General features: G+C 35.6%; 2 protein-coding genes and 1 long non-coding RNA gene across 3 annotated transcripts; 1 reads left to right on the top strand and 2 right to left on the bottom strand.

Moving 5' to 3' along the window:
- Positions 1-1918: 1918 nt before the first annotated feature.
- On the bottom strand, positions 1919-6541 carry LOC127538574 (olfactory receptor 9A4-like). The gene is made up of 2 exons (XM_051962382.1): positions 5602-6541; positions 1919-2043 (listed from the first exon to the last, which is right to left on the bottom strand). Exons 1-2 carry the CDS (start codon positions 6539-6541, stop codon positions 1919-1921), a joined length of 1065 nt encoding a protein of 354 aa, XP_051818342.1.
- A 6427-nt stretch (positions 6542-12968) lies between these two features.
- Positions 12969-25105, bottom strand: LOC127538573 (olfactory receptor 9A4-like). Its single transcript, XM_051962381.1, has 2 exons — positions 24157-25105; positions 12969-13030 (listed from the first exon to the last, which is right to left on the bottom strand). Exons 1-2 carry the CDS (start codon positions 25094-25096, stop codon positions 12969-12971), a joined length of 1002 nt encoding a protein of 333 aa, XP_051818341.1. The 5' UTR covers positions 25097-25105.
- An 11625-nt stretch (positions 25106-36730) lies between these two features.
- On the top strand, positions 36731-41911 carry LOC127564589 (uncharacterized). The gene is made up of 2 exons (XR_007954308.1): positions 36731-37005; positions 39930-41911. It is a non-coding gene; the product is annotated as an uncharacterized LOC127564589 (long non-coding RNA).
- The last annotated feature ends 30178 nt before the right edge of the window (positions 41912-72089 follow it).

Below are 72089 nucleotides of genomic sequence, written 5' to 3'. Positions count from 1 at the left end.
TTTAACCTCTCAGCAAGTCAGTACTCTTCCCTTCATTAAGGATGAATCTATTAAGGATGGATCATATATGAGTCTGAGATGTAGATTCCAAAAAGAAATATAACAGAAAAGGAAGTAGGATAATAATTTAGTTCTCCCTCCATCAGCAAAGAGGGTAAAGATATGTAAGGGGGAGAAAGAGAAAGACAGAAAGAAAGATAGAGAGACAGAGACAGAGATATAGAAGAGACAGAGAGAGATGAGGGGGGAGAAGTAAGAGGAAGGGAGGGAAAGAAGAAGAAAAAACAGATTTGCTATCTCCTAGGCTGTAGCTTCCTTTTTGCTTTTTTCTTTCTCAAATCAAGACCAGTAAGGGACTGTGCTGTAATTTAACATAGGATGACTCAAAACTTGGAGGAGATGGAGGAGTCAGCTATACATCCTGTAAAGATCTGGATAAGAAAGTAGAGGTGACAGAAATTGCATCCCTCCTTCCCGCTCTCTCTTCACCCCTTCATTCCAATTTCATTCACATATATTATCCAACTCAAAGGATCATGAGGGACAAAAGAAAATTACAGTGGTCTAGATACACAAAGTCCTTTAGGGTTTGTTGGTGGTAGTCCCCAAATTATGAGAAGAGTACTATAGGTTGTCAATTGAGACTCTAAGCCTAAGACAACAATTTGATAGCTTACTACAATATATCAGTATCTTGCAAGATGTGACTTGTCCTATCATGTGTGCTGAATATGGACTCTCATGCATGTAATGCTATTGGGCAAAACTGTTTTTGTTGTTGTTCATCCCAAATTTTAGAAGAGGACCTATGATATCACTTGAATTGGAAATGAATTGGAAATGATTTCTGAAGAGCTATTCAAAGTCATTAGATTGACACTCTCCTCCAGACTTTAAATCTAGTATCATGACAAAGGTCAGGAAGCCTCACAGGTAAAGCTGGGAGTCATTCAAACCATGTGAATTTGTCATTCATACTTTGTGAATTCCTTTAATCAAATAACCAAATAAAATTTAACTGAGATTTTGTTGAAGAAAATTGAGTGGTTTATAGGATGGAAAGAGATAGAGAAAAATTTAGTACTATGAAACCAAGAAAACCAGTATCGATCTTCAGAGAAAATGGGCCAGCAGGTACAAAGGAGATTAAGGCTGTAAATATAGAAACATATTGAAGATGCCATAAAGTTATGTGGAAGTTGGAGAACAAAAAGGTTACATTAACAAAGACAAAAAAAGACATGAACATATGGAAAGGGGGAGGAGGAATGTCATAGCCAGTCTTCAAAGTCTGGCTGAGATTCAGTCTTATTGCAGTCTATTTTCTTTGAAAGCCCCCTCAGCCAACAAAACCCAAAGAGACATTTCACTCAGTTCTCCAGCCAACACACTGCAGCCTTATTCTGGAAGAAATTCTTTCCTATCCCTTAGCCCTTGGCCTGATAAAGATGCCTGAATGCTGCAACTTCAGGGAAGGTTTCTCTCAAACTACCTGAAAGTCCATCTTTTGAATTTGATTTCAAGTTTCAAATTCAGCCAGGACGTTTGAGGAGCTGTTATTTCTCCTTTATTTTTGAAGAGGATCGGTGATATCATGGGGTGATATCTTGCCTTGTGAATTAGGTTAAAGTGAGGGAGAGTTGCAAAAACTTGTCAGTCTCACTCTCTCTTCCTGAGACATTGCAATCTAGTGGAAGGACAAAAGTCAAGATGAATGGTGATGATCCAGGATGCAACAGGTGAGCTTGGAATTTTCTATGCCTGATGTAGCTCTAAGCTACACACAATGCCTGCTTCAGCTGCCATTATGACCATTGGGACAAATGGTTCTCATCCAAGTATTGCTTTAGGGAGAGTTCATTTTCTGAGGGTAGACAACCCCTAACTCAATGACAGATTTGCAGCCTGTCAGTCACCCTCAACCTGACTTAGTCCATCTGCCAGGAAGGTCGGTCAGGATGTGGCCACTGTGGATGCTATAGTTCTTGGAACCATAGGTAAAAGTTGGGTGAATAAGCTCACACCAAAGGTGGATGAGCAGCCCTGAAAAAGGCTTGCCAAGCCCTCACACCAGAAGTTTAAGGTAATTCTTTATTAGCCATTTTATTAGATTAGGGTAAAAGCTATCTAAATTAATCAAGTAGTTATACTAAGAGAAAAAAAGTGATGTGGAGAACAGGGTGGATATTGTGGAGCAAGCAATCAATCTTGGAAATGGAGGCGAAGACAAGTCTAGGTAGGTGGCTGCAATCAGAGTCTTTGAAGAGTCAAAGAGATTTGATGAGGACAGAACAATGGGAAAGAAGAGGAAAATCTAGACCGAGTGTGTTATAAAACAGGACTAGGCATTTTAGCCTAGTTCAGGCCTCTATACTTCTATTGATTTTCTTGTGATGGATTGGGGAAATGATTTTTTTTCTTTTACAAATGAATTGTTCATAACCTATCTCCACTCTCAGTACAAGTGGAATAGAAGCTAGGTGTGTTTTCAGTCAAAAAGGAAGTAGACATTTTAAAAAAAAGTTGTAAATCTTAAAGCACCATATGAATGTTATTGTTATATGTGTATTATTATTATTATTATTATTACTAGCCAGTAGTTAATTAACTTATAATTGTATAACTTATAACTGTAGTTAACTAAATTATAACTAGCCTGTAGTTCTAATCTCATGGTAACTTCTTTCCCTGAACTTTGTATTTCACTCCTGCTGAGTTTAATCACTTTTCATAGAGCAACATGGGAGTCTTGGTAAATAGAAGATCTCAAAAGAAAAAAAAAAAGATGCTCACAGACTTTTAAGTCTAAACTGAATTGTTTACATTTTCCTAAGTCTTGACAATCAAACAAACAATCTTTCAAAGTCTAATATGTAGAGATGTTCATTTCTAGGGTGTAAATGTTCACACTGAAAGTTCGATAGATGAGAACTAGTTAGAGTTAGTTTCACACCAGCTCTGGGAACATTGGCAAAGATCCCCCAGTTTTCTCCCTTTACCCCATATCCTACTCATTAATCTTCTGGATTGGGGTCATATAACTTGTGCATTGTATTCTTAGTACTTATCACAGTAATTAGTGTAAGAGGTTTTATTTTAATATCTTTCTACTTTTCTAAGTAAATGCAAAGAGAGTTCTCAACATTCACTCCTGTAAAACTCTGTGCTTCAAATTTTTCTCCCTCCCTCCTCCTAACCCTCCCATTGATCGCAAGCAATCCAATATAGATAAAATACATGCAATTCTACTACACATATTTCCATATTCTTCATGCTGTACAAGAAAAATCAGAAAAAAAGAAGAAAAAAACAAGCAAACAAATAACAACAAAAGTGATAATACTATGCTTTGATCCACATTTAGTCTCCACAATTATTTCTCTGGATGCAGATGACTCTTTCTATCTATTGGATTTGCCTTCAATCACTTCATTGTTGAAAAAAGTCCATCACAGTTAATCATCACATAATCTTGTTGCCATGCACAATATTCCTTTGGTTTTACTTACTTCACTTAGCATTAGTTCGCGGAAGTCTTTCCTGGCTTTTCTGAGATCATTTTGCTGAGCATTTCTCATACAACAATATTCCATTACATTCATATATCATAACTTATACAGTCATTCCCCAACTGATGGGCATCCACTTAGTTTCCAGTTTTTTGCCATTAGAAAAAGGACTGCTACAAATATTTTTGTGCATGTGGCTTTTTTTCCTTCTTTAAGATTTCTTTGGGATACAGATTCAGCAAAGACACAACTGTATCTAAGGATATGCCCAGTTTGATAACCCTTTGGGCAAAGTTCCAAATTACTCTCCTGAATGGTTGGATCAATTTCCAACTCCACAATGCATTAGTCTTCCAATTTTACCACACCCCACCAACATTTTTCATTATCTTTTCCTGTCATTCTAGACAATCTAAGAAGTATGAAGTGGTACCTCAGAGTTGTCATTTTCATTTCTCTAATCATAGTGATTTAGAGCACTTTTCACATGAATAGAAATGACTTTAATTTCATCTGAAAATTGTTTGTTCACATCCTTTGACCATTTGTCACTTGGAGAATAAATGTAGTTTTATAAATTTGAGCAAATTCTCTATATATTTTAGAAAAGAGGCCTTTATCTAAAACACTGGTTGTCAAAATTTTTTCCCAGCTTTCTGTTTCTCTTCTAATGTTGGTTGCATTGATTTTGTTGGTACAAAACATTTTTAATTTAATGTAATTGAAATTATTGATTTTGCATTTCATAATGTTCTCTACTTCTTTGGCCATAAATTTCTTCCTTCTCCAAAGATCTAATAGGTAGACTATCCCTTATTCTCCTAATTTGCTTGCAATATCACCCTTTATGTCTGAATCATGAAGATATTTCAACCTTATATTGGTGTTATGTGTTAGATGTTGGTCAATGCTTAGTTTCTGACAATATAAGGACATTTAACAAATGTTTTTCATTTATTCATTCATTATTCTATTTGTTTCTTTTTGAGTTATCTTTTCCAGATATGACAGTCTTTAATATCAAATACTAAAATTAGCTGAACTCAGATCATGACTTTTGAATTGCTGTATCACAAAATTTTAAACCAAGAGTTTCAGGAATACTGATGTTCACATTGCTCTCATTATTCATTATTTAAAGTTACATTTTAGTGAGAATTTTTTCATTACTAAATAAAATATTAAAATATTTTTCCATTTATCTCATTCATTTGAATTTGTTTTTATTTATAATATACATAATACAACTCTGTTAATGCATTTATACTATACATGTATTGGGGATGTTCAAAAATTTTGCTAAGGGATTGTATAACCAAACAGGTTTGAAAACCATTGCTTTTACTATTAATATTCTGAAACAGCAGACACTTACATATGTCCCCCAACCACCACATACCTCCTTTGTAACAAAGAAAATCACTTAAGTAAAACCAACCAATGCAGTAACCAAATCTGACAGTATATGCAAAATTCTTCTTCATTAATCCCTGATCCTTTAAGTGAGAGAAAGGATATGTGTTTCAGCTTCTGTCCTCTGGATATTACCATTAAATTGAGTTCAACTGTTTTAGTGTTCTTTTGAATTATGTTATTGTAGTTAATGAATATTTATCCTTCTGATTCTCCTTTGCTGGCCCTTCATCAATTCATCCAGGCTGAAATATTCATTTGTCAAGGACTTTCCAGAGACTGTAGTATAAAATGGAAGGAAATGGTGTAGGGCTAATGACCATTTACATATTTGTGGTTCTGATTGTCAAGGTCCTGCACAGGAAATCAATTTGGGGAGGGAAAGAATGAGTGCATCAAACAAACCTGTACTAGTTCTTATTAAAAACTTTTCACTTTCTATCTCTTCTCTAGCAAATTATTTCCTTCAAAACTGAGTGACATTTCAGCAAACACAAAACAATGACGTTGATGTCAACTAAGAATTAGATTCCTAGGAAGAACATTCCCACTAATTTTGCCTTGAATTTTCCCAAAGGCAAGAGAACTACTACTTGATGATTATGGTAAGGAACTATTTTACTCCAAAAATCCAAAATATATACAGTTGTCACTGAAATATCCTTTGCAAATGGCTTACCATGAAAGAGATGACAGTAGCGTTTCATCCCATCTCTCAGAACTTCTTTAACTTTATCATTCCGCAGAGTGAAGATAAAGGGTGTCAGAAATGGGGTTACCACTAAAATCAGCAAGGAGACAGTCTTGTTATATTCCACAGCTTGGGTCTGCTTGGGTTTTACATAAAGAAATAAACAGGTGCCATAACCAATTACTACATATATGAAGTGAGAGGCACAAGTGGAAAAGGCCTTTCTCCGGCCAGAGGCAGAAGGGATCTTTAAGATGGTGGAGATTATGTAAGTATAGGAGATCACAGTGGGAAGCAAAGAACCAAAGAGAACAACAATGGCCATCAAGAAGAGAATAAACTCTAGGAAAACTGTGTCATCACAGGAAAGCTTGAGCAATAATCCTCTCTCACAATAAAAATGACTTACAAGAGTTGACCTGCAGAAAGAGAGTTGAAAAGTAGCATAGACTGGCCAGATTTCAAAAAGAAACCCAAAGACCCAGGCCAAAATTACCACCCAGAGACAAACTTGATTGTTCATGATGATGTTGTATCTTAGGGGGTTACAAACAGCTACATAACGGTCTACTGCCATTGTTCCAAGTAATACTAACTCTACTGTCCCAAAAGAGAGATACAAGAAGAGTTGAGTAACACAGGCTGAAAAAGACATGGAGAGGACTTCAGACATTAACAATCCTGCTAACATGGGAGGAATGATAGTGTAAGTAATCAGGATGTCCAAGACAGACAGATGACCAAGGAAGAAATACATAGGAGAGTGTAGTCGGCGATCAGCACAGACAATGACAATGATTACCACATTTCCCATTAAAGTCACAAAAAAGGAGAAGAAGAATATGGCAAAGAGTGTATAGCGAAACTCTGGTGATCCAGGAAAGCCTTCAATATAAAATTTGATGAGTCCAGAGTGATTTCCCACCATTCAGTCTTCTGTTCTTTCTGATAGGTAGAGGGCAAAAGAAAGTTAACATTATCAATCAAAAGCTTTAATTCACAAAGATACAGAGACATAGTTAGAGTATGTTATATCTTTCACCTGCTTATAGGATATATAGATAGATAGATAGATTACCTTTCAATGGCAAGAATTCAGTACTAAATTGGTGTTTGTTGATCTGAAAATTACAATCAAATGCCAACTCTCTGGATTATGAATATGAAAAAAAATGATGTAGTATAGAAATCACAAAAACACAATGAATAAATTGCTTTAAAATTTGATTTTCATTTCCTATTGTGGCCATACAACTTGCCATTTTTGCCTTGACCCCCAACCATAACTTATTCAATATCATTTGGGGTCTTTCTATAGACTGCTATTTCCATTACTTTTATTTTTTATTTACTTATTCCTATTTGTATTATAAGCCATTACTTCTGCAAGCATTTTCACCCAGAATAATCTCATTCTCTGTATTTTGCCCCTCTGCATCTCCTCCTTTTCTAAATTTTGCTTCAGACCACAATCAATATAATGAAACTAGAAAGACTTAAGAACCCAAATTGTAATTAGCCTCTTCTATATTAATTCAACAATTAAGTACTTTATTTATATCATGATCATTTTTATTACTAGAGATAACCTATAACTTTATGATCAGAAAGAATATTAAGTGTCAGGTAGTCTACCCTAATTCATTTACAGATAATGAAATATACTCAGAAAGGGAAGATGTATTGTTTTAGGTCACAAAGTTGGTTAGCAGGAAAGATTGCAATAGAATCCAAATTTCTTTACTCTCAGGTCTAACTTTTCCCCTCTAAACATTACCTTTTCTTTTGTAATTCCTAATTGTTCATATTGTTGTCTTCTTTTTCTCTATGATAGCCCCTTGGATAGCCTTGTGCCATTTTGGATGTCTCTTAGATAGGATCCCAATGATACTTTCCAAATGCTAGGTTTGGGGTATCACTTTTAGTTATATTAATATCTAGAGATCATTTTGATGAATTCTGACCACTTTTAAAACAGTTTTTAAATTTTTTTCCAAATACATGCAAAGATAGTTTTCAACATTCACCTTGTGTTCTAAATTTTTTCCCCTCCATCTCCCTCCCCTTATTCCAAACAGAAAGCAATCCAGTATATGTGAAATATGTATAATTATTCTAAACATATTTCCATTTTCCTCATTCCGGACAAGAAAAATTGGACCAAAAGGAGAAAAATCACAAGGAAAAAACAAGAAAACAAACAATAACAACAACAACAAAATGAAAATACTATGCATTGATACACAGTCTCCATAGTACTCTCTCTAAATGTGGATGGCTCTTTCCATCACGTCTATTAGAATTGCCTTGAATCACTTTATTGTTGAAAAGAGCCAAGTCTATCAAAGTTGATCGTATTGTTTCTGTGTACAATGTTACAGATCATCTTTTAATAGTAAGAAAAAAGAAGTAATAAAAATAACTAACATTTAAATAGTAATTTCTATGTGGCATTATACTTAGCACCTTACAGATATCATCTCATTTTATTCTCACTACAACCTTAGAAGGTAAGTACTATTATTAACCTCATTTTATAGATGAAAAAACTGAGGCATGCATGGATTAAGCGACTTGCTCAGGTTCAGAAAGCAGTATGAGTCTGAAGTTACATTTAAACTCAGATTTTCCCGATCCAAGTCTTGTGATCTATCTACTGTTCTATCTAACTAACTATAGTGCATAGCTAAGCTGGGTAAATGGAATCATATATCAATTTTCCAGGAGCCATGAAACTCCTGGGATATTAGTTTATACAATGACAGAAAGAAGATGGAACTAGAAAAAGAATACAGAGTAGGGAGTGAGAAACCTGAGCTGGAAGTAAGTTGAAATTAAGCATCTGGAAGGAGCCAAAATTAAGACTTGTAAATATGGCTTCAAAATATTAGTTTATGTTTGTAGTCATATGAAAAGGTGTTCCAAATCCCTATTGATCAGAGAAATGCAAATTTAGACAACTGTGAGATACCACTACATACTTGTCAGATTGGCTAAGATGACAGGAAAAGATAATGAAGAATGTTGGAGGGGATGTGGGAAAACTGGGATACCAATACATTGTTGCTGGAATTGTGAACGAATCCAACCATTCTGGAGAGCAATTTGGAACTATGCTCAAAAAATTTATCAAACTGTACATGCCCTTTGGTCCAGCAGTGTTACTACTGGGCTTATATCCCAAAGAGATCTTAAAGAAGGGAAAGGATCCTATATGTGCCAAAATGTTTGTAGCAGCCCTTTTTGTAGTGTTTAGAAACTGGAAATTGAATGGATGCCCATCAACTGGAGAATGGCTGAATAAATTGTGATATATGAATATTATGGAATATTGTTGTTCTGTAAGAAATGACCAGCAGCATGATTTCAGAAAGGCCTGGAGAGACTTACATCAACTGATGTTGAGTGAAATGAGCATGACCAAGAGATCAACAACAATACTATATGAAGATCAATTCTGATGAACATGGCCCTCTTCAACAATGAGATGAATCAAATCAGTTCCAATAGAGCAGTAATTAATTGAACCAGCTATGTCCGGTGAAAGAACTCTGGGAAATGAGTATGAACCACTACATAGCATTTTCAATCTCTCTGTTTTTGTTCTCCTGCATTTTTGTTTTCCTTCTTGGGTTATTTTTACCTTATTTCTAAATCCGATTTTTCTTTTATAGCAAGATAACTGTATAAATATGTATACACATATTGCATTTAACATATACTTTAACATATTTAGCATGTATTGGTCTACCTGCTATCTAGAAGAGGGGGTGGAGGAAAGGAGGGGAAAACTTAGAACAAAAGGTTTTGCAATTGTCAATGCTGAAAAATTATCCATGCATATATCTTGTAAATAAAAAGATATAATAAAATTTTTTTAAAAGAAATGACCAAAATGATGATTTCATAGAAGCCTGGAGAGACTTACATGAACTGATGCTAAGTGAAACAAGCAGAACCAGGATATCATTGTACATGGCAACAACAAGACTATATGATGATCAATTCTGATGGATGTGGCTCTCTTCAATAATGAATTGATTCAGACCAGTTCCAATTGTTCAGTAATGAAGAGAGTCATCTAAGTGTAGATCACTACCTAGCATTTTCACTCTTTCTGTTGTTTGTTTGCAGTTTTGTTTTCCTAGATCCGATTTTTCTTGTGAAGTAAGATAACTATGGATATATATATATATATATATATATATAGGATTTAACATATATTTTAACATGTAATGGAATGGCTGTCATCTAGGGGAGGGAGTGTGGGGAAGGAAGGGGAAATTTGGAGCAGAAGGTTTTGCAAGGGTTAGTGTTGAAAAATTACCCATGCTTATGTTTTATAAATAAAAAGGTATAATAATAAAAATAATATTAGTTTAAGGCTTGCTTCCTTCACTTCCTTTTTCCTACTCAGTTTTCAAACCCTAAAAATCTGGGTCCCAAAACCACCATTTAAATGAATTTTTTTCTTCAAGATTGTCAATGAAGTCTTCTTCAATAAATTTCATTGCCTTTTTATTACTCTTTGTCATTACTCAACTTTTCTGATACTATTTAAACTACTCTTCTTTTTATTTAAACTATCCCTTCCTTTGGCTTATTCCTTCATCCCCTGGCTTTCCTGGTATTGCTCACTGACGGCTTCCTTCCTAACTATTGGACTACTCAGTCTCATTCTGCTAGTTGAATCATTAGCTGTGTTCCATGTTCTCACTCTATTCCTTCCCATTCCAAATCATATGAACATATATATTCTCCATAAATGTGTCTTAATTCTTCACAGATTCTCTCACTCTTTTGAACTCATCAACTTTTGTACATTCTAACATTATCCTAATACAAGCAATTCAATAGTAGGTAGCTAATAACTGTATATTGTGTTCAATTGAGTTGGAATGAATATCCATGTTATTACCTATTTATCTTGCTTGATACTGTTATCTAAACCTATAACTTCAATAAAGAATAACATAGTTGCAAACAGCATGATCTAATAGGGTATAAACTTGGTTGAATTCTTAGATGCCAAATTTAAATTCCATTAAATTTAGTTTAATTTCTTCTAAAAAAAAGGGGGGGGGCGACTAAATTCTTTCCAAGGTCCCTTCCCCACGTTAAACCATGATTTTAAAGGGGCTTTTGTTCCCTTGAAAGAATTAACTGGAGTGTTGGTAAATGTAGGGGGGGAAAGGATATGAAGGTTCTACTGTTGAGCCAGTAGCTCTAAGGAGGAATCCCAATTTCACAGGTGGTAGAAGAAAATTCAGAATGATCTTTGTTTCACATCAACCTTCCTATAATTTCACTAGATGAAAGAAAGGATGATATAAGCTAAAGCCAAGAAATCTGGCTATGTAAGTCAGAAAGCATTGTGAAGCGCAGTGATACAGTGGGCCAGGAGGCATCCATTCTAAACTCCTCCTTATTTCTTTGGTTTAGTTAGATAGAACTGGGGAAATGTCAAAAGACATTTTGGTATTTGACAGTGGAAGCTGAGAGATTAAATGACTTCTCCAAGGCCACTTGAGAGCAACTGGAGTGAGTTCAAGTCATTTGCTCCAAATTTTTAATTCTTTCCTCTAAACCACAGTTCTTCACCTGTAAATTCAGGGATTAGAATGCATCATCTATGCAGTTCTTTCAATTGCTAAATTTGTAGGATATAAATCAGAGACTACTACTGGCCTCATAATTAGTGCCAGGTTGAAAGGAGCATTCTAGTAATGACACAAAGGGAACACTTTGGAGATCTGAGCAAATGACACATAAAGAAAATCAAGGACTTGCACTGGGACTATCTCTTATTAACAGTGAGGGGGAACATAAACATAATAGGAAAAGCCTGGGGGCCTGTGAAGAACAACCTAGTATGGAGATAATAGTGCTAAAGTTTACTCAGAACTCCTGAGTTACATTATTAGCTGGGTGTACTTAGAGCTTTATGAATTGAGCCTCCATGACCTTCCGTTTCTTCATTCATGAGATGGAAATAATATTTGCAACATTTACTTTACTGGGAATTATAAATTGTAAGCTACTTCATCTGTGTGAGAGATTAGTATTAGTATGAGACACAAATTTTGTGAGTTTCTGAATCACAGATATAGAGCTAAAAGGAACCCTAGAAGTGGTCACTTTGGTCAACTTCCTCATTTTGCATGGCAGACTGACAGAGAGAGAGGAGTAGTAAATTCCTAAACCAATTCAAGTCCCCTGCCTCCAAATCTGGTATTCATTTTAACATACTATACTCTTCATGTCTCACTCCTCAAGACTACTTAAGGGGAGGGCTTATTTGAAGTAAAGATGGGAAATTTTTAAAAAGGGAGTGAATGGCATCTAACAGCTGAGAGAGATCATTAAGCTGGGAACTGGGTAACACTTAATTTCTAGAGACTATTCTCTATCTGGCAATCCAAGCCCTGGCATCCTGAAACGTAATTCTCCACACAACCAGCATAAATTTAGGGTTCCATCATCTATGAGCTTTTGGATTTGAGCCAAGTAAAAGAGGCAGCTTATGGCATAATAGAATTGGTTGGTACCAGATTCCAAGTTATGGTACTGGATTTTAGTGAATTTGGATGAGTGAATCAATTTTTCTGAATTTCAGTCTCCTCAGTAGTAAAATGTAGAAAAAAGATTCTTGTAGAGTAGAAGGGACAGAGCAAAAGCAAGAAGATACAACTTTTAAGTCTTAGCTCTACTGACCATATGATCTTGAGCTAGCTATTTCTTTGCTCAGTGTCCCAGATGACTCCTCAAAGTAGAAGATGCAGAGATAGTATTGAATAGCATTACAAAAAGTCACCTCTTTAGGAATTCCTTATATTAAGGAAAACACAGGATAGATGCACTTTCTGCCTCACAGACTTTTAACAAATATCAAATTAGATCATGTACATATATTATATAGTAGCTACATAAAATTATATGTATTACATATGTGTTATATAATATATAGTATATAATATATATCCATATATTCTAACATAGCATAGCATATATTATTCCTTAACCACCAGTTAAATATGCCCAGAGCCTCCCCTGCTATTTTTCCTTGAAGTAAAATGGACAAAGCACTGGCCTCCCCTCCCCTCCCTCAGTCTTAGCTTAAAGGGCCCAGAGGAGGGTCTGCTCAGCTAGATTAGGGGACTTCTTTTGCACTTCAAAGGGCCAGATCAACAATGATCCTAAGGAAATCTGTTCCATGAGGGTGGTCACCTAACCCTGATCCCTATCTATGTTCAAACATCTGCCATTGTATCTTTTGTCCTATAAAGTCTACTTACTGTTTAATGTCAAAGGTGCCAGCAAGGGTGAACAAGAATGTTTATAAGGCTGTCCCTACTTCAGTTGGGCACGGAGCCATGCCAGAATCCTTCTGGAGGTCCGTCCTGGCCATGCACATCATCTAGGCCAGTTACAAATAAATTATTTCTAAATTATGAATTACTATGGCTGTCTTGAATTCTATTGCCTGGGCTATTTCAGAAGCTGTTTTTTTTTTTTCTTCTAATCTCACTAAGGTACATTCTTAAGAGCAACCTGGCTTCCCTATCTCCTTTCTTCCACCTAACACTCAAACAAACAGTGAGGGTATTCCAAGATCAAAAGACAAAGGTTTTGGCCGTCTGACATGAGGCTTTAGTGCATTCAGCATGAGTGAATAGATTTTTTCAAAAAAAAGTAAGTGTGAATGAGCAACCATGAGCTGTGCTGAGCAAACATTTACTGAGCACTAGATCTGTGAACTTCCCTGCCAGAAGCACAGGCAATACAAAAATGAAAAGGTAGAATATCATGGAGAGATAGACAGATGCCCCAATAAAAATCCACCTTCTAAATAATCCTTTCCTTTAAAATTCCCTGTGTAGAAGGTGATATAAATTTTTGTATTTCCATTTTACTGGTAAGGAAATTTAGGCTTGCCTATGAACACAGCTAATAGATGTCAGATTTAGGACGTAAGTCCAGTTACTTTTTCCATACCATTGACCTCTACTTCTGTCCAATATGGATGACTCAGATAAGAGAACCTTGATTGTATTGTCTGTCTATTTCCACTCCTTGTCTTAGTGGTTTCAACCCTGTAGTTCCCAGTTCTCTTGCCCTCTCTTCTTATTCCATCACTAATGGAAACACTGAAGAAAATGCTCACCTCTTTCACAGGAGAATCTACAAACTCAGTTTCCTCACAAAGTGCTGGGCTTTTGTTTAAGATATTTCCTAGTAGCTGATGGAGGCTTGATCAAAGCTCTCTCAAGAGAGCTTCTGCTATTGATGTTGCTCCCTTGACTAGCAGGGAAGAAAGGAATGAATTTCACCAAGTACCTTAAACAAAAGAATAGAAATAAGGCTGTTGAGGACAACCCTGTTGCCTCTCCCTCTCTTTCTTTTTACTCATCTATCCAACCCTAGAGAATTCAGTGCTGAAACTTTTTAATGAGCCCAAAAATAGGGATCCCCTTAGGACCTAGCCTAGGGGAAAATAGACAAACTTCAACTTCTTCCCTTCTGGCCAATCAGAACCAGAGTTTTGAAAGTCTTGTTTAAAGAGAGTAATCCATTTTTCTAGTCCCACTCCAGTCATCTCCTCTCCAGGTGGATTCATTGAAAGTGCCAATCTCATTCCATGCCCAAAGCTGGGTCCCCAGGGGCAGATACAGGGAAATAAGAAATGTAACATTTATTGATTTTATGATAAAGCTAACTTTCCATGTGCAAGGTTCCCCAGATGGAAAAAGCCAAAAATGCAGAGTAATTATTCATAAAACCTCAGAGACCAAAATATATGTCAGATGTCATATGACCCATATACTACCCAAATCACAGACTGTGATCTGTGAAAACTGATCATTCTGTCTCTGCTTTAAAAATTGGCTCTTCATTTCACCACCAATATGTTCCACTGTGGGTCTGCTTTAATACACTGGAATATTTTCTGGTTTTTTTTTTTTTTTTTGTTAGACTGAAACCTGTCTCCCTATATCTTTCCTAAACATTTTATAGTTGTATTCTCTGGAATCAAACAAAACAATTCTAATTCCTCTTTGGCTTGGTAACCATTGAAATATTTGAAGATGGAGATTATGTCTCTACTAAGTCTTCCTCAAGATGAATGTTCTCAGTTCTTTCAACAGACTTTCATAGGGCATAGTTTTCTGGGGCAATTATAAGACAAGGGCACAGGCCTTTAATTCTAAAAGATCTAAGTTCAAATCTGCCCTGAAGATTTTATTGATTGTGTGGCCTGTGCATGACCTTGGGGAAGTCATTTAACCACTATCTTGCCTCAGTTTCTTCACCTGTAAAATGTGGATAATTATATCCTCTAGCTCTGTTGGGTATTATGGTACTTAGGACAGTGTATGGTGCATAGTATGTACTTAATAGATACTTGTTTCCCCCCCTTGGTTTTCAGTCCCACCACTACTTTGTCACTCTCTTTGAACTTGTTCCACCTAATAAATATCCATCCTTAAATCTGATACTCCAACATGGATCCGATATTCCAGATTAGGTCTGCCTACATCACTAGGTGTGACTTCATAACTACTGCCTCCAATTCTTGCAATATGGTTGGGTCATTTCCCTTTCCATTCCTTCATGTCTTAGATGATGCCTTCACACCTCTTCTTGAGGATTAGTCATCATTGGGAACAAGATACACCTTTCTAATGCTCATCATGAATTTCTACATACTAATTATTCAACTCAGAACTACTTGATCAGTGCTTGATAAATGAATGGATGAGAAGATAGATAACTAGATGAAGGGGAAAAATAATTAGAAGAGGATGTATAGAATAAGGACAAGTTGTCTTTTCCTGAACATGCAAGATATTGGGAAATAGGGATAACATTTAGAGACACTCTTTATGGGGGGTGGGCTTCAGATTGAATGAGTTTTCCACAAAGCCAACTCTCAGTAGAGTTTCTTAAGCTATAAATTAGTCTCTGTTCACAACATAAATTTTTTTCTTGATGATCACAATCTTATTCTCCAAAACCATTGTGTTTTGCTATTGTTTTAGAGTAGGACTTTTTTCCTTCTTTGTATCTCCAGTGTTTAGAATATAGTAGACATGTCAATTTCCCCTGCAAATACTCCTGGTAACTTGGTTGGTGAGTACAGAAATTGTGACAGAAAAGTAAAAACAAAATTGGATTAAGAAATGCCAAATTCTTTTTCACTTTATTGATATATACATTTCTAACACATTGGATTTTAGGAACACTAGCAATGAAGACATCTATAAAAACACATTGGAAGGGGAAAATGGGAATGAAAAAACTGTATGATATTCTTACTACCTTATAATTGTTAATGCTAACATTCTAAAGTATTGTAAATAAAATGTACACTTTTATGTATATATTTCTACATTTTTATAAATTTGAGTTGTTTAATTAGTATTTAGTAAAATATGCATCCTAAATGTTCATGCTAAAAATTTTATTAAAAATTGTTTTGTTGTCAATCCTTTTATCTTGCATAACTCCATTTTCCACTACTCAATCACATAGGTGATTCAGGATGAAAATTCTTAGAAATGCACACAAACTCATGCAATCCAAATATCCATGAAAAAAAAAATCCAGGAATGGCTGAACAAGTTGTGGTATATGATTGTAATGGAGTAGTATTGTGCTATAAGAAATGATGAGCAAGATGCTTTTCAGAAAAACCTGGGCAGACTTACAAGAACTGATGCAAAGTGAAATGAGCAGAATCAGGGGAACATTGTGCAAAATAATAGCAATATTGTATAATGAACAATTGTAAATGACTCAGCTATTTGCAGAATTACAAGGATCCAAGATAAGTCTGAAGGTCATATGATGAAAAAATTCTATCACTTCCCAGAGGAAAAAAATGATCAAATACAAATGTAAATAGAAGTTTGCTTAAAAAAAAAAAACTTTATCAATCTGGGGGAACAGAGGCTTGTCCATGTTTCCTTTTGCAAGTGTCTAATCAATGTCAAATTATTCATTTTTTCAAGGAGATGGGGAATAAGGGAGAAAAGGAGAGGATTTGGAAAACTCAAAAATCTTTTTTTTAATGGTGGTTGGGGCAGCTAGATAGTACAGTGGATAGAAGACCTGCCTTAGAATCAGGAGGGCTTGAGTTCAAAAATGGCCTCAGACGCTTGACTCTGGGCAAGTTACTTACCCCAGTTTCCTTGTCCCTCCCAAAATGATTGTTAGTTTTTTTTATTTATCTGTAATTGAGAAAAAAGAAAAGTTTAACCCAAGTTTTCTATATTCTTGTGAAATTGTCATTAGTCAACAAAAAAAAAAATCATAGTATCAAAACTTTAGTACTAGAATAGACCTTAGGGATCATTTTATTCAAATCACTTTACTTTATAGGTGATCAAACTGAGATACAGAGACATTCAGTGGTTTGTCCAAGGTGATATTTTAATCCAAGACTTCTCATTCAAAATCTAAATATATGTTCCCTGGAGCAGTGAATATTCCTAGGGTAGCTTTTTCATAAAAGGTGCTGAAATCATCCTTGAACTTAATTGACTCGAGATACTAGCACTCAGGCTCAGAAGTAAATGGAAGCTTAAGTATAAAAAATACTAACCCATATAGAATCAGTAATAACTCCCTCAGACTTCTGAAATGCAGTCCCACATCTTCAGTTAACTGTAGGATATTTTGAATGGAACATCCTGAAGACAGCACTCACTAGGTTGTTAGCTTTTCAAGGACAATAAGCCTATCTTTCTAGCCAGAATTCAGACTAGTATTTGGCACATATTAGGTGCTTGATAAATGTTAATAACTGATTGCCATCTCAACCTCTGTTTGTCTAAATTCCACATTGTGCCTTCCACACTCTTCTTCTAAATGTTTAAAATTCTGCTGATGGCAGCACTATGTTTCTAATTTCCCAGGTTTGTAAGCTCACTTATAATATGAGAGCTTCACTCTCTCTCATGCTGAATATTGGGCCAATTGTCAAATCATGTCTTTGCTTCCTCCATAACATTTTTTCCATTTGATCTCTTCTTTCCATTGCTACCACCATAGTTCAGGCTCTCATCATTTCTCCTTAAATTACTGTAACACCCAACTAATTAGATTCTTGCCTCCAGTTTCCATAGTCCAGTTTATCCTTGACACAGCTGCCAAAATGGTTTTCATTATGTATAGAAAAGACTATTTGATTCCCTAATTTAATAACTTCTAGTGGCTCCCTACTGCCCCTAGCATAAAATATAACCAGTTCTATTTAGCACCTTAAAAAATTTATAACCTTGCTCCATCCAGCCAAGTATGCCTCCCTGTTGCCCTGTTTCCTGTCTCCAGGTCTTTTTATTGACCATTTGCCATTTTAGCAATATACTCTTTCCTCATCTGTGCTTTATACAATTTATACAATTTTTCTCATTCTTCACAATGCAGCTCAAGCACCATTTTATCCATGGGGGCTTTCATGACCCTGCCAGCTGGCTAGTGCCTCCTCTCCCAATCTATCCTTTTTTCACTATTTATTTATATATGTTTTCTTTAAATTTTCTCTGTCTGTATTTATATGTGAAATCATTGTATTCTCTATTACAAAGCAATTTCCTTTTGAGGGAGGATTGGGCCATTTTTGTATTTATATCTTTAGCTTCTTGTACAGTCCCTGGAACACTTTGATTGATTAAATTGATTCAAGTGTTACTCCTGGCACAGACTAGCTTTGTGATCATGGGAAAGATTTTCAACCTCTCAGCAAGTTGGTACTCTTCCCTTCATTAAGGATGAATCTATTAAGGATGGATCATATGTGAGTCTGAGATGTTGATTCCAAAAAGAAATATAACAGAAGAGGAAGTAGGATAATAATTTAGCTCTCCCTTCATCAGTAACCAAGGTGAAGGTATGCAGAGGAGCAGAAAGAGAAAGACAGACAGACAGAAAGATAGAGAGAGACAGAGACAGAGATAGAGACAGAGACAGAGAGAGATGAGAGGAGAGAGATAAGGGGAAGGGAGGAAAAGAAGAAGAGAAAACAGATTTGCTATCTCCTGGGCTGCAGCTTCCTTTTTGCTTTTTTCTTTCTCAAATCAAGACCAGTAAGGGACTGTGTTAATATAAGATAACTCAAAACTTGGAGGAGATGGAGGAGTCAGCTATACATCCTGTAAAGATCTGGATAAAAAAGTAGAGGTGACAGAAGTTGCATCCCTCCTTCCCGCTCTCTCTTCACCCCTTCATTCCAATTTCATTCACATATATTATCCAACTCAAAGGATCGTGAGGGACAAAAGAAAATTACAGTGGTCTAGATACATAAAGTCCTTTAGGGTTTGTTGGTGGTAGTCCCCAAATTATGAGAAGAGTACTATAGGTTGTCAATTGAGACTCTAAGCCTAAGACAACAATTTGATAGCTTACTACAATATATCAGTAGTCTTGCAAGGTGTGACTTGTCCTATCATATGTGCTGAATATGGACTCTCATGCATGTAATGCTATTGGGCAAAACTGTTTTTGTTGTTGTTCATCCCAAATTCTAGAAGAGTACCTATGATATCACTTGAGTTGGAAATGAATTGGAAATGAGTTCTGCAGAGATATTCAAAGTCATTAGGTTGACACTTTCCTCCAGAATTTAAGTCCAGTGTCATGACAAAGGTCAGGAAGCCTCATGAGCAAAGCTGGGAATCATTCAAATCATGTGAATTTGTCATTCTTGCTTTCTGAATTCTTTTAATCAAATAATCAAATAAAATTTAGCTGAAATTTTGTTGAAGAGAATTGAGTGGTTCATAGGATGGAAAGAAATAGGGAGAAATTTAATACCATGAAACCAAGAAAACCAGTATCAATCTTCAGAGAAAATGGGCCAGCTGGTACAAAGGAGATTGGGGATGTAAACATAGAAACATAGAAGCTGCAATAAAGTTATGTGGAAATTAGAGAACAAAAAGGTTATATTAACAAAGATAAAAAAAGACATAAACATGTGGAAAGGGGGAGGAGGAATGTCATAGCCAGTCTTCAAAGTCTGGCTGAGATTCATTTTTATTCCAGCCTATTTTCTTTGACAGTCCCCTTAACCAACCAAACCAAAGAGTCATTTTACTCAGGCCTCCAGCCAACACACTGCATCCTTATTCAAGAAGAAATTCTTTCCTATCCCTTAGCCCTTGTTCTGATAAAGATATCTAAATGCTGCAACTTCAGAGAAGGTTTTTCTCATACTACCTGACATTCCATCTTTTGAATTTGATTTCAAGTTTCAAATTCAGCCAGGACGTTTGAGGAGCTGTTATTTCTCTTTTATTTTTGAAGAGGATAGGTGATATCATGGGGTGATATCTTGCCTTGTGAATTAGATTAAAGTGAGGGAGAGTTGCAAAAACTTGTCAGTCTCACTCTCTCTTCCTGAGACATTGCAGTCTAGTGGAAGGACAAAAGTCAAGATGAATGGTGATGATCCAGGATGCAACAGGTAAGCTTGGAATTTTCTATGCCTGATGTAGCTCTAAGCTACTCACAGTGCCTGATTCAGCTGCCATTATGACCATTGGGACAAATGGTTCTCATCCAAGTATTGCTCTAGGGATAGTTCATTTTCTGAGAAGAGATAACCCCTACCTCAATGACAGATTTGCAGCCTGTCAGTCACCCTCAACCTGATTTAGTCCATCTGCCAGGAAGGTCGGCCAGGATGTGGCCACTGTGGATGCTATAGTTCTTGAAACCATAGGTAAAAGTTGGGTGAATAGGGTCACACCAAAGGTATCCAGCCCTGAAAAGGGCTTGCCAAGCCCTCATACCAGAAGTTTAAGGTAGTTCTTTATTAGCCACTTTGCTAGTTTAGCAGGGGGAAGCTATCTAAATTAATCCAGTAGCTACACTAAGGAAAAAAGTGATGTGGGGAACAGAGAGGATATTTTGGAGCAGGCAATCAGTCTTAGAAATGGAGGCGAAGACAAGTCTAGGTGGGTGGCTGCAATCAGAGTCTTTGAATAGCCAAAGAAATTTGATGGAAGACACTATGGAAGAAATGGGAAAGAAGATGAAAATCAGCACTGAGTGTGTTATGAAATTTTAGTTATTTTAGCCTAATTCAGGCCTTATACTTCCATTGATTTTCTTGTGATGGATGGGGGAAATTAATTTTTTCTTTTACAAATGAAATGTTCATAATCTCTCCTCTCTCTTCCAGTACAAGTGGAATAGAAGCTAGGTGTGCTGTGAGTCTCAAATGAGATAATGGGTATAAATATGTTTGTAAATCTTGAAGCAGTTATTGTTATATGAATATTATTATTAGCCTCTTATGGATATGCCCCTAATCAGATGATAATTTCTTTCCCTGAACTTTTGCATTGTACTCCTTCTGAGATTAATTAATTTTTATAGAGCAGCACGGGAATCCTGGTGAATAGATTTATCTCAAAAAAAAAAAAGGATTCTCACAAATTTTTAAGTCTGAGCTTAATTGATAACATTTACATGGTTTGTTTTTTTTTGTTTTGTTTTGTTTTGGTTTTTGCTGAGGCAATTGGGGTTAAATGACTTGCCCAGGGTCACACAATTAGGGAGTATTAAGTGTCTGAGACTAGATTTGAACTCAGGTCCCCTTAACTTCAGGATTGATGCTCTAACCACTGCACCACCTAATTGCTTCACATAAGTCTTAACAATCAACAAAGCAATATATCAAATTCTGATATATAGAGATATTCATTTCTAGGATGTAAATGTTCACACTGAAAGTTCAACAGGAGATGAGACCTGGTTAGAGCTAGTTTCACAATTGCCTTGGGTACACTAGCCAACATTCCCTATGTTTTCTCCTTTTACCACATACATAACTTCTTTATCATCTATACTGGAGCTGTATGACTAGTGCACTGTATTTTCAGTACTTATCACAGTAATTAGTCTAAGGATTTTTAAAATGGCTTTATCCTTTTCCAAATAAATATAAAGATAGCCCTCAACATTCACCCCTGCAAAACTCTATGCTCCAAATTTTTCTCCCTCCCTCCCCCTATCCCTTCCATTGATTAACAAGCAATAAAATGTAGATTAAAATATGTGCAATTCTCCTAAATATATTTCCATAGTCATGGTGCTATACAAGAAAAATCAGAAAGAAGAAAAAGAGGAAAAAATCAAGCAAAGAAGCAACAATAAAAGTGATAATACTATGATTTGATCCATACTTCTCCACAGTTCTCTGGATGTAGATAGCTCTTTCTATTACAAATCTATTGAAATTGCCTTCAATTACCTCATTGTTGAAAAATATGTCCATCACAGTTAATCATCACATAATTTTGTTGTTGCCATGTATATAATGTTTCCTTAGTTCTACTAACTTCACTTAGCATCAGGTCATGGAAATCTTTCCAGGTTTTTCTGAAATAAGCCTGCTCAGCATTTCTTATACAACAATAATATTTCATTACAATCATATGCCATAACTTATTCAATCATTCCCCAAATGATAGGCAACCACTCAATTTCCAGTTCCTTGCCACTAGAAAAAGAACAGATATTTTTACATATGTGAGTCATTTTTCTTTTCTTTTTTTCTTTTGATCTCTTTGTGATACAGACCCAGTAGAGACACTGCTGGATCAAAAGGTATGCCCAGTTTGATAGCCTTTTGGGGAAAATTCCAAATTGCTCTTCTGAATGGTTGAGTTACAATTTACATCTCCACCAACAATTTATTAGTGCTCCATTTTCCCACATCACCACCAACATTTATCACTATATTTTTCCTATCATCCTAGACAATCTAAGAGGTATGAAGTGGGACCTCAGATTTGTCTTCATTTTCATTTCTCTAATCAATAAACATTTTTTATATGACTAGGAATGGTTTTAATTTCATCATCTGAAAATTAGCTGTCTGTGTCTTTTAACCATTTATAAGTCAGGAAAAGCTTGTAACTTTATAAAGTTGAGCCAATTCTCTATATATTTAGAAATGAAGCCTTTGTCAGAAACACTGGATATCAAAAAATTTTCTGTTTTCTGTTTCCCTTCTAATGTTGATTATATTGGTTTTATTGGTACAAAACCTTTTTAATTTAAAATAATCAAAATTACTCATTTTGCATTTCATAATCTTCTCTAGTTCTTTTATGGCCATAAATTCCTTCCTTCTCCACAGATCTAAGAGGCAGACTATCCCCTCCTTGTTTTCCTAATTTGCTTGCAATATCACCCTTTATGTCTGAATCATGAAGCCATTTTGACCTTATCTTGGTATATAGCATCAAATGTTGGTCACTGTCTAATTTATGCCAATGTAAGGACATTTAACAAATGCCTTTTATTTGTTCATTCATTCCTCTATTTATATCTTTGTGAGTTATCTTTTTCAGATATGATAGTTTTTAATATCAAATATTGAAATGAACTGAACTCAGATCACGGCCTTTGAATTGCTGTATCACAAAGTTTTAAGCCAAAAGTTTCAGGAATAATGATGTTCAATCACATTGCTCTCATTAGTAGTGAATATGAAATTTTTCTTGTGATGGATGGGGGAAATGAAATTTAAAGTTATATTTTAGTGAGTTTTCCCATTAATAAATGAAATATTAAAATATTATTTTCCATTTATCTCATTTAAATTTGTTTTTATTTATAATACACATAACACAACTCTGTTAATGCATTTACATAACTGCTAAATTAGTGACTATACATGTATTGGGGGTGTTCAAAAATTTTTACTAAGGGATTGTATAATTAAACAGCTTTGAAAACCATTGTTTTTACCATCAATATTCTTAAACAACAGACACACATGCCCCCCATACACACCCACACTCCTTTTTAACAAAGAAAATCACTTAAGTAAAACTAACCAATGCAGTAACCAAATCTCACAGTATTTGCAAAATTCTTCTTCATTAATCCCTGATCCTTTAACTGAGAGAAAGGATATGTGTTTCAGCGTCTGTCCTCTGGGTATTGCCATTAAATTGAGTTCAACTGTTTTAGTGTTCTTTTGAATTATGTTATTGCAATTAATGAATATTTTATCCTCCTGATTCTCCTTTGTTGGCCCTTCATCAGTTCATGCAGGATGAGATATTCATTTGTCAAGGTCTTTCCAGAGACTGTAGTATAAAATGGAAGGAAATGGTGTAGGGCTAATGACCATTTACATATTTGTGGTTCTGATTGTCAAGGTCCTGCACAGGAAATCAATTTGGGGAGGGAAAGAATGAGTGCATCAAACAAACCTGTACTAGTTCTTATTAGAAACTTTTCACTTTCTACCTCTTCTCTAGCAAATCATTTCCTTCAAAACTGAGTGACATTTCAGCAAACACAAAACAATGATGTTGATGTCAACTAAGAATAAGATCCCTGAAGTAGAATGAACATGCCCACTAACTTTGCTTTGAATTTTCCCAAGGACAAGAGAAATCCATACCACTTGATGATTATGGTAAGGAATTAGCTTAAAGAGCAAAAATTTAGAACTATTCCAAAAATCCAAAATACATACAGTTGTCACTGAAATATCTCTTTGGAAGGGCTTACCGTTAAAGAGATGACAGTAGCGTTTCATCCCATCTCTCAGAACTTCTTTGACTTTGTCATTCCTCAGAGTAAAGATAAAGGGTGTCAGAAAAGGGGTTACCACTGAAATCAGCAAGGAGACAGTCTTGTTATACTCCACTGCTTGAGTCTGCTTGGGTTTTACATAAAGAAATAAACAGGTGCCATAACCAATTATTACATATATGAAGTGAGAGGCACAAGTGGAGAAGGCCTTTCTCCGGCCAGAGGCAGAAGGGATCTTTAAGATGGTGGAGATTATGTAGGTATAGGAGATCACAGTGGGAAGCAAAGAACCAAAGAGAACAACAATGGCCATCAAGAAGAGAATAAACTCTAGGAAAGCTGTGTCAACACAGGAAAGTTTAAGCAATAGCCCTCTCTCACAGAAAAAATGATTTACAAGAGTTGATCTGCAGAAAGAGAGTTGAAAAGTAGCATAGACTGGCCAGATTTCAAAAAGAAACCCAAAGACCCACGCTATTATTACTACCCAGAGACAAACTTGACTGTTCATGATGATATTGTATCTTAGGGGGTTACAAACGGCTACATAACGGTCTACTGCCATTGCTCCAACTAATACAAACTCTATTGTCCCAAAAGAGAGATAGAAGAAGAGTTGAGTGACACAGTCTGAAAAGGACATGGTCAGTATTTCAGACATTAACAATCCTGCTAGCATGGGAGGAATGATAGTGGAGGTAATCAGGATGTCCAAGACAGACAAGTGACCCAGGAAAAAATACATAGGCGAGTATAGTCGACGATCAGCACAGACAATGATGATGATTACCACATTTCCTATTAAAGTCACCAAGAAGGAGAAGAAAAATATGGCAAAGAGTGTATAGCGGAACTCTGGCGATCCAGGAAAGCCTTCAATATAAAATTTGATGAGTCCAGAGTGATTTCCTACCATTCAGTCTTCTGTTCCTTCTGAGACCTAGGGGAACAGAAAGTTAATATTACCAATGAGAAATGTCAATTCCAAAAAGTTTAGAGACAGATCTTGAGTATATTATATACCTCATCTACTCATGGGATCTATGTAAAGATCAGCTTTCATTAGAAAGAGTTTAGTATTAAATCAGTGTCATGGCCAAATATCCATGAATGAATTTACCTTCTTCTCTACAAATATTAGATAGTAATATAGCATAAAATAGCTACCACAACAATCACAGAACTCCACAGAAATCCCCTTATCTCTTTACAATTTGGCTTTAACTTGCCACTATGGCTTGTTAACTTGACCTTTTTGCTTTGACTCCTAATAGTACTCTCTTATTATCAGTTTTGTTTCTTTCTGTAACCCCATTCCTTTCTTCAAATGCAGAATTCCCCAGATTCTATATTTTCAACTAATACATATGTGCTCTTCTTCTAAATCTTGCTTCAGACCCCCACCTAATGGAAATAGAAAAACTCAAATACCACTTTAAATTAGTCTCTTGCTATGTTTCCTATATTGCTATATTTCCTCAAAAATTAAATATTGTGTTAATATCATTCACATAATTTTTAAGTACTAGAGATATCCTGGAATCTTATGATTATGATTCAGTGTTATTTATATGGGCCTCAATCCTTTATAAATGACAAAACTGCTTAGAAAGGTAAAGTTTGTTGTTGAAGGTCACATATCTGCTTAATATCAGAAGAAAGGAACCCAGATTTCTTGACTTGAACATTCAACATTTTCTCCTCCAAAACCTCTATTTTATTTTACCATTCCCAGTTTTACTTATCATTGCTTCCTTTTCCTCCGTATATTGCCAGGACAACAACTCACATATAGTTACATATCTTCTTGGATGTCCCTTAGGTCAAATCTTTATGACACCTGCCATATCCTCTATTTTAAATGTCTGCTTTAGTTATACAAATGTCTAGCACTGACATTTTAAAATTAGTGCTATCAATAGTTTTATTCACTACCTGGTTATTCTCAATGTATGGAACTAGATAGAAAGATTGATTTTCCAGTAACCAAGGAAACCCCTGAGAAATTAATTTTCACTCATGATAAACAGGATGGAGCGGGGGAGGGAAGAAGGGAGAGAGAGAAGGAGGGAGAGAAACAGGTACAAAGACAGAAAGAGACAGAGAGACACAGACAGAGAGGCAGAGAGAGACAGAGACAGACAGAGACAGAGACAAAGACAAATAGAAAGAGTCAGAGAGAAATAGAGGAGAAAGTGAGTTGGGAGCAAACTAGAATTGGATGTCAAGATAGTGCCACAATTGAGAGAACTAAAACTAAGTCTTAAAATCCTAAATTCAAGATTTGTTGCTTCTTTCCTCATTTCCCACTCACTTCTTCACACATTAAAATTTGGCTCCCAAACTCACAGCCTAAATGAATTGTTATCTCCAGGGATACCACTGATCTCTTAATTGCTAAGTCTTGTTCTCGTTTTTCTCCTTGCCCTTCCTAATGCTACTTACACTCCTAGCTAAACCTTTCTTTGAGATTATTCTCTCCTATTTAAACTTATTGTGACATTATTCAATCCTAATCCCCATCGTATTTGTTTTACCACTCCTTCTTAATTTGCTTTACTAAATATTAGCTGATTGGCATTGGATTAACAATCATCAATCCAATTATATACCCCATAAATGTCTTGGTTCCTCAGGAATTGTCTCAGCACACCAGCTCCCTTGTTTAGTTTATTAGAAACTCACAAAGAAATAATTCCAAAATATATGCATCTAGTCCCAGTCACTCTTCTCAGTTTTTTTCCTGCAATCTCATTTTAGAAATCATCACCTAAATGTCATATAGGCATCTCGAATTCAATAGGTTTCTAATGAAATCCATTATCTTTTCTTCTTAAAATGTTTCTTTTTCAGGTGAAGGCAACATTTATCTTCCAGATACCCAGTTCACATCTTCAGAGTCATTTTAGACTTTTCATTCTCTCTCATTTCCAACCATTTGTCAAAGCTACTAGATTTTACCTCCTCAATATCTCTTGCACTCATCCTCTTCTCTCCATTCACACAATAAACACACTAGTTCAGATTCTCATTATTCCTCATCTGGATTTTTGCAATAGGCTCTCTATATCTCTCTCCTATTTTCCATCTTCTCTGATTCATCTTGTACACAACTGCCAAGATAATCTTCCTTAAGTACCTACCTGATATGCCTCATATCACTCCCCTCCTCAGAAATCTTTAGTGACTCCCTCCCACCAGTATATCCACATATCCAGTTTGTCCCCAGAATTTGGGGAATTCTGAGTTTGGGGAAAGAAATGGATTATAGAAAGAAACAAAATTCAGTATGGCTTCTAAAAACCTACAGTCTTGCTCCAGCCTATTTTCAGAGTTATTTGCTTCATATTATTTAGCTTCCATTATGTTCCATCTGATCTGGCCTCTCTGTTGTTTCCAGTAATTAGCATTCTGTTTTCTACCTTCATGCCTTTGTACAAGCTTTCTTGTGTGTCTGGAAATGTGCTCCCTTATTACCTTAATCTCATAGAATCCCAAGCTTTTTTCAGGACTTACATCATAAACTACTTTCAAATGGAAAGCATTTCTTGATAACCCAGATATTAGTGTACTTCCCCTCCTTGAATTTTATGTGGAAAAAAAGCTTACTTCAAAAGAAGGAAGACTTAGATTTAATTAAGGACTTTCTGATCTTCACTTACCTTTTCAGTGTCCCAGAGAATACTCCAAAGTGTAAGTTGCAAAAATATCTTCATCTGCACTGGCAGACAAACAGAAGCTCCCTATATTAAAGAAATCAATAAAAATCTTTTTTATTATACTATTTTATACAAATTCTTTTTTATTCCATAAATTAAAAATAAAAATTAACAAGAATAACAAAGAAATCACAAGATATTTATACTTCTTGTCTCAACAGAGTCTTTATGAGGCTCAAGCTAAATATTGTATGTAAAGTGTAACATGAACAGTTGTTGTTGCTGTTGTTGTTATTATGTATCAATCCCTAGACATCAGATTAGTATCTCCATGGTATCCACCTCTGCCCAGAGTCTCCCTGCCTTTTCTCTTTGAAACTGGTTTTTTTCTCTTCCAAACTTACTTAAGACACATCATTTGACAGCAGTCTGGATCCTCCTGCCCCAACTACACTTCAAACAGTGAGGACATCCTAGGCACATAGGGCATGGGGTTAGTGCCAGACCACTCCAAGGCTTTAGTGAATTCAGCACAAGTTAAGAGAAAATCTTTTAAATTATTTTTAATTTATGGAATAAAAAAATTTTAAAAAGAAAATTTGGCCAAATATCCATGAGCTGTGCTAGTGAGTTCAATGAAACAAACATTTACTTAGTGCCTACTTTTCGAAGTGTTGTTTATTCTCCAAGAGGACCATGACATTGAGGAGGTAATAGCATGACATGCAAGGGAATTGAAGTGAGGGAGGAATGGGCAAGGGCACCTGCTTCACTTTCCCCTCCAGAGTCATCTGGGTCAAGAAATAGATCCAGAAGACTGAAGATGGTCTTGGATACAATGGAAGACTGGCCTTTTTAAGCTAAGATGATCCACAGATCTCAGTTTAACTGAGATCACACCCATAAAGTGTGTAGTACTTTAGTCTAGTCCAAACAAATATGAATGAATGAATGAATGAATGAATGAATCTGGGAAGAGAAAACCCTCAGGGTTTCTTGTCAAAGCAGAAATGACAGGTCTCACTTAAATTCAACTCACTTGCATGGCATGGCATAATCTCCCTGATGTCATGGTCCACTTTGAGAATGAAGGACAAAAAAATTATCAAATTGTGCATACCCTTTGATCCAGCAGTGTTTCTATTGGGCTTATATCCCAAAGAAATACTAAAGAAGGGAAAGGGACCTGTATGTGCCAAAATGTTTGTAGCGGCCCTATTTGTAGTGGCTAGAAACTGGAAAATGAATGGATGCCCATCAATTGGAGAATGGCTGGGTAAATTGTGATATATGAATGTTATGGAATATTATTGTTTTGTAAGAAATGACCAGCAGGATGAATACAGAGAGGACTGGCGAGACTTACATGAACTGATGCTAAGTGAAATGAGCAGAACCAGGAGATCATTATACACTTCAACAACGATATTGTATGAGGACATATTTTGATGGAAGTGGATTTCTTTGACAAAGAGACCTAACTGAGTTTCAATTGATAAATGATGGACAAAAGCAGCTACACCCAAAGAAAGAACACTGGGAAACGAATGTGAACTATCTGCATTTTTGTTTTTCTTCCCGGGTTATTTATACCTTCTGAATCCAATTCTCCCTATGCAACAAGAGAACTGTTCGGTTCTGCAAACATATATTGTATCTAGGATATACTGCAACATATCCAACATATAAAGGACTGCTTGCCATTTAGGGGAGGGGGTGGAGGGAGGGAGGGAAAAAAAATCGGAACAGAAACGAGTGTCAATAGAAAGTAATTATTAAATAAAAATTAAAAAAAAAAGAGAATGAAGGACAAATAATAACAACAATAGCAACTCTCTTAACTACCCTGCTTGAGACACTGATAATACAAAAATGAAATAAGGTAGAATCTCATGGAGAGTTAGATGTGTGCACCAATAAAAATTCCCATTCTGTCTAGTCCTTTCCTTACAAATTCCCTTTATGGGAGATAATGCAAATATTTGATTTTATCTCCACAATTTTACCTCTTGCATCCAATTTCTTCCCTCCATTCACACAATAAACACACTCGTTCAGATTTTCATCCTCCCTCATCTGGAATGAGGATGACAGTTGGGGAATTTTAAGTCTGTCCATGGACACAGCTAATAGGTGGCAGAATTAAGACTTAAATACAGCTACTCTTTCCATTCAAATGACCTGCTTCTTTCTTCCCAGTGAATGATTCCAAGAAGAGAATTCTTGATTCTGCCTAATTCTATTCTTTGTTCTAAAGCAGAAGTGAGAACCTTTTTTTCTGCCAAGGATTATTTGCATATTTATAGCATCATTTGTGCCATATAAAATTATCAACTTAAAAAGTCAAGCAGTAGAAGATTGTTGTACCTAGCTTTAAGCTCATCAACTCTTGTAGTTGGTTATGCAAATAATTTAGTTCTATTCAAAAGGCTTCTCTGGATGCTAAAAGGAGCTTGGTTCAGAATCTCCCAGATCCCTTGCCCTCTCTTCTTATTCCATCGCAAAGAAAAAGAAAAAAATGCTCACCTCTGTCACAGAAAATTTACAGATGAACTCAGTTTCTCCACAAAATGTTGAGCCTCCATTTACATTATTTCCTAACAGCTGACTGAGGCAAGCAGTGGTTCTCAAACTTTTGTTTTCAGCATCTTTATACTATTAAAAATCATTGACAATATGTCCAAAGAGTTTTTGTTTATATGTGTTATATGCATAAATATTGATCATATTAGAAATAAACATTTTCTAATTTGTAAACCATCTGAAAGGGTTTCAGGGGCCTGTAGGATTCTCTGGTCCCTCTGGTCCACACTTTAAGAACCAGTGTTCTAGAATAACTCTTGCTAGTGATGTTGCCCCTTCAAGTCACAATGAAGAAGGAAATGAACTTCACCAAAGACCTTAAGCAAAAGTCCAGAAGGAAGGATGCTGAGGATAGTACTGCTCTCTTTTTCCTCTCTCTCTCTCTCTCTCTCTCTCTCTCTCTCTCTCTCTCTCTCTCTCTCTCTCTCTCTCTCTCTCTCTCTCTCTCTCTCTCTCTCTCTCTCCTATTCTCATCCATCCACCCTGGAGGATTCATTGCCAAAACTCTAGGTTTTAATGAGCCCAGGAGCAGGGATCCCCTCAGGACCTAGTCTAGGGGAAGCCAGACAAATTTGAACTTCTTCCCTTCTAGCTAATCAGAACCAAAGCTTTGAAAAGTCTTGTTTAAAGAGAAAAAGGATCTATTTCTATAGTCCCACTCTAGTAATGTACAAAGGTGGAGCCTTTTCAAAATTAGAACCATCCTTTTTCTAAGCCTGAAGGAATATTCTCTATTCCTGAGTAAGTTCACTCTGTCCTTTAGTTGACTTCTCAAGGAAAGTTCACTTTATCCTTTAGTTGGCTTCTCAAGGAAAGTTCACTTTGACTTCTCAAGGAATGTATCATATATGTGTTGGCTGCTTATCTATATTGCAGGAACTTGCCCCTCCTGAAACTCAAGGACAGTACTTGGGAGAAATGGCTAATCTCCCATGTATTTATTTATTACTCACAACTTTGCAGCCCCTCATGGTTATCTCCTTGATGAGCTAACACATCTGTATTCCCATGGTCAATAGCCAAGAAGGTGGGCGGAAGCCCAAAGCCCCCAGTCCGTCCATAGCCTAAATCCTTGGCATAAAGCCTTCTTTGTAACTCCATAAAAACCCCTACTGTGAAGTGGCTCATTGGAGTTTCATCCACGGAGAGGACACTCTGCCTGGAAAAACTCCCAGTTCAGGACTCATAGTTTGAACACGGGATCCCCCAGCCACAGTGAATCAGAGTCAGTGCTCTCCTGAATTGGTGATATTTTCTCTCTCTTTTTCTTCTATCCTGATTATTATATTAATAATTGTAGTATGTTTAGTTATTTTTATATGCTGGTTTTGTTATTGCAAAAGGTCTATTCTTGGCTGCTTTTAGTTATTATTATTAACGTTCTTTAATATTTGGCTTCTAAAATACATGCGTCATTTGTGATAGCTAATTTGAACTTTAAAATCTCACAAGGCCTAAAACTGGCTTCCTAGGAGAAGAAGGTATCAGAGAAACAGATCCAGGAAAATACAAGAAATGGAGCATTAATTGATCTTTTAAAAAGCTAACTCACTATCTTCAGGATTTCCCAAATAAAATAGCATGAAATTCAGAGGAGTTGTTCACCGTATTCTAAAGATCAGAAGAGAAGTCAGATATCACCTTACCAACATGTTATCCAAATCACAGATTGTCTATAACACCTGTGGAAAAAAATAATCATTCTTTCTCTGCTTGAAAATGGTGTGAAGCACCTCATTACTTCAGGAGCAATGTGTTCCATTTTGGCCCTGCTCTAGTAGATAGAATGATTCTGTTTTTAATTTTATTGGTTTGAAACTTGCTTTCCTATATCTTTCCTATGTTGTTTTTAATTCTACTAGTAGGGATTTAAAACAAAACAATTAATTGTTCTTTGGCATGGTAATCATTGAACTATTTAAAGAAGATGGGGATCATGTCCCTACATGTCTTCAAACCTCAGTTTCTTCAAAACCCCAATGGGGCATGGTTTTCAAAGGTAACTATGTGGTTACCTTTTGGGTGTATACGGATGTTTATATTACATTAAATAATGTTGAAACACAAATTATATTCAAAATAAGCATGTTGAAAAGAAGTAGTCCCACATTACTTAAAGAGCTTGACTCTAATTAAAGTATTAATTAATTGATTAAAGGATTAATTAATTTGATTGGCTCTGTTTGCCTGCTTCCTCCTATAATCTAATCCTTCAAACTTCTTTAGAAGTTCACTTTTACTTTATACAAGTTTTAGGCTGATCCAATTCTTTCAATTCTCTTGTTCACCAATGAAACAGGATTCATTTTTATTCCCTGTTTTGAGAACTTCCTGACTTCAGGTTGAATAAACCAAGTTTTTATTTAAACTAGGAATTTTCACAACTATCTCCTCAACCCAGTGTCTGGCATGTACTAGGCACTCAAGACATATTTAGTGAATTAACTTCTTAGAATTCACAGCATACAGCATATAGCTAATGTCTATATTGTTAAAGTCATGTTTCCTTCAACTATTCTCATCTGTTATTCCTCTAGATTGTGAGCTCCTTGACATGGACACAATGGACATGGCTCTCTTCAACCAGGATGACTCAAACCAGTTCCAATTGTTTAGTGATGAAGAAAGCCATCTATGCCCAGAAAAAGAACTGTGGGAACTAAGTGTGGTTCACAACATAGTATTTTCATTCTTTTTATTGTTGTTTGCTTGCATTTTATTTTGCTTTTTTTTACTGATTTTATTTGATTTTTCTTGTGTGGCATGATAATTGTATAAATATGTGTGCATATATTGAATTTAACACACATTTCTACCATGTTTAACACATATTGGACTGTTTGCCATCTAGGGGAGGGCATGGAGGAAGGGGGCAGAAATTGGAACAGAAAGTTTTGCAAGGTCTAATACTGAAGAATTGTCCATGCATATGTTTTCAAAAATAAAAAGCTTTAATAAAGAAAACAAAAACAATAAAAATCATCATAAGACCCTATCAAATTCTCATCCCATATCTCTCTTCCCTTTCCCAGCAAAACTCCCCAAGAGAGAAAAAAAGTGGTCTCTGCTTGTTACTTCCACTTCCAGTTAGTGCTAAAACACAAAAATGGGAGAACAAGGGTTATGTAAAGGGGGAAGAGCAAGAAAGCCAGTTTGGTGGAACCAAACTGAGGTGTGGAGGTAAGGTGTGTGTGTGTGTGTGTGTGTGTTTGTGTAGGCATATATACACATATTCATACACACATATATGATATTTACATTATATATATATATAGAATAGGTAAAAATAGATATGTGCACAAAGTATTTATTGGAACCAAGTTGCATAAGATTTTAAGTGTCAAACAAAGGAATTTGTATTTTATCCCAGAAATATTAGGGAGTGACAGTAGTTTATTAAGTAGAAAAGTAAAATGAACTTCAGAGATACCATTTTGACAATAGAGTAGATAATGAATTAGAGAGGGGAAAATCTTGAGGCAGAGTAAACACTGGGGAGACTAGGTGAGAGATGAGGGCCTGAACTAGGAAAGTGACTATGAGTAGAATGAAGAGAATTGATGCGACAAATGTTGTAGAAGTAACATTGGTAAGACTTGACAATTGGTTGAATTTGGTGAAAAAGAATGAAATGTCAAAAATGATTTCAAAATACCAATCATGGGTGACTGATTCAAAATAAAAAATACTATGTATTTATTCCTTCTTTCCCTCATTGTTCTCAGAGTTAAGCAAAATTAGCTGTCAAAGAAGATATATGTAAGTACTCTGTGATGATCTTTTGGATTGTGATGAGTTCTATACATGTAATATCAGCTTCAAAGGCCTCTTGCAGAGACTACCATATTTGTAAGAGGGAGTAGCTTCTTGAGAGACAGACAGTTTAATTGTGATTCTGAAACACTACCTCTCCTGGGTTACAGTTTTAGAGCTAGAAAAGACTTCAGAGGCCATCTAGTCCAAACTTTCAATTATATACATGAATAAACTAGGCACAGAGATGTCCAGCAAATGCCCAGGGTTGTTATTAATTTTGTTCATTCATTTCATTTCATTTCATCCTGACCCCATATGGAGTTTTGTCATTCCCTTCTCCAGCACACTTTATAAATTAGAAAACTGAGGCAAACAGAGTTAAGGGATTTGTTCGTAGTCACACAACTAGTAAATGTCTAAGGATAGATCTGTACTCAGTAAGATGAATCACCCAGCATGTTAACCACTGAGCCAACTAACTGCTCGGGGTTACACAGCTAATAAATGCCTGAGCTTGGATTTAAATGGAATTTTTCCTATTAGGACTGAAGAAAAACTTCAATAGGACAAAGAAAAAAGAGAATAACCTCTCAGAGAATTTCTTTCCTGAGAGAACTGCTTTAAGTCTTTGTCTTGAAAAGAAATAGGAAGAGAATTTTTCAGAAGAAATATGAGGGCTGAATGGTAGGATTCTGCTTCCAGAACCAAATCACAGTTGTGGTTAAAAGAGAGTCTATCTTTTCTTTTTATCATGCTGATACAATTATACACACACACACACACATACACACACACACACACACTTGTGTTTCTGTTTTCTTTTTGTTTCATTTTGTTTGAGAGTAGGTATCCCAATTTCATCCAGGATGGAAGTGCAATGGGCACTCATTAGCTTAACTCCACTATTAATTGGCACAAAAGTTTTAGCCTAATATAATTTTCTAACCTGGACAACCACTCTCAATTCCTTATGCTATTTAAAAATTGTATCATCAGTAATCTTAATGTTTATTTAAGTCTAATAGATGAAGGTTGATGTAGAGATAGAAGTGAAAAATTTTGGGAAAGGAAATTTAATAAATTACTTTTTATAAACTGGGTAGAAGCTCAGAGCTAATTGATTAAAGATATGTTGCACTTTCAGTAATTTGTAAGAAAATATGAAAATGCAATGTTTAGTTTTAAATTTAATTAGTTAAGTAATTAACAACAGGAATTAATAAAAAGAATGATAAAGATGTCATCTGTCCACAAAGGGAAAATGTAAATAAGCTGTTTTATCTGCATTAACCTGGTCTTAGATGTGGACAAGTTCTACTGAATTTACACTACACTAATATTGACTGAATTCATAGAAGGTACCATTTTATAGCTGTAATGGAAAGTGTCAATCATCTAGTCTAACCTCTTAATTTCATAGTTGAGGAAACTGAGATTCACATAGGAAAAAGTAATCGCACAGTTAGTTATACAACTAGTCAGAAATGAAGGGTTAGGAATTAGATCTCCTGATTATATAGCTCTTCCCACTAGGCAATACTGAAAGCTAAATTGAATTGAGAAATGGGACCCAGGATTTATTATCTAGAGCTAACTTTTATAAGGCTTTTATCTAGAGAGTTCTCTGTACCAGGTACGTCCTTGGAATATTTTTTAATTGATTAGTGCCTTGCAGATTTTACATGACTATCATATCCCAGTATTTATAATCTCACCCAAATTCTCTCTTACAACAACAACAAAAAAAATAGTTAAATATAATTGGCAAACACAACAACTATGTCTAATAATAAATACACACTTTATACCCTTAGTATTCCACCTTTCTGACAAGAGAGAAAGAGTTTCATCATCTCTTCTAAGGGAACAAGACTTCACTATAATATTTCACAGCTTGAGCTACATATACTACATGATAGGATAGCTTAGGATAGGATAGGATAGGATAGGATAGGATAGGATAGGATAGGATAGAATAGGATAGATAAGATGGGATGGGGTAGAATATGATATGATAGGAAGGATAGAGTGGGATGAGATGGATTGAGATAGTGTGGGGAATAGATAAGGTGAAGAACTTACAGGAATGTATGAATTCTTTTTCTGTATTTTATTATTTCTGTATCTCCCCTATGACCTGTATATGTGCAGGCTCATATCTACTTGAGCCTTGGCCAGCTAGAAACATATTTACTTAACCTGAACTGATGACATTTATTGGTATTTGACATTTATCAATATTTAGTCTATTAGCTGGACCACTGTCTGCTTGATTAAACCTGAAGGCCTGACTTTGTTTCCAGAAATCAGGAGATTTCAGGGAAACAGAAACCTTCCATTCCAATCTCCCCAACTAGCAACAACCAATTAGATGCTTCCCCCTCCCCTTTCAATGCTCTCTTACTTGTGATGTAATTTCTTGTATAAAAGCTATGTATCTTTACTACTTCTTTAGCCCTCCTACCACGAGCTTATCTTGCAATGGGACGGCTCATCCTCCGGAGGTTTTTCAATAAACAACTTTTCTGCCTTCTACTGAGGGATTTCTGAGTAGTCATTTTGGGTAAGGGTCTTCTACATCCCTCACAGATGGGGGCTCGTCCGGGATGGGGTCTTTGGGGGAGATGGCTATGTGCACCCCGAACAGGGACAGGCGCCCACGGAGTAGTTTTCTCCATGGTCTCTGGCTCTGGGTGAGCAGCCTCCCTCCCCTCTTAGACAACAACCCGAAGCAGGGATACTCAGTGGAACGCAGAATTGAAGATTGAAAGAAGTAGAGTCCTGATGGCCGGCATTTGCAGCCTGAAAAGAAACATATGTTCTCGAGGTAAAGCTCTTGGGAAGTCTGGAGGTTTATTGGCTGGGTCGAGGGAGACCCTGAGGGATTAGCCCTCTTAAATTTATTTTTGGTGTGGACTGCTGTTAACCCCAATGATAAAGGACTTTTCCCAAGGAGGCTCTCGGGTGGCTGTGGGGGCGTGAGGGTAACATAGGGCCTCCGCCAACACCTGGATCGGGTCCAGGGTGGTATAGAAGCAGTCCAAAAATTTGTATCAGGACGTTAGCTAGGAAATTCAAGACTGGAATGAACTTCCAGATATACAAGGGAAGAAAACTGGGAGGATGTATATCCCAGGATTATTTGGGTATATCAGAGTTAAATCTGTATGTAAAAGGTGAAAATAGAGTTTTGTGAATGTCTGTGTGTATGTCTGCTTTGCATTGCCTTTGTTCTGTGTTAAAAGTTAGAAAGCTCATAAAAGATAAGAATTCAGCTCTGTGTTACAGGCTTAGAAAAATATCAGGCTGAATTGTGGGAACTGGAATTCATTCAGAGTAGTAATTCTTTCAGAGTGGCTCAGAATGTATTGGTCTTAGAATTTGGGAACTAGTTTTGGGCTTCTCAAGAAAAGAAAAATCATTTTTCTCTCTCTCCCTCTGTCTTTGGCAGTGGCTTTGCGGGAAGAGGGAAAGAAGGGGGAAAAATAAAAACATAGATTGAAAGTTTGGAAAGTTTTGAGAAAAATAGAAGAACAGTGGCTATCGCTCCTGTAAACAAAGAGCCTGTTATCAGGACTCAGCCAGAGAAAAGAATTCTCAAGGTAAAGCAAGGATTGGTGCTTAACTCTTTCCTGCTTACTAAAGAAAAGACATGGGAATAAAGTATCTAGGTAAATTTTAGGAAATTTCACAAACTGAAGTACTGGTTAATTTTAAAATAACTTTAAATTAGTGTGTGTGTTAAGATTGGAAAATTTAAGATCAGAAATAAGAAACTGCAGATATTGGAAGGGAGTAATAAATATAGAGTAAGAGAGGTAAATAGTTGAACACAGGGGCATTCTGACCTGTTGGACCTGTGGGAAAACTAGGCATACTTCTAAAGAAAAAAATTTGCAGGAAAAGAAAGAAAAATCATTATTAGTAAATTTGCCTTCATGGAATTAGAGAACAGAAAGTTTAAGAAGAGTAAACTGGGTAATTGTTTGCAATATTTGATTAAGAGTTTTGGGAATTTACTATATTTTAAAGAGGTACTATAATTTTAAAATTGGAATAAAATTAAAATTGAGGGAAATAATTTACTGTTGCCTTACACATGTTAGATTTATTCTGAGTATAAAATCTTAAGAATTTTTCGAATATTGTGGCCTTTACAACTGAAGAGAAAAACTTTTCTTTTTTTTTATTATTTGGTTGAACTTCAAATTGAAATATAGGTTATTAAACAAAATGCCAGTAGCTTATCTTAGGGGGGGCTTGTGTTTGTATCTCCCTACTTAAATGGTATGTTGCTTTTTAAAAGTATTGAGTAATTTGTAAACTATATTGTAAGTTTTATGAAATTTGATTCAAAATTAATTGTGAATCTTGAAGTTTAAAGTTTAAAAAAAAGATGATTTAAAGACAAGGGAAAAGAGATTGATTTACAAAAGCAATTAATAGTTTAAATAGAGCATCTAGTCGGAAGGATTTCTGGTTTAGGAGTGTTTAAAGTATGTAATAAATTTTGAGCAAGTAAGCATTGGGAAGAGAGAGAGACAGAGAGATGGGATAGGAGAATGAAGGTAATTTAAGAAGGATTGATTAGTAGAAACAAATGATTTCAAGAAGTCGTCAGTGGGAAAAAGAAGGAACTAGTTGGAAAGGGTAGTCACAGAGAGATGGCTATGAGAAGGGATGTGTTTTTGTGGGAGGAGAGCAAGTGAGCAGCAGCAGAAAGTGGCAGCCGCTTGGTTCCTTTGGCTGAAGAAAACAAATGGTTATTTAAAGAGACAAATTGCTCTTAAAAGATGTTAATTGATTGAATATTTGTTTCTTTAGATACATAATGGTTATGAATATTAAAGAATATGATCAGAAATGTGGTATATAGTTTGAAAGGGTTATTTCAAAAAGTTTAATTGATGTTTTCAAGAACTTTTCAGATTCTTTTTATGTGAAAATAGGAAGTTTTAATTAACTGTATTGATGCCAATTATCTGAAATGGGACTTTAAGGATAATAGTTTTTGCCTTCTTCCTTTTGAAAATGTTTTTGTTGTGAACTATATGTAGTTTGGGATTTTTCTATATATTGGGTATTTTAAAAGCAAAATAATTGGTATATTAAATTTATTCAAGATGCAACATCTACTTGGGTATTTAAGAATTGTGTGAATTTTCTGGGATAAATTTCTTACTGTTATTGATATAAGGTCATGGTAAATAACTGGGATTTATTTGAAACTTTGGAGACGAAATTCTTTGGGCTTGTAATTAATGCTATTTGGAAGTTTTAAAGCTCCACTCTTTGATGTGCTGAAGATTGAGTTTTAACTGCTTATATTATGTTATAATTATGTTCTTGCATTTTTTCCTCCTGTGACTGATTTCTATGATCAGAACAATAGTTAATAAGGACTGTTAATGTAATTCAAATATGTCATACCTTGCTGTTTCCAATCTGGTTATATGTAATCATTATATCCTAAATACTTAGGCAAATAAGTATTTAGCCTGGTCATCTGTCTGTTACTGGATATTTGTGTTTTATTTTTAAAATGTTTTTTTTTAAATGATAAGAGGACAATTTACAATGGTCTGTGAAACCTAACTGCTATTTATTGGAACTATAGCTGTCTGCCTGTCCTGTGAAGCAAGTTTATTCCTTCACATAGGAACTGCTGGCCAATCTATACTGGCCTCCCCACATGTTGTTGCAGGTCCAGACTATTCTAACTTTGTTAGATTTGGTTTTTTGTTGTTCTAGATTTTGGTCAAATTACAGATTATTGAATCTCTTCTGAGACATTGATCGGCCCATCTGAAGCTTAGATTGACACCACACCCACACCCCTGCATGGATTGAGCACCTTCGCCCATTTCTCAGCCTGAAGCAGCTAAGATCAAGACCATCGCCAGTGCTCCTGATGTAATTTGGACTGATATGGGGGAAGTGGGAAAGTAGTTGATGAATTATTGTTAAAATTACAACTCTATTACTAGAGTTAGAAAAAAAATGCAAACATTACTGTGTGTTTAAGATTTGGGATGGAAATTATTAAAAATGGTAACTATTGCTGTTAAGGAAGCTATAAAATGTTTATAATATCTATGTTCACTTCAGAATATGTAATTGTTTAAGGTATTTGATTTGATTTGATTGATTTTAGGAAACTCCTCCTGTACTAGACTGTTATGTACAGGAACTTTAATTCACTCTTGGGATTTATATGTTGATGGTTATTTGACTGTTTACTTTTTTTTTTTTTTTTGGATGATTACTTTCCATGAGGGAAAAAAAAAGGAGAGAAAGAGATAGGGAACTAGGGAAACTGGTGGATTTTTCTCAAAATACCTAAAAGAGTGGGAACCCTTAGTTTTCTTTCACTTTTGCCTTACGTACTTCTGCCCCATCCCCTATACATTCAGATTGAATTGGAAGTCCTTAAACAATCCTTTTTGTTTTTACTGTGTTTTAGCTTTGAAACCCTTATTCTGTGGAATTGCCCTGGCAGACTCAGTTTTGGGAACTATTCTGTTTTAAAGAAATCTCTAAGATAAAGACATTTGTCTTGGGACTGGCAATCACCAGCCCTGTAACCCCAGTTTCTTAACTGGTACCTCAGCATTTTTAATAACATTGCCCTTTTGAGATCAAGCCTCTAAAGTTTGGAGTTTGCCTGAACTGTGCATGCTCTGATAGCTCTGCTCAGAAATAAGCAGAAGCTGAGTTAAGTGCACAAATGACTGCAGACCCCCTAACACAGTGAACTGTCCATCTCAAACTGGATTCTCTGACTGAGATGAGGGCCTTTGTACTGCTGATAACTCTGGGGTTGTCAGGAAGAGACTTGTCCTTCCTTGCATTTTCTAGTTTCATTTTGACTTATTTGCCTCACATTGGATTGGTCAAAATTATGGTGCTGAGACCTCCCAGTATCTTGGGGAGGTAATTCAATAATTCAAATATTCAGAAGAAGAGTGTGTAATGTTGTGCCTCAGTTTCCCTAGATTGTCATCTTTATTTATCTTTGTATTTTTATGTTTGCCAAATGCCAATCTGTTCTGTGATAATTGTTTCTAAGATAGTTGGTGGAAGCAATTTTTATGGTATGAACTTATTGCAGTCAATGGTATTATCCTGTTGCTGCTATGTCTATCCTGTATAATTACATTAGTAACCAGAATAGTTCAGTGGTCCCTATCAAAATATTGCATACAGAAGATGCTATTAAAATGATAATTCTTCAGAGAAAAGACTGGAATGTATTAAAGAGGGATGATCTTGATTGTGAACTTGATAAACAATGTATAGATATATTAACTGATTTTGAAAAGTGTGTAAGTTCTTCATAGAAATATGATAAAAATCATTTACATGTTAGAAGGGGGGAGCTGTGGGGAATAGATAAGGTGAAGAACTTACAGGAATGTATGAATTCTTTTTCTGTATTTTATTATTTCTGTGTCTCCCCTATGACCTGTATATGTGCAGGCTCATATCTACTTGAGCCTTGGCCAGCTAGAAACATATTTACTTAACCTGAACTGATGACATTTATTGGTATTTGACATTTATCAATATTTAGTCTATTAGCTGGACCACTGTCTGCTTGATTAAGCCTGAAGGCCTGACTTTGTTTCCCAGAAATCAGGAGATTTCAGGGAAACAGAAACCTTCCATTCCAATCTCCCCAACTAGCAACAACCAATTAGATGCTTCCCCCTCCCCTTTCAATGCTCTCTTACTTGTGATGTAATTTCTTGTATAAAAGCTATGTATCTTTACTACTTCTTTAGCCCTCCTACCACGAGCTTATCTTGCAATGGGACGGCTCATCCTCTGGAGGTTTTTCAATAAACAACTTTTCTGCCTTCTACTGAGGGATCTCTGAGTAGTCATTTTGGGTAAGGGTCTTCTACATCCCTCACAATAGGATAGGATACCATAAAACAATCAAATTGGTATCTGGTTGGAATCCATATGAGAAGTAGGAGATGACACCAAGAACATAAAAGACTGAGTCTGTGGTGACATTACTGAAATGGTGCAATCTGAAGAAGGAAGAAGTTTGAGAAGAAAGATAAAAACTTAGGTTAGTATACAATGATTTAAAAAAACATCCCAGTAGAATTATTCCATTGAAAATTAGAACTATGAGTCTGGAGTTTAGGAGAGACATCAGCACTGGAAATAAAACTCTTCTGTATGAAGTCAAATTGAATTCAAGGGAATTCCAAGGGAGATGCTATAGAGAAGGAAGAAAATAAGATTGATAGCAAAATCTTGGAGAACACCCGCCTTAAATTATCAGGGAAAAGACAGAAACCAAGGAAGGAGAGATTAGAATTCTGAAATGAAAACCAAAGTGAGGTGATGTGTCAGAAATCAAAGGAGAATAAAGCCTCTAATATGAGAATGTGAACAGCAGAAGAATTAAAGAGAATAAGCATAGAAAAGTTTATGAAACTGAAATAATAAATTTCTAGGGGAAAAATCAGTAGAATTATGAGTAAAAGAAACATATTGAAGGGAATTGAAGAAAGAAAATGTGGTGAATACAAATGAGATTTTAAGTATAGACTTTGATTTTAAAGTTTGTCCATGAATAGTAAGTGAATGATTGTTCTTTGTTCTTTGAGTGTTCTTTGACTACTGATAACACTTTGTAGTGGTAATTAATCCCATGAGCCATTCATGGGCTCCTAAAAAGCTAGAATTCTGTAGTTTCATTTTCTCAATTTCCCTGTAAGATGGAACCAGAAGCAGTGGATGAACAAAGAGAAGTATCACTGAAAAGTATTTGCTTTCTTTGTCTACTTAATTCAGCTCTCCCCCTCTCAATCACATAGTTGATATACTTTGAAAACTCTTCCTTTGTCACTATGTCTTTGCCTCTTTCTCTTTCTCTTTCTCTCTCTCTCTCTCTCTCTCTCTCTCTCTCTCTCTCTCTCTCTCTCTCTCTCTCTCTTTCTCTCTCTCTCTCTTTCTTTCTCTGTGTGTGTGTTTTTGTGTGTGTGTGTCTCTCTCTCTATGTCTCTGTCTCTGTCTCTGTCTCTTTGTCTTTCTCTCTCTGTGTGTCTCTCTCTTTTTGTCACACACACACACACACATACACACACACACACTCCAGTCCAAAGTTCCCAAGAATAGCATTCTAATGTGTACAAATCTGGCTTTATTGGAATGGAGAAGGGGTAATAATGACTCAAGGTATCCTGAATAGAGGTATGTGTACTAAGCATATAAACAGCTACCTGGAATCCCAAAAAGTTATCTAGAATCCTTCCTTACCCCTATGTCCACCAGACATGAACCACCATCAAATATCTCTAAAGTTTGTGGAGATGGATGCTTCTTTTGAAGATTATTGATTTTAACTGAAATAGGCATTATTGAGTTTTTCTCTATTGAATGAGGTGATCAGCTATACTGAGAATGACCTAAATTTCTAAGTAGACATGACTAAGACCCTAGTGAATTCCTCTCACTTTTTCTGCCCTATTTTTCCTATCTCCCAGAGATGTCCAAGGCAATTGACCACGCAGGTAGTAAAAGTGATAGCAAACAGTTGTCCCCCAGGATCCCAGGAGATTTGCTGATCCCATCTTCTATACCCATTGGGAATATGCTAAGAAAGATAATGTATTGCCAGCTAGCTCAAATTTTGGCTAATTGGTAAATAATAATAATAATAATAATAATTCCAAAACAAGCAAGAGAAAAACAACCAGATAGCAGGCAGCAGGCAGCAGGCATACAGGGAGAAGAAGATACAGCAGTTAACAAAGGCCAAAGAACAAAAAGAAGTATTTGTCTCAGTAGAAGCTCTTTCTATCTGGCTTCTTCCAATTTCACACTCTTCTTCTATACCTAGATGGATGTTGTTACTGGACACTGCTGTGAGGGATCACAAGGCTTTTCAGCAAAATCCACCTTAAGGATTTAGGTCATTCTGTTTTGTTGTTGTTGTTGCTGTTGTGTTTTATTCTAGTATGCCTCTTCCCTTCCACACTGAGGGAGGGGAATGTCTGCTCAGATTGACCTGAACCCACCTGGGCCAGATTTCACTTCCCCATTCCTCATCCACTGAAGAATAATATTTAGGACAATGATCCTCACATCTTAACTAGACGAACTATAGCATGCCAGCTAGGGAAAACCTGTGGCAATTGAAAATGACATTCATTTAGGGAACACTGAGCAAGCTGAGAGGCTCAACAGGATAAAGCCCATATAGGTTCCATTTATTCTTCTGGCTGAACTATGAATTAGTTTCCTGCTAAGCAGTTCTATGAAGCCAAGAGCTTTCACTGAAATTTGGCTTAATGTTAGACTTAGAATTCAGTTAGCATTGAGTGTAATGGGCACTGAGGATATTCAGGAGTTAGGACCACTTACATAGTCTTTCATCTTTGAATTTGGACCTTTTAACTCTAGATTATAGAACTATCTTCTATAGGAGCTTCACAAAAGGAAGAATAGAAAGTCGAATGTGTTCCTTTCTGCAATGTTATTTCCCTGCAGAAAATAAAATTATCCCATTCTGCTTTAGTTAATCCCGTTATCATTTTCAAACTGATAAGTTTTATTTCAAGAGATCTAGAGCCTCTAAGTGCCTTTCTGGAAATTGGGAACATTTGCTCTCCTTATAACATCTAATTCTGACCAGAGAAACTCAATGGGTAAGTGACAAACTCATAAAATTCATATTCATTATCTCATTTTGTGACCAAAATTCTTCTGTGATGCATACAGGGCAGAGATTTTTTTCCATCTTACAAAAAAGAAAGCTAAGGTTTGGAAAAATTAAGTGAATTATACTGATTGAATTTGAAATCTCAAATAGACTTCATGTAATATCTAAATTACTCATTTTATAGATGAATAAATTTAAGTGAAGCAATTTGCCCAAGCTCACACAACTAATAAGTGTGGGACTTGGTAGCTTAGTCCAAATTTGTTGCCTCCAAATCCAGTTCTTGTCACTAGACCATATTCCTTTTCTGAAGCGCGCGTGCGCACGTGTGTGTGTGTGTGTATGTATGTATGTGTGTATTTTGTGAGTTTGTATTTTGTCTTAAAAGCAAAAGAGTCACTAGAACTTCCTGAGCATAAGGGAAGTGAAAGCTGTAAAGCAATTTGGAGATAGTGGAAGGATTTCCACTACTTTTTAGCAATTAAGATCATTGAAACTTTGAAGGAAAAAAATTACAGTTGAATGATGACATCAAGAAGCTAGACTTCAAAGAGATGAGAACTGAGTGAAGGAGAAATCAAGTACAGAGACAGTAATTTCTTCAAGTTTGACTGTTAAAGGAAAAAGAGATATAGTATGGTGCCATTAGAAAATGCAAGAATCAATAAAACCCATATTTCTCAGTAATTTACTAAGCGAGATCCTTTGCTTGATCATAAGGAAGACAAAGGTATAGGATTTTTATGGTGATGGTTAAAGGATTTTCTTCCTCCATAACTCAGGATTGGGAATTGACTACTGATATACCATCAAGAAGCTAGAGATTCAAGGGTATAGGAAAATATGAAGTGGAACTATAGGGTTAAGATGGGAAAATATGAAGTGTGAATCCATGTCAAAGGCAAAGGCCAGATTGAGGAATGGAGGGAATGGAAGTTCTAGTAAAAAAAGAATATTTTTAAGGGGAGGGTGGGAAGATAGTTTTACAAATTAGAAAATCAATCTGAAAGCTGTTTAGGCTTCATCAACCTAAGATAGTTATTCCTATGAAATAGTCTCGGCCAGCAGGACACTCAGAATTTTATAATTGATCAAGTATTAAATTCAACAAACATTTGTTAAAGTATCCACAATGTTCAAGGCACTTCTCTTAGTTTACCCTTTTCTGCAATGTCTTTGGGTCCCTTCTATCTCTATTATTAAATATTTCACACATATACATATATAATATTATATATTATTAGATCTTTAAGCTTTGGAGATATTGCTGAACCTTCCAGGCTATATTAGTCCTTAAGTATTGCTGTAAGTTTTAGAATCCTCAGAGCATGAAATGAATTTTGATAATGGAAAATATGGAGTTTCATGCTTACATACATGCAAAAGTACGTACAAACATTTTCAACAGGAATGGATAGGGTGAAGGAGAGAAGTTGATTGGTAAAGTGAACTTTAGCAACAACCCCAAAAATGTTGATAAGAGTAAGAAAAAATTAGATAGCCCTATTACTAGACTGAGTGTTTAAATTTTGTGATAGAATGTGTGCCTCTGGAGGCCATCAGAGAAAAACTAAACCAGTCACTATTGGGTTGAGATTATATAGAATCCTTTTATCCCAGATAAAAAGCTGGATTAATGGCCTTTCTGAACTCTGCTTATCAAAACAAGACAGCAAAGGTCAACCTAAAGGAATTTTATTTATTGATTTCATATTCTGACTGTCCTTAATTCAGTAACACTAGTAAGCTTTGAGACTGACTAAAAAGAAATAGGAAAAAATTTCTCACCAAAAAGATAGGTCTGTCTCAAAGAAACATGTATCTAAGGAAGGTGATCTACTAAACTATAGCAGCAACAAACCCCCAAATCTAAATGCTGACATTGCTGTGCTTCTTATTTTCCCTCCTGTATCTTTCTTCTCCTCTTTCTAAATGTCTCTGGGTATTTTTCTCTCTCTTCTGTCTTTTTAAAAAATTTCCCCATTCTCTGGGTATGTCTCTGTTTTTCTTTTTATGTCTCTTTCTTTCCCTCTAAATTGATTTCATTTCTTTTTCTCTCTCTTTTCGCCTATTTCTTTCTCTTTTCTGCTGTGTCTTTTCTTTCACAGTTTATCTGTTGGAATCCTTACTAACTGCTAAGTAATTAGAGTTGATCTAATCTTACAAGAAGTTGTTTTGGCCAGAACCTGAAACAAGGTACTAAGTAGAACTAATCAAGACAAGGCTTGTGTTCCCACCTTTACTCATTGGAGTCCACAAGTATGCTAGCTTCACAAAGTACACTTTCTAACTTCAAGAGAGTCCACACCTTAAAGCTCTTTGGGCCAGAGAGCACTATGGGAGAAAACCCATAATCCCATTCTTTCAGAAGGTTCACATATAAGGCGAGACAGCCATTCCAGAATACATTTTTTCCTCTTGGCTGGCTGATCGCGCTGGACTCGAAAGGAACGACTCTTGTGCAGAGAACACTTTGACGGATTTCAGTGGAGCTACGCCAGAAGCCCTCTCTCCGCGGCAAGTTGGTGGCTGGGCTCCCCAGAAGGAGATAAGAGAGACCTCCCATCTCTGTCTTGGTTGGAGGCAGAAGAAAGCAGAGGCAGAGGCTGAAGGACAGAACCTTTGGATTTGGAGACATCCGAAGGGCTCTAAGCCTCTAAACCGGCTGTGCTTTGAGAAGAACAAACTCCAACATTTGAACTCTTAACATTTATCTATGCTCTCTTTTTCATTCCAAATCCTTCCACTATCCCCCAAAACCTCTTTGCTTCTTCTCTTAAATATAGGCTACTCTGGCCAGAAAAAAAAAAAAAAATTGGTAATCCTAAAGCCCTAGTGTCAGGAATCAAGGAGTCCTCTCTGGTCATGGGGACTATCCATTTTGAGGTGTGTGTGTGTGTGTGTGTGTGTGTGTGTGTGTGTGTGTGTGCTCTTTGTAAATGAATGCTAGGAACTATGCTTGCATAATCACTTCCTAAGGAGTACTGGAAAGCAAAGCACCCAGAGCTCTCACTACCTTATATTGATAGAAGCATGGATTTTTTTGGCTGTTTTTTTTGTTTTGTTTTGTTTTGTTTTTAACAACCAGTTCTACTTTGTAACAACAACCAGATCTTTTGCTCACCTTAACCCCTTCTGTATTCCATATGATTTAACAGCTTCCTAAATCTATTTCCTTTTGTTAAACTGGAATTAGTTGAGTCTTAGGTTTTGCCACCTAGACCACCTCCACTTTGCCCTAATAGTTCCAGTCCCTAAAATCAGCCCTTTTCATTAGAACCAAATAGCTCATCTTTTAAACTCTATCCATTGGATCTCCATTAGTCTACCAATTCTTAGACTCAACCTCAGTAAACAGTCCCAGAGTGTGATCTATACTTTAAATGTTATATTGCCTCTCTTCACAGTGACCCACAATAAGCTCTTTACCTCTTTGTGTTTTAGTTGTATATTTTCCTGCTTTCGCCCACAAGTTCTCCTCTTAAATACTAAACTGGGGAAACATGCTCTGGATACCATTAGTTAGTTCTTTCTCTCTGAAACTGCCCTGCTCCTTTTTGAATATGGTTAAACTAGGATTATGTTTTTATGTATTTAAATGCAATAGGGCTTTTATATTTTAATCCTTTTAAAGCTGTTTTTATTGAATACTATACTGTTTTAAAAGGAAAATAAATTATTTGAAAATTTAATTGCTAAGATTTTTCTTATACCCTGGATATAGCTTAATCAACTAATTCTCTGTTAGAAATGTGTATATGTGTATGTAAAATAAATAGTTTATTAAGGTTTTGTTTGTTCCAGTTATTTACTAGTTTCAATTGTGTCTGACTCTTTGTGACCCCGTTTGGAGTTTTCTTAGCAAAGATACTGGAGGTTGCCTTTTCCGTTTTCTAGCTCATTTTATAGCTGAAGAAACTGAGGCAAACACAAAAGTGACTTGCTCAGAGTCACACAGTTAGTAAGGATGTGGGGTCAGACTTGAACTCAGGAAAATAAGCCTTCCTGACACCAGGATTGTCACTCTATCCATTGTATCATCACGGATACATACAATGTATTTATTTAATCTCACTGAAAACAGTTTTCATCTTCATGTGCTAATTCAATTAATTTTGTTCAGATACAGAACTTGAGAAAACTTAACCTAAATTAAATTGTTATTCCCTTTAGAAATGATAATAATTCAAAATTCCTAGGCTTAAAAATAAATAACTTATCTTTTCAAAAATAGCAAAAAAAAGTTTGCCTGAATGTTAATTGTACATTTTACAAATATAATTAAATCCACTAACTCTGTGATTTTGTTGTTGATGTTGTCATTAACTGCATCATTCTGAACCAATGGTGGAAAAATGATCTAAAGAAGATAATAGTTGTAGAAGAAATTGAGAGATAGCCAATAAATATTTATTAAGCACCTCCTATGTGTAAGGCACTATGCTAAGCATTGAGAATAAAAAAAGAGGCAAAAATAGTTCCTTTCCTTAAGAAGCTCACATTTTAATGGGAGAGACAATCAGCAAATAAATATGTCCAAACAAGCTATGTTTAGGATAAATAGGAAATAACTGAAACAGGCACAATAATGAAGAAGCACCTCTCTCTGTAGAAGATAGGATTTTAATTGGGATGTGAAGGAATTAGGGAAGTCAATAGGTAGATATGAGGAAGGGAGAGCATGAATGAAATTCCCAGAGCAAGGACATGGAACATTTTGTTTATGGATCAGACAGAAGGCCAATCAATGTCAATCATCATAGAGTATTTGGCAGGTATCAAGGTCTAACACTAGAAGAAAGGGTAGAGGGAAGACATTAGGATATGAAGGACTTTGGATGAGAAACAGAGAACTTTGTAGTTGATCCTGGAGGTGATAGGAAGCCATTGGAGTTTACTGAATAGAAGTGCTCAGAGACTGTATTTCCTCTCCCTAAGGTAGAGAGGACACAGAAGTAAGTTGTCCTGTCTTAAGTGCTCTGTGATTAGAAACCAGGTTGACACGTAAAAGGTGATATCTATATGTTTCTGTCCTTTTGCCTTTTCTGCTCTTTCCTTTTTACTTTTCTCATCAGCTTCTTTCACGATCCTTTATCTTCATAATATGAACTTCCTCTGAGATAAAAATACATTGAGACCCAAGCAGGACATTCTAGAAATTGGATTGACATGGGCAATGAGAATTAGAGCCTTAATTGGAATCAACATTATCCATAAGCAACTGCAATCTGCAGCCAAAATGACTGTCATGCGCCTGTGAGCAGTCAACTGAGAGACACTATCTTCCTATGTTTCCTTTCCAATCTGTGATCCTAGGATCAGAGGGAACAACTCTTTTCTATGAACTTTGGCTAAGTTTTGTTTTTTCTCTACCTTTCTTTCCTTATCCTTAACTCCTCTCCACCCACACACACACATCTAATGCTTGGAAATCTAGAAGGATCAGAAGAGGGAAATTGTTGATAGTGAATATATCCAAGGAGATGCCTTTTAATCTATTTCTTTTTTCCTTTATAATTTATATACAATAAACTATGTGACCACAGGATGCTAAATCTCAGAATCTTCTACTATATGGGAAAGTAACCAAAAAAATTAAAATGTCATATGTAACCTCAGTCCCAAAGCTCATTGACATGAGGATCTTTCTTTATTAGTGGGAATCAAAGGTCCATGTCCCCCTGACTCAGTAAATGGAAGTTCAGAGAAGTATAGATTAGTGTCACATTTAAAGCAACATTCTATCTTATCCTAAATGCTACATTTGAAATCCAGCTAACTTGGAACTAATCAAAGTTGGGTTATGCACCTATGGGAAAGCAGCTGATCAGACTAAAATAAGCTCAGGATATTCTACCAGAAACAACTCACAAAAGATTCACATCAACATTAGGATTGGAAATGTCTAAATTTGCACATCTGAGATTTCTTTTGAACTACTATAATTCTGCTTTGTCACAATAACAAGAATGATAATACCAAACATAGATATTTTGATTGATAACTCATACATTTTCTTGAGTTTATGCTTACAGCAATTTTATGAGATTATATTTTATGATTTTAAAAGTATCTCTAATTTCTCTGATCCCATGAAATATGAAGAAGAATCATCTTTGTGCCCTTTTTATAGACATAGAAAATTGAAACTCTTAGCAGTTAATTCATTAGTGGCCCTGGTTACAAAACTTGAAGGTGACAGATCAAGGATTAGAAGTCAATTATTCAAATTGCTAATCTAATGCTCTCTACTCTTAGGCCTATTACAAATGGATCATGAAGGTCTTAAAGCTTCTGGTGGCCACTAGTTTATACATTATGCATTAACTCAATAATGCTCTAGTTTGGGCAAACACAACCTAGCCTTCAGGCTATAAAAACAGATTCTTAACAGCTGTAGCAAAGGTTAGAGCTAGAGATAGCACAGAAGTTTCAGATTCAGCAAGCAAGACAATGGAAAGCTGGCTTCATATAATAAGGTGAGTGGTTACTCATAAAGTGTGATTTGAGAGTACTGAAGTAACTCCCTTTTCTCAAAATATTTTCTACATTCACCTATCACATAAGATTCTATTAGCTTCCTTTGTTTTATTATTCTTAGAGAAATATACCAAACTCTTATTAGTCAATTATTTATACTTAGAATGAGATAGTTCATCAGAATAATTTCCCTGTTGTGGTCAGAAAAGGAACAGGACACTGTATTTTCATGGAGAAGTCCATTGCCCTGGGAAAACAGGTCTGACATAAGACAAGAAGCTGCAGTCGATAACATCAGCATGTTGGGGACCAGGAGGGAAAAGAGCTAAAAAATAAAAAGGAGATATAAGTACTTCAATGGAGAAAAAAAAAATGGCAAGCCACTCCAGTATATTTGCCAAGAAAACCCCAAATGGGGTCACAGAGAGACAGATTGAAATGTCTGGACAACAACAAATACCCCAAAGATAAACTTGGCTTATTTTATACAAAATTTTCTCTTCTCCTTGAAATAGTCCTAATGTTAGCTTCTGTTAGAGGAAAATCTTCAGGTTAGCAAAAAGAGAAACATTTGACCTAAGTAAGAAAGAAAAGGAAACTCTGAAGGTGATATGGAGATGTCTGGAATTTGAACCTATGATGGAGAAATTTGAGAGGAAAAGTTGAAATTCTGCTTCCTGTTTCTCTGGCAAAGATGCAGGATGAAGAAAAAGAGAGGAGACTATATAGATAAACTTAAAAAGGAGAAAGTGTCAAGGTGATTTTGAGAGGTTTGGACAGAGTTTGAAGTGAAGACTAAACTTGACAGAAATAAGTTTGGAAAAACTTGAGGATAAGCAGAAGAAAGAAGAGGATTAGGAATTTAGGACCTAGAGAAAAGAAATTTAGGAGAAGGCATAAGAAAAAAGTAGTTAGCAAAGCAAAGTAAGAAAATTGAAGTAAAATAAATTTGTAAAAAATTTGGTATATAAAATAAATTGTTCCATAAATAATAAATTAGTCAGAAAAGGGAAAGGAAGTGGGGCTTATTCATCAATTTGTTGAATCCAAAAGAAATTGATCATGCCTGTCATAATATTAAGATATGATAAAAGGTTATGAAGGTTTGAGTGAGGTACTTAAGAAGTTAGATATTAACAATAAAAAAAAAATAGAAAAAATAGCTGCCTGCCTCAATAAATATGAAGATCAAATAGTACTTTACAATAACTTGATTTGAAAGTGCAATATTTTTATATCCTACCCAGCTAAATGACAGTCATTTATGTTCCAAGTCTAAGTATGTCTCTGTTCTAGAAGATAAAATAAAAATATTCATGGACAAACTCTGTGCTATCCAGATTATAAGGAGAAGTATTTAAGAAGTGTTTCTAAAATAAGAATTAAAAAAAAACACTATAAGTGTCACAGTGAAACCAAGAATATAATACCTCACGGAGAGAAAAGGTCATGAATTGGTTCAATGGAAGCTTGACCATTATCAGGAAGATAGAAAGGGAAAGAATAACAAGATAAAAAAAGGAAAGGATAAAAAAGGACAACTATATAAATTTTGAATTAAAAACAAAGCAAAACAAAATGTACTAGAGATTTGTCCTAAAGAAAAGGAAGGTGGATCTCTGAAGAGGAGCCAGTCACTTGTCTTGTAAAATAAAAAAATAAAAAAATATGTAGTAACAGGCATTATCAAAGAAAAAATAATCAAAAGAATGAGAGAAAGAATATAGGTTGTTGATTATTCCTTGTTTAGGAATGCCAAGTACAAAATAGAAGTTGATTGTAATCTTAGGACATAAAGTCAAGACTTAAATCTTTGGTATAACAATTTTCTGTTATCAAACAAATGACTACTCATCTCTGATGATTCATTTGGGTGCCAGTGATGCTGGCAAAAGGAACTTAAAAAGTATTGGTGAATATTACTAAGTTGAAGACCATAGAGACAGATTTGTTTTTTTTTCTCACTGCTAAATGTTAAAAACAAGGGGTATAATGAGAAAAATGGATTTAGGAAGTGAACATGTAGAAGAGGAAATCTGAAAATGGGACTTGGATGTTTGGTCTGCAGCCCAGAATATGGGAATAACAGCCTCTAGCCAAGGATATACATTACAAAGGGTGACAAGATGGAATTGGCCTAGTCTCTGGCAAATCTAATAAAATAATTTTAATATAATAATTTTTAAATAAAAAAAGATGTGGAGAGAGAAAATTGCTTATGGATTTCTAAAAAACTAAATTCCATAGGAGTAGCTACAATAAAGGAATAAGTATAACACTTGAGATACTCTAAAATTCATAATAGACAAAATACTAGAAAGGAGCCAGCAGCCTTAAAACGTCTGTAAAAAAATGCCCAAAGTTTAGAGAAATTAGAGAAAAGAAAGATACCAATACAGAGAGGCAATTTAACCTTTACATATCACTGAGATTGTGATACTTACAGATGAAATTGATATTCAACATCATGACTGGTATCTAGTTATGAGTTTTGTGACTATATGCCTTATTTAAGAGAAATGTAATAAATAAACTGTGGTTAATATGACATAGTATTTTACATTAAGAAGCTATATTCACATGATGAATATATAACATTGCAAAGATGAACTGGGACAAATTGTAATAATAACATATGTAATAGTAGTAATTAACAAAAACAACAACAACAATAATAATGGTCATTGACTTGGCAAAAATGAAAGATAATAGCTGAATAGTTCAAGTGTCCAAGTGGAAAGAGTGAGAAGGGATCCATCACATTGGGGGAAAAAAAAAACCCTTGTGATAAGCTTATGGGAAGATATTAAAAGTCATTATCCAGGGTAGGCAGGCAGAAATGTGTTACAATTTGCATTATTAGAGGGCTATATAAATTGATTAGATCATAATATTTAGATATAGATGTTTAAGCACTCATATACTCCTGAGAAAATCCAGGAACCAAAGGAGGGAAACATGATGAAGAGTATATGAGCTAAGATCAATAGAAGGGAAAAAAAAATAGGATTGTCTTTAGAGTAAATTATAGACAATGTCAAAGTAAAGAAGAAATAGATAGGACTTCAAGAAATAGATCACAAGACTAGCACAAAAGTATGAAATAATGATAATAGGGGCTCTAATTATTCAGACATCTGCTGAACTTTTCTTTCTATCAAAATCAGAGAAGTGAAAAATGTCTCAATTTGCATTAATATTTTTCTTTTTCAAAAGATAGAAGATTCAGTTCTAATAGTGGAAATTTAGTTCTGAATATGATTTTCAATTAAGATGAAATAATTATTAAGTTGTGAACTCATTGAGAGCAGAGAATGTGTTTTACCCCCCCCCTTTTTTTTTACATTTCCAGCACTTTAGCATAGTGCCTGTCATATAGTAGATACTTAATAAATATTTATTGAATGAATTTATTGATATAATGAACTAGTTTCTGAGTTGGAAATGATAAGGACCTTGCAAATAAATACTCTAGATTAAATATCTGTCCTGCTAGGAGAAGAGAAAAAGAAGAGTCAGTATTTCACCAACTATGAGTCTTCTGTCAGAAGATAAGTCAGCACTAATCAGATGTTTTTCATTCCAATCTCCTGGAAAAAGGTAGTGGCAATAGCAATGGAGCCCCAGTGTCCTCAACACTTAAACACACCAGTTGCCTATCTTTTCCACTGTCTCCCTAGCCTCTGTTCATCTCCTTTGCTCAAAATCTCTTCATGAATCTGCCTCTCTCTCTCTCTCTCTCTCTCTCTCTCTCTCTCTCTCTCTCTCTCTCTCTCACTCTCTGTCCTGTTTTGAGAATTCTTCAATAATATGACAACCAATATTTGTTAGTTGGTTCTGGGTATTTAAATACGAAAACAATTAATGTATATTTGCAAGGAATATTACAAATAGGGATTTATATCTTGGCTACTCTTTCACTGACTTGCAATCAAGAATACTAACAAATTTCAGGTTTGCCTCCGATGTTCCTTGCCCATAATCTCTCTCTCTCTCTCTCTCTCTCTCTCTCTCTCTCTCTCTCTCTCTCTCTCTCTCTCTCTCTCTCTCTCTCTCTCTCTCCTCTCTTCCCCCTGCAGAAAAAAATTGGTCTGCCCAAAGTCTCACTACATTTATTTAACATTTCCATTAATGACTTGAATAGAGATTCATTTCCTAATGATACAAAATGGAGAAGGATAGCAAAAATTTTGAATTACAGATTCAAGATGAAGAATGAGTTATAGAGTCTAAAGTACTAAAGTGAAGCTAATAATATAAAATATAATGTGATCTAAATTTGAAGCTTTAAAAATAATTTCAAAAGATCAACTTCAAAGTACAAGATGAAATTAACCGGTACTTTGCGTAAAAGAAATCAATACAAATCATAAGTATAATGTTATAGTAAAACAACAGCTTAATAATAAGAATTAGGTTCCATTCAGAGAAACATAGATTTTAGAAATAAAGAGATTATACTGCCATTGTTCTCCATTTTATCAGATTACATCTGAAAGAAAAAAAAAAAGAATTCTGTTCTGAATGCCATAATTTAAAATTAAGCATATTCTAAGGAGACCAAGCAGGATATTGAAAGACATTGAGTTTATGTTATATGACAATCTGTTGAACAAACTAGGGATGTTTACTTAGGAAAAAAGAAAACTCACAGAGAATAACAGTGTTCTAGTATTTGAAGGATTCTCTTGTGGGAAAGGGATTAGACTTATTCTATTTAGCCCCAAAAATTAAATAAAAATCAATGGAAAGAAGTTGCAAAAACAAAACTTGAGCTGGATATTGGAAAAAACTTCCTGTTAACTGCAGGTATCAAAAAATAGAATGGATTTCCTCAGAAGGAAGGACACTTATTGGATGTCTTCAAGCCAAAGTTGAATGACTTCTTTTCTGATATGTTATAGTAGATATTCCTCTTTTTTGGCTATGCAAGGAATTAGATGCTAAATCTTTTCCAACACTAACCTGTAATTCTATGACATTAGAGGAAAATTTTGAATCCTCTAAGTAATGCTGATCTGGTGAGCCAAAATTCTCCTGATTATCTCCCCCCAAATATACCTACAACTTACAATTGTCTATTTACCGACCATTTCTTGATATTTTTCACATTTTAGAAATCTATCCTCTAATAGGAGCAAAGTCCATCTCTCTAAAATATTGTTAATATCCAGGTCCCCCTTCTAACCTTTTCATTAGATTAAAGTTTGAATCCATTATCATTTTCCTTACTAGAAATTAAGTAACTATAATCATGGGCAATTAAGTGGCATAGTGGATAAAGTGTTGGACTTAACGAAGAACTCATCTTCCTGCATTTAAATCTGGCTTTGAAAACTTTATAGCTGTATGATCAAGTTACTTAACCCTGTTTTCCTCCGTTTCCTCATTTGTTAAAAAAAAAAAAAAAGTTGGAGAAAGAAATGGCAAACTACTCCAAATGGGGTCATGAAGAGTTTCACACAACTGAAAATGTTGCTGAATAACAGCAACAGTAACAACAACAACAGCAACAATAACCAAATGCAAAATTATCTCACCCAGGATACAATTAGGAGGTGAAACTAGGAAGGTGAAATTACACAGTATAAATATTGTCTTGGATTTAAATTTTCAAAAAATTAATTACACAAGTATGAGATGAAGAGACCTGGCTTAATAGCAATTCATATAAAAATCACCAGTTTTCATGATGACAAACAGACTAAGAAATGCTACTACAGTTTTAAAAAGAAAAAATCTGCAGCTCACTTGAAGGAAGTGGACTAAGATAAGCAAGTTATAATTTTGCTGTATTGTATGTTCTAATCAGAACATCTCTGAAATACTATGTTCACATTTAAAGAAAGTTATTAGTGTACTAGAGTATTTCCAAAGGTGATCAGTCACAATTGTAAGGACATGAAGCCATGTGAGAGTGATTGAGGGTGAAGAGCTTAAGCCTAGAAGATAGAAGAATTGGGGGCGGAGGAGGACAAGCTATTTGTCTACACACATAAAGCCTTTCATTCACAAGAAGAAAGAAGATTTATTTTCTTTTGCTGAAACCAGACTTAGCACCAAAGGATATAAGTTATAAATGGATAGTTAGATTTAAAGGGATAATGACTATAGTACTAGACTTGATTAAAAACTGCCTCAGACATTTTCTAGCAGTAGGTCCCAGATTTGGGAAGAAAATAGGAGTTATATTACCTCTCAATTCTCTTTTTCAACTCTAAGAGTTGTTAATTGTGACATCACAAATCATCATCAACAACATTTATAGGTGCTTACTATATACCAGCATATGGGGAGCTAAGTGGCTCAGTGGACAGAGGGGCAGACCTGAAGTCCGGAAGACTCACCTTCATGAGTTCAAATTCTCAGACATTTACTAGCTATGCATCTTTGGCCAAGTCACTTAACATTTTTTTACCTCAGTTTCCTCATCTGTAAAATGAGCTGGTGAAGAAAATGACAAACCATTCCAGTATCTTTGCCAAGAAAACCCTACATGGGGTCATGAAGAGTCAAACATGACTGAAAAAAACAGCTAACCATATGCCAGGCATTGTGCTAAATTGTAGGGAACAATAACAAGAAAGGAGTAATTTCTACTCTTAAGGAGGTTACACTTTTATGAGGATCATGCCAAATATACATATAAGTATATATAGAATAAATTTACCAAACTTTGAAAGTCCCTACCCGAACAGTTATTCTATCTTGGAACTTGGATGTTCCCACTATAAACATAAAATGAACTTATCTCAGCCTATTGTCAGAGAATGTCTAGCCCTATAAATCCCAGAGTTTGCATGAGGTGTGAACCTGATAAGCTTTAATTGAACAGTTTCTATGACTTGGTACCTTTGCAAAGTAAATGTGTACAATCAAAGAACATCTACCATATCCCATTCCAATATGACATCCATTTAAGCTTCCCAAAAGCACATGGAGAAGACAGAGGCTAGATATAATTTAAAATATGACATTCTTGCAACTGTCCAAGCATTTATCTGCATATTTTAAGCCAAGTTATACATCTTCAAATCAAAAACTCTGTCCTTACACTGTCCTTTTCCCATACTTTCCCCCCTTTGTCTAGAGGGCCTTCACTCCCTTCTCCCTATTTTCTATCCTACTTTGATTAAAGGTCTCTACAGGAAGAAAGAGATCAGTAACATAGTTACTTGGTGTTGAGAATGTTTAATTGTAAGGGATATTAACTCTTCTTTTTCAATCCTTCATAAACTTTATGACTCATTTTTGGTACCATAAAGCTTTTTGTGATTCTGGAAATAATTTCTACTTCCTTGTACCTCTCATAGTCAGTCAGCTAGTAAACTATGGAGCTACTATGCTCCAAGTACTGTACAAGCTTTGCATCAATCATGTCCTAATCTGTAATGTTTATTATATTTATGCATAAGTTATATTTCTTAAACTAAATTGTAAACTACTGAAGGACAAGGACCACACGTTATTTTTGAAATCCCGGTCATAATACTGCTTTACCCATAGTAAATGCTTCATAAACATTTAGTGACTTAAAATAGGTGAGTTATGTACATATATTGGAAGATGGTAGAAAGGTAGGGTGGAGAAAATTATCCAAATAGAAATTAGAAAGGAAGAGATTATCTCGGGGTGGGGGCAGTGGGAGGAGGGAGAAACTGAGTAAAGTTTTGCATAGTCCCAGAAGGAGGACTTGTTTCTTCAATGTTTCATCAAATATACAAAGAAGGGGAATAATTAGTTCCTTGGGGACCAAGGTAAAGGAACTTTGGAGGCTGAGAAAACTATTGACTATGTTTCTCCTTTACAGAGAACATAGCAAGTCACCCCAATTTAAGGGGGGGGGCAAAATTAAGGATTGAGAAGTAGATAGCTCAGAAAATGGCTACTTTCTTCTTCCAGTTTCCTTTGAAAAGTCTTTTTAATTAATGACAAAAGTAGTCGTTAAATAAGAGATAGTAGCATCTTTGAACTGTGTAGCTGTAATACAATCTACTCTGGTTAGCACTTTGGGGCAGTTATCTTCAGGAGTGGCCAGAACCAGTCTCTCTCTCTCTGAAAAGACAGAGTTTGGTTTTGGTTTTGGTTTTGGTTGGATTTGATTTTTTTTATCCAGGAGTGTCTCTCCTTCCTTCTTGCTATTCCCAGAATCATTCACTGGAATGGTAGGACCCATCAAAGAAGGATGTTTTCTGAGTGATAAAGACCAAAGTCTGTCATATCACTTCTCTGTCACTCTGACTTCTCACAGATAGATCTACTAAGAACTTATTCTTCTCTATATACTCCTGCCCCTATGCCTACTTAAGTACTTAAAATTCCTCCTTTCAATCCCCTGTACACTTTCATTTGTTACCACCCAGCCAACTTCCAGGATTCTAGAATCCCTAGTCAGACTGCAATCAGATCCCATGGCCTCAGTAAGTAGGATGAAAGGGGTAGAATCCCGAACTAGAGGGGCAAAAGTCCAGGAAACAAGAGATCTATTCTTATCTCAGAGAGGGTTTTAGTTTAGATTTTCAGGAGAAAGAGAAACCAATAGTACTGCTAGTGATTGTTGTGAAAGAGAAAGGATTTAATTGTATGATTTCTGTACTACACTGTAGTTTCTGACTGCATATGAGAGTACAGTCTTTACTTATGGACCCACAAACTCTCAGTGATTTCTCTCTGGGAAGATTTCTTGCTAAAAGGTTTATGTTCCCCATGCAACATAGCAGATTTAGTGCCTTTGTAAGTATTCCAAGGGATCCTAGGCTGCAAGAGGCCACCTGGGATATCAAGATATTACCTAAGGGAGACTAGTGCATTTTACTTATTTCTATGAAAGTCCAGGAAGAATCTTACCCATAATGAAATCTGCAAGACTAGATGTCAAAAAGGGACTGACCAGACCAAAAGAAAAATAAATTTATTAACACACTAAAGAAGACTGCATGGACTAGGAACAGTTTCAACCCTTTAGGGTGTATATTAGGCTTTTGTAACCTTTTAGGTCTACTTGGAGTCTATAACCAATCAGTGGGCATTTCATGGCATAATGAAAATGGGGGAAATGTGTAAGCTTTGGATCACAAGAGTTTCTAAATGTCAGGTTTAATCTTGTGGGAAAAGCATTTCTCTGTGTTGTCTTATCAGAATTCCCTGTTTTTAAAGAAATCTCTAAAATGGTAACATCTCCTTTTAAAATAAAATCATTCTATTTCATTTTGTTATCAGTAGGGAAGAGAATAAAGTGTAGGCCCTACAGTTCTATTTCCTTGGTCTTGAATGTTCATTTACCTGAGAAACAGATGTTTCTCCCAAATTCACAGTAAATAGGTTTATTCACTTAGGCAGCTAGGTAACACAGTAGATAGAGTGTCAGGCCTGGAGTCAGACTCACCTTTCTTAGTTCAAATGTGTCCTCAGACATTTACTAGGTATATGGCCCTGGACAAGTCACTTAACCCTGTTTGCCTCAGTTTCCTCATCTGTAAAACGGGCTGGAAAAAGAAATGGCAAATCAATTCAGTATCTTTGCCAAGAAAATATCAAATGGGGTCACAAAGAGTCAGTGATGACTAAAATGACTGAATAAAAGCAAGGGTTTATTCCCCTTCTGTACATTTTCAAGAGCAGGTCTGAGTGAAGAATCCAAGATAAAGAGTAGTTAGAAATGGACAGGCTGGTGCCTTGCTAAAATTCGCAGGCATAGACTCTGAATAGTCATGGTCATGTGCTTGCTCCTGATTTATTAAAGGACTCATCCTGGGGATTCTTAATATCTGATGGGTTCTAACACTTAGCAATTGGGGTTGGCTTTTATTAACCTCAAGGAGTAATTTTTCAGGGCTTGTTCTCTGAGAAGCATGTGACTCCCTCTTAGTGGGGGGAGTGAGGGAGAGGGGTGCCTGGCCCTCTCATTTATGCCATTCTCTCTGGTATACTCTTTTTGTGGTAGCAAACTCTCACTCTCCATGTGCATATCCCTGCCCCAAGCACTGAAGGCAGATACCAAGGAAAGCATGCACCTGGTGACATGTGGGACAGGAAAAACAAGCAAATGCAGAATGGCATTCTGCAGAATAGTATGTTACCTTTCAACTCATAGAATAGATTCTCCCCAGATCAAGCTCTCCTTCACTGAAACCAAAGTTACTGATCCCAAGATCATAATTAGTTTGCCGCAAATTTATTTAATGAAATAATATACCAAGGAAAGTAGCTAGGAAGCACTTCTGCAAACATTTTGTTTTTTTTGTCCTTCAGTCGTTTCACTGGTGTCCAGTTCTTTGCAACCCTTTGGTTTCTTGGCAAAGATACTAGAGTGGTTCAACATTTCCATCTGTGGCTCTTTTTGCAGGTGAGGAAACTGAGGCAAACCAGGTTAAATGATTTGCTCAGGATTTTATACCTAATAAATGTTTGAGTTTGGATTTGAACTCAGGTTTTCCTGACTCCTCATTTCTCTTTCTAGCCCATGTGCCACCTAGCTACACTATAAAGCTAGGGTACACTCTCCCACAAATGCACCTTATCATTGGGAAATATGGATGCATATGTACACATGGCATACATGTGGAGGAGCAATTCAATCTTCCATTACTGCAGAGACCCTGATAGTACTTCTAAGAGTAATATTTGGCTGCTTTGGGTCTAGTGGATGCTGTTCTACTAGACTTGGCTATACAGAATCATCTCCATTGGAGGGCTGAGGAACTTTTGACTTCTAGTTTCTGGGTGCAATTCTTGGTTGTTCCAATTGAGGAGAATGGATTCTGCCAGACTCCTTCAGTCAGGGGTGTCATAATGGATAGAAAACACTTTGCAAACCTTAAGGTGTTACATAAATGCCAGCTGCTGTTGTCATTGTTGTTGCTATTATTATTATTAATTATTCTTATTATTAGCCTAGAGTCACCAGGCCTAGTCTGCTGCTGACTTGCTTTCATGTATTCCTGCTAAGCTTAAGCAATGTTAATAGAGCAATACAACAGTTTCCTTGTAAATGTTTGACAACTAGGCTGGATATAGGGGTATCTGGGGACAAGGAAAGCACACACACTTTTAAGATTAATCTGCATTATTCACACTTTCTTAAATCTAAACAACTAGTAAAACAATAAATCAAGTCCTAATTTGGAGTGATTGGTTATTTCTGAGGTGAAAATTGAACAATGGTTCTCTCAAGCTTGTAAAAGTTGACTCCTACATACCTTTGCCCTTGGTTCAGAAAACCAAAGGCTTTTTTATAGATCTTAGGAAAGTAGCCATACTTTATGCTATAAAAACAGCAATAGCCTTAGGATAAATAGCTATAAAAAATAAAAATATTTAGCTTTTTTTTTCCTTCCCTTTTCTTTGTGAACTGCTTTATTTATTCCTTTCTCCAGTCTAGACTAAAAAACCTTTCATCTCTAGAGGAGTTTCTTTGCCTCAGGAATCAAATCCTTCTGGCCACAAGGCAAGATTTTCCTAGTTAATCTCCCTGGATCTAATCTTTTCTTTGAACTAAACCTCCAGATTCAAAGGCTTTGGATCGTCAAACTTTATTCTATCTCCTGGAATGTGTCTGTATTTAGTCTGATAGCTTACCTAGTCCTGATCTTTATCCATGGAAGGTATACACCTAATGATTTCCAAATAATCTGGGGTTTAGGGTTACCCAGTTTTTCAACACTAAACTTTTACTTTTTCATGTAGGTGAGTGAGCTAAGAAAAGGATAGAAAAAAAGCTAAGTTTAGGGATCAAGTTAGTTGTCTCCCTCACCTGCTCAGTCACATTCCTAGTCTTTCAGCTAGAGACATTTCCCGTCAAAGCCAAAAGGGATTTTGAGCTCCACTTTACACAATAAAGTGTAGGTGGGGGTATTGAACCTTTAGAAAGTTGAGAAGTCATCATTTGCACTCCACATACCCAAGAGAAGCAAGCATGACCAAATCTGATTTCAAGTTAATAAAGTACTTGGCCCTGACTTATTCCAAATAATTAATGTGTTTTTCAAATATTTGTGAAGACAAAAAAAGAACATAATTAAAAATAGTTCCAGAAAAAAAAATTAGGGACTAGAGAAGCATATTAGGAGGGCCTACAAAAGATAAGGAGACATTAAAATCTCATGTTGGCCCATACTTACAGATACATAATGATTTTTTGTTCCCCATATTTTTCTCATCTGAGAGCTATTGATTATCTGGGGAGAATTTTTTGACAATATCTTAAAATGACCTTACTGATCTTCTCTTTATATAATATAGGAAAAAAAAAAACTGGGTTGAGAAAGGTTATCATAAACTACCATCTTTTGGGTGCTATAGGCCCTCAATTAATTATGAATATAGCTAATTATATTATTGTTGGGATCACATTTCTAAATGTTGTGGGATTTCTCAGTCTAGTTTCTTAGATACCCCTTGGAGACTTTCCCCCGCCAGCAAGTCCATAAGATTGATGATCATATAAAGTGAATAGTTGTACTGAAAAGAAAAAAAAAATGTTAGTCTACTAGGAAAGACACCTTGATAATAGCAGCTTCAATTTCCTAGGCTACAGATTTGGCTTCCAAAGTTTTTTTAGCCCGGCTTTAAGTCTACAATTAATTAGTTAACAGAGTATAATCTTTAAGGAATTCAGTCTGGAAAATTCCTAGTTGTGTGTTGGATGCACATTTATGGCATCCTATTTTAACTAAAAAGTGTTGTGTACAGCAAAGCTTTGTGTATTCAGTCTTAAATAGGCTAGATATAGTTGAATCAGCTTTTGTTACTCATTCTACAGCGGAAGAGAAGTAATTCAATCAAATTCTGATAACAAAATTGTTTTCTTTTTATGAAAGTATGAACTTATTCCTTAAAAACTTTGCAAAATATACTGATATTCATCTATAACATTCTCATGATCTATAAATCCAATTGTTTTTAAAATCCAAATTTGTGCTTTCATTGCATAGAGAACTCACAGGGAGGCTACTTCCACAACCAAAACAAACCAGAAACAACTTCTCTGATACTTAGTTTTATAGAGGTGACCCAGGAACAATGAGAGGTTAAGTGAATTTCTCAATATCACATGTAATAAGTTACAGATCTGAAGCTAGCTCTACCTAAATCTATGACTCACCTTTCTCATTACTAACAACTGCTAACCAAATGCTATCATCAGGCAGATAAACATAAGAATCCTGGGAAAGGCAGCACTTACACCCTTCCCTCCACCCCACCTCACACCACCCTCCTTAGCCAATCAGTTCTGCTTATTGTATAGACCAGTCCTTCCCATTTTCATCCATGTAAGCAACTCATATGAAGAAGGGACCAGTTATCCCCACCAAGGGAAATCCCAGTAAGACACTATAGCAGAGAGACAGGAAGCAGCATATATTGGGTAGAGCAGCTCACTGTCACCACCCTGACAACTCTCCCTCCTTAAATCTTGGAGATAGGTCCCAGAGCCCAGATGGCAGCGTAAAGGCAGGAGGGATTCACCTGAGCTCTCCCAAATTCCATTCCAAGCAATTTTAAAATTATGCCTCAAAATGAATTCTGGAGCAGCAGAATGAACAAAAAGAAATTAGTTGAAATAATTTTCTAGTCCAAGACAACTTAGAAGGTCATCAAGAAAAGTTTGTCTCATTGGAGTGAGAAAAGTCTGTCTCACTAGGGTAAGAATAGAGCACAGTCTAGCTCAGGCTGTGCCCAGAAAGCCAGCAGCTGGCTTTTAGGGCAACTAAATCAGCAGCAGCAGCAGTTTCAGAGCTCTCAGCCCACAGATTGTAAGAGGGGTGCTGTTTGTGATCCATTTCTTTCTCTGAGTGTTCATTAGCCACTTCCTGGAATTTCCCCAGAAATCATATTTGCCTATAATTTTCATTCTCTATTATCTCCTTCTCCCTTAAAAAAATTCAAGACATTTATAGTTCTCCAATCTTGTGGTCTCTTATCAATTTTCCCTGATCTCTCAAATAACACTTGCTAGTAGTTCAGTAATCATATAATGGGGTTCTTTCAGTGCTAGAAATGCAGCTCAATAGGGCCAGGTGATTTGAATTTATTGAGGGCTGCTTAATGTTCTCCTAACTTATCTTGGATATCAAAGCTCTGAATGTCATTTTCTGGTTGTCCTTTACACTATTTTTCCTTGGTCTAGAAAACAAAGACAAAATATCTATCAATCAGGTCTTTGTTCAGCATGTCAGAGCTTTGATTCTCCTCTTCATGTCAGTATAGTCAGAATTAAACATCTTTTGGTTGTCCTTGGCTTTCCTCACAGATTTATCAGTTATTTTTCTAAATGTTATCTATTCATTCCAGATCTACAAAGTCAGTGCTATTTTCTCACTTTACTTCCTTGATATATAGTAACTTTTGCTACTGATGAACATTTTTTCTTACTGGATATACTCTCCTTTCTAGGTTTTTGTGATGTACCCATTTCAGTCTTTTCTTAATATGGGTTGTGAGATGCTGGCTTTGGCTAGTTTCCCAGCAATTTTTGCCATGTGCTAAACACTTTTGCAAATATTTCATTTGATCCTCACAACAACCCTGCAACATAGATGTTATTGGCTATATTTTACAATTAAGGAAACTGAAGACAAACAAAAGTTTACTGATTTGCCTGGGGTTATATAGCTAATAAAGAGCTATATTTGAACTCAAATCTTCCTGACTCTAATCCTAGTACTCTGTTCACTCTATTACCATGAGGGACAAATTTGAGAAAATTTAAATCACTGTTTCTTCATCATATCCTATCCTAAGGAACAAACTATTTCCATCTGGAGATGAGGGAAGCCTCATTGAGAGAAGCTAAGTATTGTTGTATCCTTATTGTATATCTTTGCTGCATTAGGGGAAAACATATTTCATTTTGCTAACTAGACCACTAAGTAGTATGGTAGATAAAACACTGAGTCTTCAGGAAGACTTGGGTTCAAATTCAGCCTCAGAAACTGCCTAGCTATGTGACCTTGGGTAAGTCACTTAATTACTGACTACCTCAGTTTCCAATTGTAAAATGGCTATAATTAAAATAGCACTAAACTTACAAAGTTGTTGTGAGGATTAAATGAGATAATATTTATAAAGCATTTAGTGTAGGTCTGGCACACAATAGATAACTAATAAGTGCGTATTCCCTTCTTAATTGTTCAGCAATTTGTAAGTGTCTCATTTTTTCTCAAAATCAAACCTGAACTAAGAAAGTACTGATATTCAGAGTCATCTCTGACAAATGTTTTTTTTTTTTTTTTTTGAAGAAAACTTACAGGGCTGTAAGAGGAAATGAACTTTGCTGTAGTATCCTAATAAGGAGTGGAGTCAAATAAGTTTATAAGAGATAGTCTGGTGCCTAGACCAAAGATCTTACTTAGAGCAAGGCCTGGAGCTGAGTCCTGCTAGCCTGAGCAGGTGGACTCTTAAGTCTTTATGCAATCCACTACAGTGTCTGTCTGAATGCTTTTCAGGCTATTTTGTGGGATCATCATCTAACTACAGATCACTGACAAACTCTGTTGGTTATCCAAAAACTTTGTATTGGTATGGTAGAACCAGCATCCTTCAAATTTACAATGTTTTCCATAATATCTGTTCTCTGTAATTCTATACATTTCTTTTTATGTGTATGAAAACATGGTTTTGCCTCTTAAAAATTTTTATCTACAAATGGTCATTTTCCCAAAGAATAAAAATGAGAAAAATGTTTCTTGCTTTAGGATATGTAAGTGTTATGTACATATACCTCATTATACATAACTATGATCGTAAATAAAGTCTCATTAGGATTTTTGTGTCCTCAAATTGATTTCCTCTCACTAATGGAATATGAAGAATAACTAGGTGGTGGAGTGGATAGAGTGCTGGGTCTGCCACTCATCCTGAGTTCAATCTGTTGTACCAGCTTTAATAAAGATACACTAACAGTTGTACCAGCTTTAATAAAGAAATGTTTACTTCAAAATTAATAAAAAGGAGGGAGCTCAAGGAGAAGCCCCTTTCCCCTCTCATCCATATAGTTCATTGCATCTGTGTTAGGGTTGAATGTGCAGGAGAAAGAGCTTCATAGGAAAAAGTAGATTAAAAGAGAGTGAGCAGCCCAGTGTCACCAGTTTTAAAGACTCAGGCATCCAAAAGAAGCTACCCCCCACCCAAATGGTAGGGGACTTGGGGGCCTCCAAATTGGGCATGCCCAGACAAGCCAAAGCAGTATACTTAGAGGTCCTTTGTGTTTGACTTTCATCCCTAAAACCATATCAACTTCCAACTGCTGTTGTCTGGCTAAAAGTAAATTATACTTTGTACATATTTTCTATCTACTTCTAGATATGCTTGTTATTCCCACCCATAACCCCAATGTAATTTTTTTGACCCCAGGGATGAATTCATGTTTATCTTTATATATCCCAGACTTAGCACAATGACTAGGCAGCAAGGCATTTATCAATTGATTGATTGATTAATCATAGGGATCATTTTATAGCTGAAATGTACTTGTGCAATCATCTTGCCCAATTTTCAATTTTTCAATTGAGGAAACAGGCCTACAGGAGTTAAAAAGATTTGCCCCAAACCACACAATTAGTCAGAAATAGAGAATGAAAGTAAGTCTCCTGATGGAATACAGAGTGATTTCTACTACACAATAATGACAATCTAATTCAGTTGACCAGAACTAAGAATCAGCAGCCAGTGCTTCATGTCTAGGTCTAATCCAGAAGACTTTTTGCCTTGATTGTCAAAGAACTAAATTTTTCCCATTTCCCCCCCATTTAATAATACTTTATTTTTTTTTCCAATTACATGTAAGGATAGTTTTCAACATTCATTTTTATAAGATTTGAGTTCCAGCTATTTCTTCCTCCCTTTACTTTCCCTAAGACAGCAAGCAATTTATGTATATATATAAATATATACATATATTTGCATATAACATATAATCATGTTAAACATATTTCCACAATAGTCATGTTGTGAAAGAAGAATCAGAACAAAAGGAAAAAATCATGAGAAAGAAAAAAAAAACAAAAATATGAAAATAGTATGCTTTGATCTGCATTGAGACTTCATAGTTTGTTTTCTGGATGCAGACATCATTTCCCATCATGAATCTTTTGGAATCTTGGATCATTGTATTGCTAAAAAGTACTAAGTGTTACAATATTACTGTTACTATGTACAAAGTTCTGGTTCTGCTCACTTCACTCAACATCAGTTCATATAAGTCTAGGTTTTTCTGAAATCTGCCTGCTCATCATTTCTTATAGTTCAATAGTATTCCATTACATTCATATACAAAACTTATTTAGTCATTCTCCAGTTGGTGATATCCCCTCAATTTCCAATTCTTTGTCACCACTAAAAAGCTGCCATAAATATTTTTGTACATGTTAATCTTTTTCCTTTTTTATGATCTCTTTGTGATACAGACCTAGTAGTGGTATTGCTGAATCAAAGATCATATACAGTTTTATAGCCCTTTGAGTATAGTTCCAAATTGCTCTTCAGAATGGTTGGATCTCATTACTGATCACAAAATAGAAAATTTTGATTATATCAAATTAAAAACCCTTTGTACAAACAAAACTAATGCAAACAAGATTAGAAGGGAAGCAACAAACTGGGAAAACATCTTCACAGTTAAAGGTTCTGATAAAGGCCTCATTTCCAAAATATACAGAGAACTGACTCAAATTTATAAGAAATCAAGCCATTCTCCAATTGATAAATGGTCAAAGGATATGAACAGACAATTTTCAGATGATGAAATTGAAACTATTACCACTCACATGAAAGAGTGTTCCAAATCACTATTAATCAGAGAAATGCAAATTAAGGCAACTCTGAGATATCACTACACACCTGTCAGATTGGCTAAGATGACAGAAAAAAATAATGATGAATGTTGGAGGGGATGCGGGAAAACAGGGACACTGATGCATTGTTGGTGGAGTTGTGAACGAACCCAACCATTCTGGAGAGCAATCTGGAATTATGCCCCAAAAGTTATCAAAATGTGCATACCCTTTGATCCAGCAGTGTTTCTATTGGGCTTATACCCCAAAAAGATACTAAAGGAGGGAAAGGGACCTGTATGTGCCAAAATGTTTGTAGCAGCCCTGTTTGTAGTGGCTAGAAATTGGAAAATGAATGGATGCCCATCAATTGGAGAATGGCTGGGTAAATTGTGGTATATGAATGTTATGGAATACTATTGTTCTGTAAGAAATGACCAGCAGGATGAATACAGAGAGGCTTGGAGAGACCTACATGGACTGATGCTAAGTGAGATGAGCAGAACCAGGAGATCATTATACACTTCGACAACGATACTGTATGAGGATGTATTCTGATGGAAGATGATTTCTATGACAAAGAGACCTAACTGAGTTTCAATGGATAAATGATGGACAGAAACAGCTACACCCAAAGAAGGAACACTGGGAAACGAATGTGAACTATTTGCATTTTTGATTTTCTTCCCGGGTTATTTTTACCTTCTGAATCCAATTCTCCCTGTGCAACATGAGAACTGTTCGGTTCTGCAAATATGTATTGTATCTAGGATATACTGCAACATATTTAACATTTATAGGACTGCTTGCCATCTTGGGGGGGGGGTGGAGGGAGGGAGGGGAAAAAAATTGAAACATAAGCGAGTGCAAGGGATAATGTTGTAAAAAATTACCCTGGCATGGATTCTGTCAATACAAAGTTATTATTAAATAAAATAATAATAATAATAATAATAATAAAAACAGAATGGTTGGATCTGTTTACAACTCTAACAATTCATCAGTGTCCTTATTTTTCCGTACCCCTGCTAGCATTTGCTTTTTTCCTATTCTGACATATTAGTCAATCCAATAGGTATGAAGTCGACTTCATAGCTGTTTTGATTTGCATTTCTCTGATAGAAAGTGATTTAGAGTGTTTTTTATACGACTACAGATAACTTTAATTTCTTTATCTGAGAATTATCTCTTCATATCCTTTGATCATTTATCGGTTGGGAAATGATTTGTATTCTTATAAATTTGACTCAGTTCTCTATATATTTTAGAAATGAGGCCTTTATCAGAAACACTGGATGTAAAAATTGTTCCCCAACTTTCTGCTTTCCTTCTAATCTTGGTTGCATTGGTTATATTTGGGTAAAAAGACTTTTTAATTTAATGTAATCAAAATTTTCCATTTTGCATTTTTAACGTTCTCTACTTCTTCTTCCCTTCTCTCTAGATCTTAAAAGTAGACTGTTTCTTGCTCTTCTAATTTACTTATGGTATATTACCTTTATGTATCAACCATGTGCCCATTTTTATCTTATTTTTGTATCTTTTTATACAGATTCAAATTGTGCATTCTTTATTCCTAACCTTTCTGCTAAGAGTAGAGAAGTTTGTTTCATCATTCAGTTCTCTGGGACTAAGATTTTTTCCTAGAATGGTCAAAAGGTTAGCCACACTTCTCCTGAGACAAAATGCAATGAGATAATAGAAAGAATTGATATAGGATAGGAGAGGCAAAGAAACGCAAAAAGTTGAAGATAAGATTTCACATATCAGAGACTGAATGAATAGTAACACTATTGACATAAGTAGGATAGTCAAAAGGAAGAACAAGTTTTTGGAGAAAAACAAAAGCTTAAATTTTGGACAAACTGGGTTTGAGAGATAAACAAGTAGAAATATTTCCTCATCATCTGGAGATGCAGATCATGAGGATTAAAAAGACTATCAAAGAGAGAGAAAGATTCAGACTCCTTTGAGAGGAACTAATCCTCCTGTATAGAGATGGTGGCTGAGGCCATTTGAAGAAATGTGTTTTGTTTTGGTTTTGGTTTTGTTTTCCAAGGGAGAGAAGGTAAGGAGAGAAGTAAAGTAAGCTGTTGGAAAAAGTTTGGACATTGCTTTTGAAGTCAGGAAAAGGACAAATGACCAAGAACGAGAAAAGGAGTGGCTAGAGTGGAATTGTATATGTGAAATCAAGGGGAAAACCCATTTGAGCATAAAGGCACAGATCAATGAAGGAAAATATGGCACAGATTGTGGAGAAAAGGAAAAGGATAGAGATTAAGAATTAAATTAAATATTATTGATTTTTGGCAATTAGGGGTCATAAATGACCTTTGAAAGACTATTTACAATAGAATGATGAAGGACAAACGACAGATTGCAAAAGATTGAGCAGAAAGTAGATGATGGAAAAAAGAAATACATTAGCTGTAGGCTTTTTTTTTTTTCAAAAAAGTTTGGCTATGAAGAGTAGGAGAAAGATAGTTTTCTTTGGTGATAGTCATTCTCACGTCTTATAAATAATTAATCCCATGGGCCTGAGCCATTGAGGAAGTTATTCACAGTTACAATTCTAGAGTTCAATATTTCCAATTCTCTTATAAGGATAGAACCAGAATAGGGGAAAAGAACATCCTTTCAGAGGTGTCAAATGCCAAACCTATCAGCTTGCTGACCGCATTCCTATGTTTAGTCATATAATTTTAATTGATGCAGGAGAAAATTCACACACACACACACACACACACACACACACACTGCTCATAGAGAAGTATAGTACAAAGTTCCTCAAGCTACTGCATGTTCTAAAATACCCATCTGGTTTTATTCAAAGTGAGAACTGGATCAGGCTGTTATACATTACAGGTACATGTACCACACATATATACAGCCACTGAAACTTCAGAGAGATGCACTCTATTCTCCAACTGCTACCATGGATCTTTCAAGGCCATCGGGTGCAAACACATTGCATTT

The sequence above is a fragment of the Antechinus flavipes genome, chromosome 5 (genome assembly GCF_016432865.1).
Source record: "Antechinus flavipes isolate AdamAnt ecotype Samford, QLD, Australia chromosome 5, AdamAnt_v2, whole genome shotgun sequence".
NCBI lineage: Eukaryota > Metazoa > Chordata > Mammalia > Dasyuromorphia > Dasyuridae > Antechinus > Antechinus flavipes.
The sequence above is the reverse complement of the archived record's forward strand: the minus strand, read 5'-3'. Positions and strand labels throughout refer to the sequence as shown.

What these genes read in the sequence shown, in the direction of transcription:
- LOC127538574 (XM_051962382.1), bottom strand. Translation starts at nt 6,541, where the DNA reads ATGGTGGGAAATCACTCTGGACTCATCAAATTTTATATTGAAGGCTTT. An exon ending in CTACTGTCATCTCTTTCATG is followed by an intron (nt 2,044 to 5,601) that starts GTAAGCCATTTG and finishes AGCCTTTTTCAG; the next exon opens with GGCTGCTCATCCACCTTTGG.
- LOC127538573 (XM_051962381.1), bottom strand. Translation starts at nt 25,096, where the DNA reads ATGGTAGGAAATCACTCTGGACTCATCAAATTTTATATTGAAGGCTTT. An exon ending in CTACTGTCATCTCTTTAACG is followed by an intron (nt 13,031 to 24,156) that starts GTAAGCCCTTCC and finishes TAACTGGCCTAG; the next exon opens with ATGATGTGCATGGCCAGGAC.